Genomic DNA, 72,089 nt, shown 5'->3' with positions numbered 1-72,089 from the left:
AGCATAGATGCTATGCTATTCTTCCGCTATAATGTGATAGTCCTGAGCTGCTAAATAGGAAGCGTCGTTTGGAAATGTGACAAGAGTCCCCTTAGGAAAACAGTTTTGTTTTGTCTTCTTACCACCCAGGGTGACGTTGCCGTGAAGGAAGCGTCCCTGAAAGATGAGGCGCAGGATGCTGGGTGAGCTCACCTGCTCCTCTTCCCACCCTGGGAGAAACACGAGACAGTGTGAGTGACAACTTACCCTAATAGATATACACACACACACAAGTCTGCACACTACTACACATTAAATGTGAACATTGAGTGTTGTACTTGTACAAAGATGTACTTTCCAGGGTTGAACTGTAGTTATATTGGGTCACACTGAGTGATTAGTCTGTGTGTGATTCATGAGTGTGTGTATTCTGTTGTGACTATAGAGCGTCGCAGTCCCACCCCCTTTCATGACGACACCATGCCCAGGAAATGAATCCCAATGCATTTTTCCCATAGACATTTCAAAACGTATTTATTTAAAGACCTTTTAGGCTTTTACGAAGCCAACTTGAGTTGTGACAAATCATGACAACAAACAATATTTTGGACCATACAAATAATTACTAAGAAGAAAAACAACAAAAAAAAAGTGTTGTAACCTGCCGGTTTTTTTCTACTTTCTAATTCTTTGTTTGAAAAAAAACATTGTGTTTATTGTCATGATTTGTCACGACAAGAATTGGCTTTGTCCGCGGCGTAAACGTCTTTAAATAAATACTTTCTGAAAAGTCTATGAGGAAAATGAACGGGGATTTCTTTTCCGGGTCTCTCGAGGGGGCGGGACTGCGACACTCTATAGGGTCACACTGAGTGATTAGTCTGTGTGTGATTCATGCGAGTGTGTATTCCGTTGTGACTATTGTCTCCAAAGCATGTGTTTCAAGGTGTTGTTGGTGCGCATTGCCTAATTGAGTTTCGCTCTCTGGGGATTCATCAAGTTAACAAATCAATAAAATCAATCAATTTTTGTTCTGACTTAATTAAGGTATAGTCCATCCTGTTTTCAGTTGTAGTGGGCAACATGAAAAACACTGGTATAAAATTGCAAAACAATACATTTGAACCGAATTTCCACAACTAAAGAATAATATGACGCAAATGTTTAATGATCGAACTGTTACACAAGTTTCACTCCAACTGAATGATCCTCCACAGCTACTTTAAAACAGGTGATCATGAAATAATTAAAAAGCTGGAACAACATTTTATATAAGCTGTGCTCGTTACTAGACTCACCCGTGGGCCAGTTGTCAAAAACATGTTTGGCAATGTCAGTGGCCGAGTCATTTGGGGAGAATATGAAGTCTTGTGTTTTCCCACTGACCAGGATAAGACGGAGGTTCACCTAAAATAGAACAAGAAAACCAAACACGCATGAACTACAGAGAGCAAAGAAATATCACAGGAAAAAAAACACTACAGAAAAACAGCATTAAGTTTCATTCACATTCTGGTCAATTAGTGGAGATCAAACCCTTCCATTTCCCCCTAACCTCAGCAGACATGAGATGACCTTCAGATGGTTGTGGAGAGATGGGCATTCCAGTCTAATTAGATTTAATCCACGGCAGATCTCGGCCCTTTGACTGGTGCTGCTTCATTCACTGAGGGTTTCCTACACTGAAGTGAGCCCCTGTAGCAGAGAGCAGCAGATAAGGGTGGGGCCGGGAGAGGGAACACTAGCCCTTCAGTTCCAGAGGTCTGGGGAGCTCCTCTCCAGGCTGTTGGTCTAATGCGATAACCCCAGGTGTCCCAGACACCATGCTATTAAAATTACATGGCCAATCATGTGTGTGAGTGAGAGACATGCTCTTTAATGGAAGGGGCTTCCTTCCTATTCCCCAAAGCGGCTTTACAAACCTCTTTAAAAAAGGGACACATCACAATGTTTTTTTTACATTATCGCTATATATTTACTGTAGAGCTAATGATTTATTTGCAGCAAGAACAAAATGGATTTTTTGGCTGTGACAATATCCTGGTTTTCTGCGTTTACAAAATAGCACAGAAATTATTTATCAGATTGATGTTATGGATGGTGACCATGGCCCTTATGGACATGCCAAGATGCATCATGGGAATTGTAGGAACAAAGAGAAGGACTGAAACAGACAGCTGCAAGACATTTTTCTGTCAATATGGATGGTATTGTAAATATTGTTCATTCTAAAGACTTGTAAAGTGTAAACCACTGAAAATGTATTGAAATGCAGAACAAAAACATCCCTTTAAGGCTCATACATACTCCATTTTCACCGGTGTAGTATTTAAAGGGTTGGAAAACTACACCATTGTCAGTCGGGGTGATGATCAGCTATCACCGCGGACACAGACCCATCTCTCTGTTTTTACTATCAGACAACTCTCATCACCGTTTTTAGGTGATAAGCTATCACCTAAAACGGTGATAGCCTATCTCCACAAACTGGAGTATGTATGAGCCTTGAGATATAAGATGTAAATTGCTAAACACATCTTATACACCATGTATGCTTGCATAATTTCTTTTAAGCAACACCTGAAACTCTCATTAGGGTTACTGCTCACTTGTTCTCTTCTCAAAAGCAAACATTGAGGACTTAACAACCTAATCCAAATTCACTTTTCCCCTTTCTTGGATTTCAGTTGTTTCTTGATTCAGAGATGACATTTGACCCATTTGCAGTGTGCAGGATTTGGCCGCAAATAAATGCATTCATTGAAAACGAAATGGCGGGAAGAGAAAGAAAAAGTACAGTAGGTCCAGGGACAATGCATGGAAATAACACACAATCATAGACAATGCACTATTTAAAAAATAAATAAATGTTACCACCCACAAAATGAGGTAGTGAAAGTAATAGCTCAGCAACAAACTGCTTTGCAGGCTGAGCTAATTTGATCAGAATCTGACAGGAAGCCATCTTGCTCCAGAACTAGTCTCGCGTTACCAGACAACTATTCCACAATCTCCGAATGCTATAGAGTCTGGGACTATAACCCCCATGAGCCGAGTAACGGAAGCTGCCATCAGACAGTCCCAAACGTGAACCATTACTGTATAGTTGGAATATTGTCAGTTATTTTCATTCATGCGTTAACTAATTTATAGTGGAACTGCTCCTTATTAATCCATCATCTCTAATAAATCAATATTGATATCTCAAACAGGCCCACTACCAGCCCTACTAAAGTAGACAGATAAATCTGACTAACTGTTGGTTTGGACCATTTATTTTTAATGAGCCAGAAGTTTGGGCTTGAATTTTCCATTTCAGAGGTGGAACGTGGACTTTGCGGTTGATGAGGAGAACAAAAGGTCTGATGAGCGATGATGCTACGTCACATCAAGACACTCTGTCTGATCTGTTTACAAACACACGCGCAGACCGCCCCCACCCCCGACACCCCCGACTCCCCTCCCCCAAACTGAACTGAATAACCTCCATGGGGGGTTACATACCCATGTCCTCATTCACACACGTCTCAGTCTCACACACACACACACCTCTCTCTCATCCGATTCCTCACCAAAACAAAGTCAGATTTGCTCTGCAGCCTTGGAAACATCCGGCATCAGAGCATCCTGTTCTCCAATGAGAAGAAAGGCAACAAACCAATCCAACTCTCTGCTGTGAATTATTGGCTTTGTTTTCATACAAGTGCCAAACAGACCAAACGGGGGCTTATTTATTATTCAAAACATTGATGAAAATGTACTCAAGCTGAATTGTCTCTCTATCTAGCTGACAGCTGAACAAAGAACTGTTTTACTCTTATGTACCTGTACGCAAGATGCAACAATAAAGACAACCTGCTTGAACCTAGCTGACAGTGGTAACAATCTGAATCTGTTCACACAAATTCTGGGCGACATATTGAATTCCCCACTATCAAAGATAGATATTAAATTTTCACTTTACAGCAGTATAGGACATAATAATTCAACAAAATGATCTGCTCTTTACATCTTTGTTGCTTCTCCCTTCATTATCCAGAAGTCACAAATGGCAAACATGGAGCTACATTGTGGTATAAAAGGACATTAGAGCCAATGTGCGAATATATCGAGACATAAACATACAGTATCAGATAAGCCAAGAATCCCTAGCCGTGATAATATTGCAGAGGAAGAGTGAATGCCAGTGAATGTGTGCATTGTACCTCATAACATCATCTTAGTTTCCGAACAGGGCAGGCCTTGGCACTATGTTAAGGTGATATAAATGCTATATACAGATTGTATATGTTCTGTGCCACAACAAAAGGTTCTACATATTCATATTTAGTTCTACAAAGATTGAAATTGTAATATTCATCAGTAGTTGATCAAAACAACACCCATCATTAATAAGAGCATATCTTAATGGCCCCTCCCACTGGTCCTGTAGAAATGGTAGATGGGATGTAATAAGCAATAGGGTGCAAATCAATTTGTATGGAAAGTAGGGCAATGTTTTAAACTCAGATTAGACAGATGGCGTTCAAGTGTGTATGTATGTTAGCTAATCCACCCCAACACCCCCACCCCCACCCTGCCCCAAATTCAATCTGACAAGGAAAACGTCACATCCCCATGTAATGATATCACATTGGGTTGTGACATTAAATGTTGGCACCATAATGAAGCCTCCCGCTGTGACAGAGAAGCCATGCCAGGTCAGCCCAGAACTCTCTGTAGTCACACAGGAAACACACAAATCAACCACTTTACAGCTCCATTACAGTTGAGACTTAATGACATTTAATGACCAAACGTCAATACGTCTTAACGTTATCACAACCCATTTGTCACGTTTTCTATAACCATGTTCATGTCTTTACATGTATTTGATTAGCCCATTGAAATAACAGGTTAATGAATCATGTTGAAAGATACAACGAAAGCAATGAATACTTTGGAAATGTTCATGTTGACATTGAAACACGTCTACCTTATTGACTGCCCAGCCACACATTGCACTCTGCTATCAAATCAGAAGGATCACGGGACCTAGAGTGGACAGATCTGCGGTCAAAACTTACCACATCTTGATCCCTTTGGGTGGTCATGGTCATGGACGAGTAGCTGGTCAACGCTGAGCAGACGACAGTGGTGAATTTCAGCAAATAGAGATTGGGCCAGAGCCCTGAGGACGACACAACAACAACATACTGACTGTGAGACTGACTGTGAGCCACATCCTGCAAACTGCAGGACATTTATGACGTTGGAGGTGGGGGAACCCTATAGTAGAATATTGGGCATTATACAATTTAGGGTCTCCTTAATAAAGTGTGGTACTAATTAATTAAGCTGATAAAGAGGCCGAAAAAACTGTCATGACACGCATCAAAAAACAACTAGGCCTGTTATAAGATGCATTATAAGAATTAAAAAAGGAGAAAAAAAATACCAAATTAATTCCGATTCCCAAATGTATTGTTAATTTCATCTGTGAACTTTGTGAAGTACTTATTTATTATTCCATAAGAAATATAATTCATGTTTTCCCTTAATGACCATACTAGTTAATAGCGTTTTCAGACAAAGGAACGTTTTTCCTTTAGCACCTTCCAAATATCTCTCGGGTACATTACATTTACATTATCATCAGCCCGGCCAGTTAATTATAACGTAGTTACTAGTTCAACAATTAGCAGATGGCTAGCCAGGTTATTGTTGGATTCTTGGGAGAGGAAAACAATAAAAACTTGAAACTGATTATACAGATTGTGTGTTTTGTTGTTAAGACTAGTCCCAAAACCAGACGTGAGAATGCAATCTTGAATGCAATCAGACAGAGAATATTCCATTACCATCCGGTCCAACTGCTAAATATCTCGCAGGTCACCGGAGGATTCAGACAGCAAGTCTCTGGGGTTTAACAACTGCATCAATGCATTGATGATGCATCAGTGCATTATCAACAGGAATGCATGATATAGTAGTAATGCATTTATGACGCGTGCCTTTAATCCCAAACGCGTTTCCTGATTTTCTTTCATCCTATTTCTCCTCCGTTGTCGTCTTTTTAGGGCGAATAAATCAAAACAAGCAAAGGTGTTTTTGATGGAGCTTTAATTAAAATCACAACACCCAGAATAAACAACCGTAGAGTCCCACAGTGAGCGTCTACCAGTCATACCAGTCCAGTTTGATCGGATGGTAAACATTAATGGAATATTTCACACGTCGTTAAATGGACATCTGGTATCAATGCCACTCACAATATATCATATTATCACACCGGCCAACTGGATAATTTACTCGAACTGTAACGAAATATACCGATAGAAACAAACAAACAGTGTGTTTTTCAGGTAATTATCTGACAACATTGATCATTTGGAAACCGAGACTTGTGAAAGAAGAGAAGGCTCTGTGTAACGTTAGCACGATGCTAATGACGAACCAGCTAACGTTACATCTGCAAATGTAATTGTTTGGTTTATAAATATGTGGATCTTACCGGTGTCTGATACATATGAATGAATGTAGCATTCAGTTCTGGCGGCTGATCGGGGAACGGGTGGTTCCTTCGTTGAGAAAAGATCGAGTCTTTTAGGTGCATAAATCTGACTGAACGGTGGGCTAATGGACGAGAAGACGCCGGAAGTCAGCTGGCTGTAAACACGGGAAATGACTACAGCGAGCTTGTGGGAGTTGTAGTCCACAACAAGTAATACAAATGTAACAAACCTTACAACCTTTCGTGGGAAATAAATAAAGCCTCGTTTAATGTAATGCCGAGGAAAACAAAGGGGTAGCAAACTAGCAATGCCTCCCTTACAACCAGGAACTTCTCAAACCAAAAACGTTTCCTACTACATTTCTGATTCTGATTATTGTCTCCACCAGGCCGAAGGCATGGGGAGAGTATGTTTTGCACTCCGTCTGTGTGTGTGTGTGTGTACGTCCGTCCGTCTGTTACCAGGTAATCTCCTGCACCGTTAACCCGGTGCCGGATTTTGCACACACACTCCCTGGATGCCAACGATGAACCTCTGCCCCACATTTTCCAGAACGGACTGTTATAGTGCCACCAGGAGGCCGACTTTTGAAAAACAATCTTTTTTATATTACTCCAGATTCTGTCCAAAAATCACGCAAATCGTTACACATCTCTATAGTCATGTGTTCAAGCCGGATCTGTCCGAAATTTCATATTCCATCCTAATTGGCTAGGCTTTCAAAGTTTGCAGGATTGGCCTGTTTGGAACAAAAAGCCTTCACCGGCCCAAAGACGCTCAAACTACTATGTCTTTATTACTTGTTCTTTTGGCCCTTCTGGCATCTGCCAGAATTGCCAGACTGTGACCCAATCCAGGCCTGCGTGAAATCTTTCACAGACTTTCCTACTAGGCTGAGGAATATATCCCACCATATTTTTACATTGGCCTGTTATAGCGCCACCAACAGGTGGATCTTTGCAAAACACATTTTTGGAACAAAATGCGCCTCAAATCATCCAATTGCCATCCAAGGCGTAAGAAGAAATGGCACCCTTTTCACATTGGCCTATTGGGCTATTATAGCGCCACCAGGAGGCCACAACCTGACATGCCCTGGTGGAGACCTGTGCCGCGAGGGGCACATACTATCTAGTTTCTGATTATGATTCTGACAACAAATGTAGAAATATTGAGATTCATATAAAACAAACAAACAAACATTAACAAGAATACGATCTAAATTATTTACATTATCATGAGATAGCCTATATACAAGTTCAAAATTTGTGACTTCCTCCTGGGGGATCCCGAGACGTTGCAAGGCCAGTGAGTCGATGTGTTTCCTCTAATTGTGCCTTGGTCTGCCCCGGGGTCTCCTCCCAGTGGGACGTGCCTCAAGGACCTCCCTAGGGAGACGCCCGAGAGGCATCCTAACCAAATACCTGAACCACCTGAGCTGGCTCCTTTCCAGGCGAAGAAGCAGCGACTCTACTCCGAGACTCTCTCGTGTGACTGAACTTCTCACCCTATCTCTAAGGGAGATGCCAGCCACCCCAGTCGAAGAAAACTAATTTCGACCTTATTCTTTCGGTCATGACCCACACTTCATGACCATTGGTAAGAGGAGGAACGAAGATTGCCCGGTAGACAGAGAGCTTTGCCTTCTGGATCAACTCTCTTTGTCACAACAGTGTGGTACAGCGACTGCAATACCGCCCCTGCCGCTCCGATTCTCCGGCTGATCTCCTTCTCCGTCCTCCCCTCACTCGTGAACAAGACCCAGAGATCAATCCACAGTAGGCTATATACAATACAATGTATTATGGATCACAACATATTTAGGCTACACATTTTGGAACAAGACATGACCAAACACATTAAGAGTAGTCCTGAAAGCATAAGATTTGTGAACGAACAGCTCTTTAGGTAGTCATCATCTCTTCTTTGGGGTCTCCAGTTGAAAGGGATGTGAGGTTATGTGACTGAGGGATGGACCCAGCTGTTCTGAAATGAATGGCACTGTTCCTGATTCCATAGCTGAAGTAGATAATAAAACCTTGCAGACACCAAGGAATTCAAGAATAAGAAAGAGAAGAAAAATATAAATGTAAACACTTGTTAAACTGTCATTGATATATTGTAGATTAATATAGAAAAACACAAGATAACTTTATTCATAACCCTCAGGACTTTACTGCGTTATTGTGTATTTTTCTTTGTATTGATGGCACATCCTGCTCTACTCTACTCTCTACTACTTATTTTATTTTAATTTTTTTGGGGGAGCTGTTATGCCCCAGGACCTATCAATATGGGAAATGGGGGTCATCGGGATTGGGATTTAAACCCGCAACACGCTTCCAGGCTAGCATTGCAGCCTAGCGTGACCAGACCACCACGCCGGCGGCCCGGGCCATCCTTCTCTACTTCTGTTGCAGTCGGGTTTTTTTTCTCAATCTTATATAAATTCTTTCCCCCTTTTTAGGGGGGTGTCATTATGACAATTCCCAGTTTTCCACCCTCCACACTCCTAACGTTGGTCGGTGGCAAGGTGTAAACGAGTACATCTCCTCTCTCACTCCCTCTCTGCCCAAAAGGCCAAGCAGGCCCTAAGCAACATGTAGAAGTAATTAGTGACATTTTCAATCAAAAACTATATCTAATATCATTATCTTACTAACCTATCATCATCCATACAGCCAGGTGAATCCACGTGGTTCCACGGAGCTGCATCATGAGGCATATGTTAATGAAGATACTGACCAATGGCAGCACAGGGAGCATGGGTACCTGTAAATATATTAATAAGATAATTTCACATTTAGAGAATTTTCAACCATTTCCAGAAACGCACAGTTCACGCGTCACGCATCAACATTCTAAAATGACTGACAGACTGGATTAACGAATCAGGACGAGACTGGTGCATCCTATTCACTAGTACTGCATGGGCATGGTGATTTTTTGAAAAGTGGGCTGAGGGCGCTGGAGCAGTCACAGAGAAGATAATTTATTTTTAGGCATTTAATTCATTGTTAACGTCAGAAAAATAATGAAGAATCTAATATTTGTAACACAATAAAAATGGCCTAGTGCAACATTAAGGAAGTAGAAGTAATCCCACCTTAAATGTGAGCGTGTCTGTGCTCTGAGGCTGTCGCCATATGATGACTGTACACAGGAAGCACAGCAGGGTCAGAGTAGCACAGTTAACAACTACTGAAGTCTTTGCCAGGACCAGCTCATCCCAGTACTGGGTCAGAACCAGGCACAGCACAGTGACCACTCCCACTGTACAGAGAGGGAGAACATGGATGTTCTTACTGTCTTACAGTACAGTAATAACAGGTTGAGCAATGAGTATATCTCCCCATTCAGGAAAAACAATATCTGTCATTTGTTCCTTCCCTCAATACAGTTACTTTCAGTTGCATTAGGATTATATCGCCAGCGAAAACAAACTTATTCCAGTTTACATTCTATTCTATAAGTATTTATATACCTTTTATCATCATCAAATATCCCAAATTATATTAGTGTATATTCCTCCATTATTTTTGTATATATATATATATATATATATATATATATATATATAATATTTTTTTTAAGTATTCTAACATACAACTGTCTGTTTCTTTTATAGTATCAATGTATGTTCTGTGTCAGTGGTTCTCAAACCAGGGTCCTGGGACCCCCATGTCTCAATGTGGGGGTTCCAGGGGGTCCCCAGCTAAATGACTGATTATGAGGAACCAAATGGGTCTACAACTCTGAAAGTGTAGCCTACACATACAGCCAAATTAACCTTTCAGGTTAATTAGCCAACCAAACTAGAAATCCTTGAAATAAAAGAATATTGAGAACAATCTATGTGATGTGACCCTTGAAATGTTTTAATCTACAGCATGTCATTACTCATACAATAGCATGTAAACAATTGGGGAACTCACAGAAGACAGCAGTGGTGCCGAGGATGATTGTTTCCGAGTTGTTGGTAGGAACGTCACAGCTAGGTAGAAGCAAAAGTTTGGGCGTAAATTCCTCTGCGCTTTTGGCGTCATTACGCCCACTAGGGCCCCCCTCCTTTTGGCTCTCATTATGACTAATAGGTTCCTGCTTGTCCTGGTTGTCAGAATGACCACTGAACACCTCCGTCGTCCGTGCTTTTGGTAGACAGTCATTCGGATGAGCCGGCTGATATCTACAGTAAGTGTGACATTAAACACAGAATTAAAAAAAAATTGTATAAGCAGAATATGGCACTATAAATAAATTAACACACACAATCTATATATATATTATACAGTACATAAATATTTTTTATTTATTCTATCTTATCTACTGTACAGTATATACTGTATTATGTGTGGTATGGCATCAGTCAGTGTGTGTGAACAAAATAACTCAGAACAGAATTTCAGGAAATATGGTACAGTAGGTTAGATTTTTCTCCCTGGAAATGAAAACGTCTGGGTTTCCGAGGCTAGCCTCGAAGAGATGATTCAAATTGGTATTAAAAAGGTCAAAGTACAGATCAAGATTTTTATTTCTGTTTCTGATCTTTGTCTTCATGTTTTGTTTTTGTCTGAATTGAAAGAAACCTCACACTCAGATTCCTTCAATGTGAGAATGTGAACTGATTTTGAAAACCCACTGGCCTGCCTTAAAAATAAACAGGCTTACAAATAGTGAAACAAAAATACTGCAGGGCACAATAATAACATTGATTGTTTATGATAGATCTTACATATTGCTCTGTTGTAAGCCATGGACTGACCTGAGGATAAGCACACAAACCGACACAAGTGTATAGGCCAGAAGTGTCCCTATTGACATCTGATCTACCAAGAAATCCAGATCAAACAGCAATGCCATTGGAGCTGCAGGAACATTGACATAAGTTATTGATATTAAAGTGAATTTGATTAGCGTGAAATTCTGTTTCTGTTTGACATTTGAGCACAATGACAGATTGTAAACTGCTGTCAAGTCATGGAGTCATCTTGACAGACACATATCTCAACATTTAAGAGTAGGCTTGAAACTTTAGTTTTTGCATGTTAATATAGATAGAGCTGGCTCAGACTTCTCTCCTCCTCTCCATCTCTACACATCATGTCCAATCAATGAATGTTACTGACTTGTCTTATTCCTTAAGAGTTTTTGTGCTTTCTCGTCTCAGAGGCTTCAATGGCTCGTGATGGGGGGGCAATAAGAACTATTCACGCCTGGTTGATGATGACGTAATTAAGTTCTCAGTTTACATAAAAGTATACATACCATACATACGTTACACGTTACCCAAACAATATTGAAACATATCTTAATTACGTCACCGTAACCCGTAACCGTCAGCAGTACTGTGTAATGTGTCATGTGATTTAGCGCTATGCTACGCTATACTGTAAAACTGACTTGACTTGACTATCTCACCTGCCATAGCACCAGATACAACTGTGGCCCGCAGAGGGATCTTTGTTCTGTCATTTATCTGTGATAGGAAGTTGAAAATCAGACCATCCTCTGCCATGGCGTGGATCAACCGAGGCAAGGGGAACATGCTGCCAAGTAAACTACAGAAAGGCATTAAAGCAAGAGAGCTTGTCATTGTGAACGTTATTGTTGAGTTCCAGAGTGGAAAGAATATAAATGGTCCAGGAGACGTACATCACACGCAGATTGAAATGGTAGATGGTGGGGTTTCAGGGGCTGTGGTCAAAAGGCCAAATCACATAGAACAGTGGTTCCCAAAGTGGTGTGCCGAGTGCCGAGGCCAGAGGCATACTGAGACAAGTTCAGTTGTGCCTTGTGATTTTGTGACTGTGAGGATGACTGATTTAAGCAGTCACACCTGGCCTGAGTCAAACTAGAACTGGACTCAGGCCAGGTGTGACTGCTTAAATCAGTCATACATTATTATTAGTAATAACAATGATCTGTGAGGTCTGATTGGACAGTGAGGCATTCAGGAGCTCAACTATTTAGACCTGTATAAGGTGTGTTCACCCACTACATTCGAGCCTCATACCTGGTGGAAAGTGCACAGAGAGAACCCAGCGTCACAACATGGCGGCCATAACCCCAACCAACAAATTGGAAGGCTTCAGGCAGCGGGGTCTCTGCGTTCAGCAGGAAGTAGGGCATCATCACCGTCAGTGCTGTCGAAACTCCAAAGTAGGCGACAAAACAGCAGAGCAGAGAGACAACTATACTGACTGGAATGGACTGCATGGGGTTCACTGCCTCCTCACCTACATGAATACAATACACCCACAATTGGATTTGCAAAATATAATAGAGGGATGGGCATTGTCTAAAATACTCTTAAGCCCTATAAATGTCTTCGTACCTCAAATAGTAAAAAAAACCTAAAACAAAACAAACAATCAACATATTCACAGCATATCGCCTTGCATAACATTTTAAGTTTGTAGATGTACTACAACCAACATCTTTTAATAAAAGGAAAAAAACATGACAAATTCTGACTAATTTGCCCTGAATAGAAAGCCAGCGTTAATGTAAGCCATTAAGATCTGAGGCTGAAGACACTACAGTATAACTATAACTTTATAATATTGTGCTGTTCAACTGAGCTTGTATGACAAGCACTTATATGTTATAAGTTGTCATACACTATTATAAACATTTATAATGTGTATAATGCATTATAAACACAATTAGAATGCATTATAAACCCAATCTTTAAGTAAAGTGTTAGCAATGTTTATTATGGCCACATATCCACACTTAAATATATTAACCAATACATTAAAGTTAGTAGACAGTAAATTCTCCCAATAAACAACATAAAAAAACAATATAAATATAACATAAACATTTATATGAATCCTGCACAGGCCTGTAGCTGCAATGCAGTCGAAGCCCACAAAAGCGTAGAAACATGTTGCTGCCCCTGAAAGTATCCCTCTGATTCCAAATGGAGCAAACCCTCCAAAGCCAAACCTTCTCTTGATGAGCCTGCAGGACACATGTGGAGTATGATACAAATAAAATAAAGATGGTATAAACGTTAGAGAACACAGTGGAGCAGCCCAGACACATGGCTGAGGCACCGGCAGTACCCTCCCATATGGACTGTCCTCCATCGCAGAACTATACATTAACACACAAACATACTGTACATGTTATGAACCAATAGAACAGTTCTCTCTGTGAAGATAAAATGGAGGTGCTCATTTCATACACGAAGGCAATTCAAATTACTGCACATAAGGCATAGTAATTCAAAGAAAGAATAGGCATTTAAAAGCATAATCTAATAAATAAATTAAGAAAACAAACAAACAAACACGTAAGATAGGCATAAAAACTGAACATTAAGGTCAGGGTGTCATTACGGTTTGCCTTTTTCACACGCTTCAGGAGTATTGTGCAACCGTGTTTTATACTCAGATAACACATGGGACTTTAACTCATGCACAAAAAGGGACTCTAACCCACACATAAATCAATCTATGCTGCTGTCCCGAGACTCCCAACAGATACACAAACCTCTGTCGCTCAGTACAGGTACTAACCAGTCATGCTAAATCATGTTCTTATGTTGGGTGTCCTTTCTGCCTAAAACTCTGTGCCGTCCTGAATTGTGTTGTGCATTTGTGGAACTGTTGACTCACTCTGGGTCTGTGATGTTGGTGGTGTTGATGAATTGGTCAACATTGAGGCTCCAGTTTGCCCAGTCACTCTTCACCATGCCGGAGACGAAGATGAAACCCAACACGGACACGTTGGTCACGGTAAAGATCTTTCCCACCAACACCGACTCGCTCACGCCAACGGACAGCAGGGCTGTGTGTGTTATACTAAGTTATATTGACTGACAGACACACAGAATAAGTCATTCAGACACTTCACCAGAACCCATGCCCAAATAACTGGAATAAAGCTAGCGGGGTAATGATGACAATGTTGATTCTTCTATCTGTCCATCCAACACTTTGGTCCCAGACATGATAGGACTGGTTGAATTGCCTTGGGATCCGCTGTGAACCCCACTGATGTTTTGGTTACCACATAGACTTTCCTCTAGCACCACTGTTTTCCACCAATTTCCACTTTTTTATTTTTGTCTCCCAAAAACGTATGGGAGGAAGAAGGAAGGACATTGTTTCTCTATTGTCCGTCTTGGCGTCTTCTGCACCACAGTTGATGTGTACCATCTCCTTCTGTGTGCATTGGTGTCTAAAGCCCAAACAACACCCAAACTCATTGAGTTGCATTGGTGTGGTTTACCTTAAAACCGTTTTGTCCCGACCCGACCCTTTGGTGTGGTTTGGGCTTTAGGATGATAATATGGGCCAGTCAGTTCAAACCCCTTTAGTTAGGGGTTTGAACTATACCGGTATATTTCTAGAGTGGGCTACAACATTCTAAATGTGATATTTTCCTGTTAAACTTGAAATAATAGCCGGCAGAGACTCTTGTCACTCAAGAGCTTGTCACTCTAATAAAATGTCTGACACTCAGTCATGCGTTTGGTCAGTTGAACTACTTCCGGTTGGAGTAAAGTCTAAATTATACTTTGTTGTGTGACAAAGCATACATTTACAGTAGGAGCAACATGGCGTCTAGGACCAGGCTAGTGGAGCCTTCATGTTTTGAACATAATACCAAGATCAGTAGAGAGTATCTCAATCTCACCTGTGAGAAGGACAACCAGAAGAACAGCAAATAGGTCGGGGTATTCAGACAGCATATTCCCAGGGACTTTGAAGGACACAGAGCTTTTGATGAACTGTGATATTGCCTGCCCAACCAGGTTATCAAATGTCAAACTCCAGGCTCGAGCAACGCTGGCTGTGGCTGTGAGGTTAGTGACAAAAGAAAGGAGGGAATTAGATGGTGAGAGGCAGGAGGGATACTGCAGCTCTCTGTCTCTCCCCATGCATCACTTTTCTGCTAGAGAAGGTCTAGCAATTGACTGAATTAGACACGCTCATGGCTCCTAAGCTGTGGAATGATACCAGTATAACATCTAAGTCACAACATCCAAATCTAACAAATTATATTTTGTCTCACCGATTATATAAGACAAGATGAGATTCCAGCCAGTGATGAAAGCCCATATCTCTCCTACAGTGGTGTAGCAGTACACATAGGCTGTCCCTGCCTTAGCAACTCTGGCTCCAAACTCAGCATAGCACAGGCCGGCCAAGATGGAAGAGACTGCAGCAATGAGGAAGCACAGCACAATGGCAGGTCCAGCTTTCTCCCTGGCCACCTCTCCAGACAGCACATAGACCCCAGCTCCTAAGGTGGAACCCACCCCCAGGAAAACAAGGTCCAGTGTGGTCAGGCACCTGGCGAACTGGCTCAGTGACGCCTGGTTCTGCTCTATCGGAAGCCGCCGGAACATCTTTTTACGCAAGGAAGCCAGCCTCCACTCTGCCATGACTGGGCTGATTTAGACCAGGAGAAGAATCCAGTATGAATGGTATGTTCTGGGTTAGAAGGATTACATCACAGGGAGAGGAGAGATTACACAATGATAAGAATCAATACACACAAGGTATTGAATGTTTTGAGAGATTTTGAGAGACATATTCAGCCGTCAGACTATTGGCAAAGAAAAGGTTATTCATTTGACACTCTGGTGAACACCCTCCTTATGCATGCGTTATACTTAGTTGTGAACTTGCGAACCAGTGTCTCGCATTGAAAATAGCAGATCTTCAAGCTCACATCATACTGCGACAACTTGTAGATCTTCTATTTTTGGTACAAGATCCCATGCACAATTTTATATAAACCAGGCTGATTTACACTGATCTTAATGATAGCCAGCACACCAAAGGTGGCATTGGCTCAGAATGTAGAGAGCCTGATGACAGCTTGTACCGACCAGCCAGAAAGCCAGCAGTGGTAAAGTGCCTGTTGGTTCTAATCCACTGTGGTGCATCTGGCTTTGTAGAGCGTCTATACAAACTGCATGTACTCCTGTGGGGTGGGGTGTCAGCAGGCAGTTTTGGGCGGGAGGAGTAGAAAGATGCCTCTTCACTGGCAGGTGAAGAGACAGTAGGTAGGGTATAACAGCAGTGATAGCACACACAGAATTCTAATTTGTGTGGGGAGGAATAAAGACATAAAGACTAAATAAAGGGGTAAATAAAAAGAAAGAATGCCAGACAGTGGAATAATGTTTCACACACTAATGCCGTTTACTGCCGACAGTCTTTATTCAAAATCAGGTTTTCCTGGAGATTAAATTAATAAGTTACCCATATCAACCAGTGACACCATCATGCGACAGCAGCCTATAAACGGATCTTAGGTGGGGCTGTATGATGTGTGGTAAAGTTTAATTACACTGTTCTCTTTATTACAGTGCGTGATTCATCTCATCAGCCACATGGAGGCTAAATCATATAGCCTACATAACCCCATAAAATGAAATGTGACTCAAATCATTGACACTTAACTCACTCAGTGCATCTTTCTAGTACCTGGTGGAATGAATGTCAATGAAGAAACAACCTTTTCCGAGGAGAGGGTGAGCTCAATTTTGAGGCTTTGGAATGGAGTAGTGGTGTCTCCATGGTTACCTCACATCAGCATCTAAAATGCTGTCATTTGATGTACATTCTCTATTCATCACGTTCCTGGCACCAAGGGCCAGGATGATTATGGACTGCCTGCCCTGGGCTACAGCAGACCCAAAGACCATCTTATTCCCATCAAACTTGTAATTCTGTAAAAACAGTGTCATGTATGACAATAGTATAATGGATAAATTAGTTTCAGCCATTTACTCACATAACATAAAATATAAATGCAGTAGGCTACCCTAAAGCCCAAACCACACCAAAGGCTCGGGTTGGGACAACAGATTTTAAGGTAAACCACACCAATGCAACTCATTGGTTTACCTTAATGTCCCAACCCGAACCGTGTGGTTTGGGCTTTAAACTGTAATTTGTTCCGTTGCATTTCCATCTATACAAGGATGCTCTTGTCTTTCTCTCAAACTTTATCTTATCAGCATGCATCACATTCCATGCTCAGCCAATCAAATCATTTCTGTGGTACACACACACAGCTGAACATAGGAGGGGCTAGCGCCCCTCAAAAATTATGTTTACACACACACACACACACACACACACACAACTGAAATTTAGAATGCAGTTCACTAGCATAATGGCTGATTTAGTGTGTGTGTGTGTGTATGAGCCAGGTCATAACAATGTGTGTGTGTATATATATATATATATATATATATAGAGAGAGAGAGAGAGAGAGAAGTTGATGTAAATGACTGAGCTGATTGCCTTGAATGCGACAGCATTTTGCTGTACTGTAGTAGTCTTTCTCCCCCCAAAAACATGTACAGCATTCTACAATGTACAGGGTACAGCATATGAACGCACAGAGGCTAATTATGAGGGGTCAACTCTTATATTTCAATTTTATACACACCCAGGCATGAAAGAAAGCAACACACATTTACATTCCATTATGAGCAAAATAACATTGAAATTATGACTCACGTACGCTGACTGTCGGATGTATGTTGTCCTTGCAGGAAATGTGCAGAATGGTGTTTCGACAGACGATCTACTGGGGTTCTGGCAGACGTTGTTGTCAAGCATCACAGAGACATGACTACGTGAAGGCACTCCCCTTTTACAAGAGGTATGTTTACAGACAGCAGAGGAAACATGGTTGTAGTGACATTTATTATAGCATAAATGTGAACCACAATAACATGTTCATAAGAACACATCAAAAGTTATTGTAGGAACTGGCAGAATTACTATGTCTTACGAAGACAACTGAGAATGAGTGAAATAATGTTGTGATTAAACAGCATATTTTGTCTTAGTGGTTGTCTCATTCTCCGTTGTGAGTGTTGGTATTATGCCATATACCCATGAAGTAAGTACTTTGTTCCAGGTTCCCATAACACTACAGTCCTCAGTGTTAATTCATTCATTACAGCCAGGTTCAGTTGGTTCTATTTGTACACTCTACAGAGTAAAATTAAATACTAAGTAGTAGGGCTGTTAGGTCCTCTCTCTGTTGAAAAATAACAGTAGACATAGATAATTGGATTTGTGTTTTAATAAAGTACAATGACTTATGAATCATTTTATATGAAATGTGCATGAAATGTTTAGAATGTTAAATTCTGAGTAGCATATGTGATCATATATAGTGTATAGCTGTAAAAAGAAAAAAAAGAAATGAATACAATTAAAAATCATTAAAAAAGCAGCAATACATTTGAAAATTATAAAAAAGAAAAGATGTAGGCCTACTGTAAATAAATGACAAAGCTGAGGTGATCAACAGTAAAGTCAGCTAGACAAAAGATTGAACTCTTTGGTCGAGTATGAAGCTGATGATCAACATCTCCAATAATATATACCGTAAGATTATAGAAAATGTTATCATCTGACTGCCATTTGTAAGACTATTAAACTAAGTAATAAGCAAACATAGAAAAATTGAAAATGAAAATAAAGACTGGCCATGTTCCAACTTTTCATGTTAGTACTAATAGTTGTCTCACTGATCAAGATGTTTGAACATAAAACAATTATTGATGGTTCAATTATCGATGGTTCAATTATAGGTCAACAGTTAAGCCTGTTGGTAAAAAGCTTCTATTCTACACTTACTTACCAGCTTCTATTACTGTGCTATCTGAGCAAAAATAAGACATTTCTCGCGACATCTTCTTCTGATCACTCCATTTCCATTAGCAGTGGAAAAGTAATACGGTATATACTTACGTGTGTGTGTGTGTGTGTGTGTGTGTGTGTGTGTGTGTGTGTGTGTGTGTGTGTGTTTAGAAATACAGCATGTGTTCTGTATAGCCTCGGAAACCCAGACGTTTTATTTAACATTCTGTACTGTTATTGACATTTCTTTCTCAGAAACAAATTTGTTCTGAATATCTGACCAAAGTTAAAAAAGCCAAATAAGTGGTAATGTTTGCTAGTTACACTGCACGTTATCTGGCGATGAAATGCAATTAATTATGATACTGCAAGGTCTACTCTACTGTATAAAAACAATGGACGTTTAATAATCCTCACAGAGATCAGACATGCAGTTGTGTTCTAACTGACAGCTGTAGGTGGGTAGAGATAAATATTGTCATAAGATGAAATAGGGTTAAATAGAAATACACCCATTACTAGTCTTTAAATACCTATTAACTGCTTAAAGGACCACTTCACCACTTTTCAACCTATCTTCATATAATAGGTCCTCACTAATAATCATGAAAAAACGGCACGATTTTTTTCTACTCAGTCTGTGTCTCATAGGAGGGCTGTGGGCAGTTCAGAAACCGTCTTCCAGTGACATCATCATTAGGCAGATTTATTTTTAAACAAGATGTTTTTACAAAAATGTTTAGATTTTCATTATCGTGAGAACGATGGCTTCCATTTTCGCATTGCAACTTTTCAGGACTAGAAAGCCTGCAGTTTCTATTAGCTTGTATTCCCCATCGATGATGTCACTGGAAGATGGTTTCTGAACTGCCCACAGCCCTCCTATGAGACACAGACCGAGTAGAACAAAATGGCGCCATTTTTTCATGATTATTAGTGAGGACCTATTATATGAAGATAGGTTGAAAAGTGGTGAAGTGGTCCTTTAAACTATACTTAGTTGACTGCAGTCCCCCAGACGTCTATACCAGTGGTTCAAACCTTTCAGGTCGAGACCCAAAAGACAGATTAGACATTTGCCCGGGACCCAAACTAGTGAAAAATAGCAGATCTACAAGCACACGTGTCGCTTCACACTCCGTTGTAAACTTGTAGATCGGCTATTTTGGAAATTATTTGTATTATTCATGGAATTCCTTAGATGTTTGTTTTTAAATGTATAAAATTATTATTTTCTTATTAAAACAAAACCCTTTTGAAATAGTTTTTTTTTTATGTATGAAAGGAAAATGGGATTTTTACTCTAGCCGTGAGCCATAAAAAAGTGAAAATATCCAATCTACAAGCTCACATATTGCACATGTTCTGAGCTTGTACATCAGCTAGCGTAGGCGAATGTTTGCCCCCGAATAAGGACGCTAGGGTTCATGCATGTCACTGTCTGGACACATGTGACCCCTTGCATGTCAATCTAATGCTTAATGTATACTTCATGTGTGGTCGACACAGACCTCTGGCTACCGAATAACTGTTCAGGCATCTACTTGTGCATAGGTGACATTTAGAGCCCGACTGATGGCAGACTTTTGGCTTGGATGCCCATGTACCAAGTTCTAGACCTAGACCAACAATTACTGATGTTTTGACCAATATTTTGTTAAAAAGTGAAAACACTTAACTTACAAGCATATTAACAGAACTTTCTTTTATTTAACCACTTATGCCCAATTCAAACATGTAAAAAAAATGCCCATCCAAGTAACAAGCTTGTAGATCTGCAATTTTTGAAAGATTTACTTTTGAAATGTTCGCCTATACCGAGCTTCCCTGGTTAAAAATCATTAATCAGCTGCATAATTGCCGATACCGATGTCGTCAGAAAAGTCAAATAATGGCTCTAGTCTAGTCAGTCACATCATCATTGTCTGTTTGACAGATATATGTAAGGAATGTGTACAGTACAGAAACAGTACAGGTTATGCAAAACATGTGTCATAGGAAGTAACAAAATTTGGACAGTCAAATTCAAGAGTCACAAACATGCTTACATTTCCTACCAACCACCTAACCCTATGACACAAAGTGACAACAAATGGAAAATCAATACCTGACAGACTGTTTAGAACTTTACCTATCAGGGATGAACAATGGAATTATAACATTAAACATGTAGTCCTAACTCCTTGACATTGACGTGTTCTGTAACACACTGGTTCCCAAAGTGGGATTCTGGGACCCCCTGTGTCCTTGGGACGGATTCCAGAGGGTCCCCAGCAAAATGAGGAACAGTTTAAACAATTGTTCCCCATTTTTCTTTTTTAGCTATTCAAAAATAGACAATCTACAAGCTCACAACGCATCCCTGGCATAATATTTGTCAAATAGTGGTCCAGTGCCAAATGCATATCAATTTGGGGGTCCTTGACATGAACATTGTTGAGAACCAGTGCTGTAACGTATGTTCTGCAAATCAGGTTTTGCAATATACCGTTGCACTACACTACAGCATGCAGCATATTCAAGTCCTGTGTATCCATATATGCTGTGGACAGTCCTGTGTTAAGGGATGGATTGACGGTACACAGTAAAAAGCCTCAGAGTTAAGAAAAACGTTGCTGATTTTCAACCTAAATACCATTGTTCTGATGTGAGGAAATCAATATAAGTGGCAAAGAAAAATAGCCTATGGGTTCTTCAACAGGGGGTGGGTCCGAGATTTACTCTCTTCAGTTACTACAGGGGGGTGTTGGCCAAACTTCTGTACAATAAGGATGTTGGCATCGCCACAAAATGTGTCTGAAAATATGTCATGAATTATGACTTTATCTGCTTGACCCAGTGGTGAAACAGTCATCTACGTAAGCATATTGATATCCATGAGATAATGGTCATCAACTACTTTATCAGAGAGACTGACGTCTGTGCACAATGATACGAGATGCATGTTCTGTTCCTGTTCATTCTGTTCTTATCCTTGTTTTCATATCTGCTAGGTGCGTTTGTGTGTCCAGTGTCCATGTCCAATACTGTATATATATTTCTGTGTGTTAGATGGAGACTCTTAAGGGACCACTCAGGTGGTCAACTGAAATCACAACAATATACATCAACCACCATAGCAAAGATTATGTATAAAGAAATACGTGTAGTTTCACATCACTTTTTGCATTTTGTAGCCATGTCAGCATTTTGCAGAGAAATACAGAAGACTGTTGTTGATCTCCTCACCTCAGAACAATGGGAAAATCATGGAAACATTCCATTTGTAAAACCTCTGAGTTAACTTAACATTAAGGATTTTACTGCGTGCCAAGTACCAAAGGAAATCCCATCTCATCTCTGAACCTTCTACTTGACAATAAGGGTGTTCGTGAATCCTGAGCTTTATGAGCTGGAGTTACAATATAGCCAAGGAAATGAGAACGGCAACTCCTACACCATTCAACCACCACCCTTGTTCCTCCTACTGACTTTGTTTCCCTGGGATGTAGTTCCGGTCCACGTTCTCCTCCAAGAGGAACATGTGTAGGCAACGTTCATTCTGAGCCAGGGGATGACCTGCAATTCTGGTAAAGAACATGACAATGCAGAGGTTTATTTACCGGTAGTCCCCTATTTCAAATACAGGAAGAAGAGTGGTTGACTTATCAGGGTGTATGTCTGTAGGTATCAGGAAGTACATAAATGATCCTCATAAGTTCACAAGCCTTCTGAGGAATACATGCTCTCAGATTTTCCTAATACTGTACACTATATATACTTAACCGCAGCATTGTAAATTAAAATCAGTATTTAAATTAAAGACAAAATCTATAATAATGAAAATAAACGGTGTGCACCTGTTGATAAACTGCTCAAGACCTGCCCTTCGCTCTTCAATGAAGGCCTCTTCAAATATCCCTTCATCTCCACGGAAAGGTAGCTGTCTCGACAGAGCTTTACCAGGGAGGGATGGGACCACAATCTGCAGGAAACAATGTAACAGTTACATTTAAGAGATTTTCTCTGCAACAATATCTATCAAACAATTACATGTAAAATATGTTTTAACCAATTTGTGACGAAATATGTATGAAATATTTTATAAATCTATCAATGTATCGCTTATTATTTTTACATTTCCAATACAATTATCATTTTTATATAATGATATCCTGTGCTTTTAATTTATTAATAAATCTGTTTTCTCTGTCTTTTTCTTTTATACTTTTGTTTGGAAATAATTTATGTTAGGGTCATTCAATGGTTGCTGAAGGTGAAATACATTTTGATGATGACGAATCAATGTAACTGTATTACTATTTGTATAAGCTACTGCATGATGTCATACCTTGCTATCTCTTTCCAGCTCATTCTTCAGCCACTCAAAGTCACTGTACCTTCTGTGCACAGTGGACTCTTTCAGTTTGAAAACGGGTAGGTTTGTCTAAAACATGGAAAGGGAAACGCATTTCAGTTAGTATGTGTTAGTGCATACAGTACCAAGACTACCTTACCAAAATACCAAAACAGAGCCGTCCCAGACATTCACCAGGGAGATTTGCTTGTACTTGTAGTTACAGTAGCACAAGCAAATCTCCCTGGTCTCTCGAAACAGAAAAAACATTGTTCAAGCCATAGTTATGTCTGTCTTTGATTATGGAGATGTTCTATACATGCACACTTCATTAGCTATACTGAAGCCTCTCAATGCAGTCTACCACAGTGCTTTACACTTCATCACCGGTGATAGCCTTTATACTCATCATTGTGTTTTATATGAATAATTGGGTTGGCCTTCGCTCGCCACTCGTAGAGAACATTGTGTTTTGTTTGTTTATAAGGCCCTGTGTGGAAAGCTCCCGCTGAATTTGTCCTCACTTTTAATTCCAAAAACGATGGGATATTTGACACACTCACAGTCTTACATTCCACTTAAAATTCCATAAACGAACAGCGGACAAGGAAAGACTGCTTTCTTCTTTTATGCTCTGGACAAATGGAGGCAAATCTTGAGACTCTCTTAAGCTGGACAATCTTGTCTCTATAGTCATTTAAAACACTACTCGAGGATGCAATACATAACGACTGTACCTGTTTTTTGTAGCAATGCATTAGTATCATGATATTCTTTTAATATTGTTCATCTATATTTTACCTAAATATATTATTTGTGGCTAACTTGTCTCATTTTTGTATATATGATTGTACTCAGGGTGTCCTTGTATATGCATGCTCTCAAGGGTCTCCTAAATTAAGGTAAATAAATAAATAGTACCATACAAAATGTATTATGCCATTTGAGGTAAGGAACAGTGCTGTAATCCCCCCCCCCCCCCCTAAAACATGATCATCAGGTAGGCTATTATGATTATACTATACAAAAACGTGTACAGAAAGTGTTACAATTATGTTTTTATGTGGCCACACCCACCACCTCATTAAGTATACCTGGTTTTCACATAAGCACCACCCATCTGAACTTAAGCCTCGCCCACAGCTGTTGTTGTGTGATAATGGGGAGGGGTTATCATTATGAATCTATGATGTCACAAAAAGTGGTGTGTTTCAATTGGGCATTTTGACTCAAAGGCTTTCAGCTTTCAGGAAGAAACAAAAAATACACAGCTGGGTAGACATATATGAATATTATATTTATAACCACACCTGGGGGTCTATTAGAATAATGTTAACTCCATAGACATATACAAACAGAAAACGTACAAAAATCACGGCACTCCATCTTTAACTTCTAGTAAAGAACCAAACTCGGAAACACTTAATTGACAGGACATCAGGGATGCATAGTTGATCAATGTGAATACAGTGAAACATAATAGTTTACAATGCAAATGTGTACTGATCCATTCCCCTGTAAACAGGACAGGATGCCTTGCCTTATCCTGAAGATCATTCTCTAGAATAGACTACTGCCAGCTTGATTATAGCTAAACTGGGTCATTGGGATTCACCCGCCGTGGAGCCAAAACATACAGTAAACATATACGGCTCTATCCCCATGGCTAGAATCCAAAAATGAGACATTTCAATTCTCAGACAAGTTGGGGCAGACATTTGCTGCACGTTCTTAATCCGTTCTTGTTTCAAAGTAGGCTTAATGTTTCAGTGGAAAAAGTCAATTTACCTGACATTAACAAATGAACCGTCGAGAATCTAAATATAATTCCGGTATTACTTAACAGAAGGATCTTGTCCTTGAAATACCCCTCAACTTTAGATAACCGCAATAACTTGTACCGACAAGCGGACTGGACAACAGAACTCACCCGCATTCTCACGTCATACGTGGTGTATCTGGTACGACCCACGCCCACAGTCTGTGGATTAGAAACATCAATTTCAAGAAAATTGCTCGGAGCTCCATATGCGTCTGTGAGATCCTGGGGTTTGGAGTTTAATCGTCGAGTATCTACAAACGTAGGATCAGACATGATGTTTTCTTTCTGGTCTCAAGCATAGGTCTCAAGTCAGCTGCCGTTCTCTGTGAGAAAGAGTTCCTGCTTTGCAGCCAATGGAAATTCAGCAAAGGCGGTGCGAATTGAACAGAATGCGATAAATTCCTTTCTGTTCTGAATTCAGTGTTATACGCCAATGCATGTGATGTGCCTTATGATTATGTATTGTGTAGTTGTACGCTATCTGTGCAGTAGCTAGGTATAATTTGTCAAATAACTATTATTCTCATTCGCACATTTTGTGGTGCATAGTCAAATGTATTATTTTGTTCAATAGACCTATAGGCTATTTGTTAGTTGCATACCATTATGCTAAACTATTGGCAAAACTATGGGCCAAGAAACTTCAGAATACATCATTAAAATATAACTTCAATATTATTAAGCTGTTAAACACACATCATAACGTGGCATAGGCCTACTTTGAACAAAAACGAAAGAAAGAAATAATTTATAAACATTTTTAAAGTAGGGTCCGTCTCTCGTGCCATTTCACAGCAGAAATGTAGTAGGCCTAGGCCTACATTGGCACAAGATGGAGCAAGATGTTCCTCAATAATGGATGTCATTGGACAGTAAAAAAGCAATACATTAGAATGTAAACATTCAAATATATAATATTGATAAGGGCCACAGATCATCCTTAATTGTTACAGCTTACCATTTTTTTGGGGGAAAGGGGCACTTTGAGGCAAAAGGGCAGGCGATGAAGCCCCAAGCCTCCCCCCCCCCCCCCTGCCTGCAGGTATGAGGCCTCATATGGCACATTTTTATTTTTTTCCCCTGTGCCATTAAATGTGGTGATTTGATTGGCTGAGCACGGAATCTGATGATGTATGATGATAAGAGCGCCCCCTCACTTCACAAGTGTGATTTTTTTGTATTTTTCCTATATTTACATATTCCATGAGAATAGTCACACCAAGGCCCAGGGGCCACATGTCCCTGGTGGAATTATTATTTTAAACTTGTAAGGAATATCTCATTCAGCGCAGGCACACCTGAGATTCCATGTGCGGCCAAAAGCCGCTATCTGCCACAGGCGCGTAGCGTGGATCAAATGATTGACTGGGCAAATAAGCATGGGGGGGGGGTAGCGCATCCAATAGGCCAACGATTTTGCCGACGTGCTAATGTGGACCATTTAAAACAAAGGCGGCTTGCATGCTTTAGCTAATTTGCTATTAAACAGACATTTCCATGAACAAGGGCTACCGTTGTTTTTCTTGTTTTTTCTGGGCCAGCTCTAAACTGACTGGGCCACGGCCCGCGTGGCCCAATGGACCCTACACCGGTGATCTGCCGGCATCTCTTCCTGGTTCTTAGCAAGGACTGTCTAAAAAGGACGAGACGCGAAGACAACATGGCGTCGTACGGGCGACGCCATGTTGCTCCATGGTGCTCCATGGAAGGAAAGAAACATGGCAATGGGCTATATGCAGCCAACACTTCCTCGTTCAGCTTCCTTGGTCTCAACTGCGCTTTTTTTTTTCCTTCCATGGAGCACCATGTGAGCAACATGGCGGCGCCCTTACGGTCTTCGCGTCCCGTCCTCTTTAGACAGTCCTTGGTTCTTAGACAGCTGGTGGATGGAAATGAAGCTCCACCCACATGGCAGAATGCTGCTGGGGAAAGCTTGTAGCTGTTGCCAGACCTGGGCAGACAAGGCGTGGCCGTTTTCCACTGTCTGCTGGCGTCTCTTCCGGGTTTTTAGCAAGGAAACTCTGAGAAGGAAGTGAAGTGGTCACGTGACTGGGCTGCGCCATGACACTTTCATGGACACTTTCATGGGAGCCAAACTACCCAGAAGTTTGGCAGAATGCATTGGAGTCAATGAGAGCTCAGTGACCAGCTCATGAACAAACATTATTTATGAACAATTGAGACCTTTTGTAAAGTAATCACTTCTGGAAAATAACAGAAGACATGTAACACATTATTGTCTGCTGTGTTGTTATTCGATGTGTACACTGTGTAATTTTTAATGAGGTATGGTATGGTATCTCTATAAAAATAGAGATACCATAAAGTACAAAGTACATTTCTGAACGCACCAAGTATCGTGAGACTTCCCACCGTTTCCTGTCTGGCAGCCAAATATCGCGATACTTCGGAGCCAGAAACGATACCTGCTGCTGTTTAGATCCTCAGATAAGATTATATACTGTGCACTCTGTGCACATCGAAAAGTAAGTGATTAGAAAACAACCTGTGATATGTCTTCTGTTATTTTCCAGAAGTGATTACTTTTCAAAAGGTCACAATTGTTCATGAATAATGTTTGTTATGAGCTGGTCCAGCCGGCTCCATTCACTGCCATGTATTCATTGCACTTCCTGTGTGATTTTGGCTCCCATGAAAGTGTCCATGAAAGTGTCATGGCGCAGCCCAGTCACGTGACCACTTCACTTCCTTCTAAGAGCTTCCTTGGTTTTTAGACAGCTGGTGGAATGCCGCTGGGGCAAGCATTTCCGGGAATCTGGCCGTCGCGGCATTCAGCCACATGGGTGGAGAAGAGATGCCGGCAGACAGCGGCTTTTGGCCACACTTAGAATCCTAGGTGTGCTTACACCCATGATAGCGGATGAGCTTAGGGAGAGATAAGGGTGATTTCACGCTAATTTGTCAAAAAGCGTGCGAAAAAGCATTAGTTTTGCAAGAAAAACACTCCTTGGGCTAAATTTGGCCATAGCAACTTTCCCAAATGTGATGACCTAATCACATTTGTGATGCCGTTTTTAGCCCAAGGAGTGTTTTTCGTGTAAAACTAATGCTTGGAATGGATTCGTAGGTGTGCTTACACCGATAGGGTATTAGCACACCTAGGAATCCATGCGTGGACAAAAGCCGCTCGTAGCCGGCGTCTCTTCAGGGTTTTTAGACAGCTGGTGGATGGAAATGAAGCTCCACCCACCAGCTGTCTAAAAACCAGGAAGAGACGCCGGCCATGAGTGGCTTTTCGCCGCCCATGGAAGCTCAGGTGTGCCTGCCCTGCGCTGATATGGGGCACTATACATACAGTAGGCCAGAGTTACAGCAGTGTTTTACACTTCTACATAACCATTGCTCTGATCAGCGCAACACATGAAGTAACTAAGGCCTACTTTTATTTGAGTACTGTAGGCCTATTAAGTACAATTTTCAGTAGGCTACTTTTACTTCTACTCTACAAATGTTGTACTTAACTTGTCTTTTACTCCACTACAATTATTTGACAACTTTAGTTACTATAGTTACTTTGTAGATTTTGATTAGGTCTATAACAAAACTTAACCACTTCAGCCCTATACACATTTCGGCCATTTGAAAATAGCAGATCTACAAGCTCACAATGTAGATCTGCTATTTCAAAAAATAATTATACATTTTACATTTTGAAATGAGACGTTCTACATAATGAGTACTTTTACTTTGGTTTAATAACAATACTTTTGTACTTTTACTCAAGTTAAGTAGGCCTACATTTTGGATTCCAGACTTCTACTTGCAACAAAGTTTTTCTATATTGCAGTATTTATACTTTTACTTTTCCTAGATTTGAAGGCAACGTCAGCCTATTTTTGTATTGCCTTTTTTCCCACCGTTCGCATTCGGCTAGCTATATGGGTCATTGGTCATTATTAGCTTTGTATATTAACAGGTGTACACGTTACATAACGTCTTATCGCTCAGGTAAACTGGGGTTGGTTCCCTCCTTGTTTACGTCCCAACTGCTGTCACATGACTGACTCCAATTCCCGGCATACCCCCTCTGCGCGCATGCGCAGAATGCGTCGTCTGACAGTGGTAAACAGACGTCAGAAGGGAGTCTTCGCCTCGAGTCAAAACACACACATACACACTCACGGAGGGGGAAAAAAACCCAAACAAAAACAAAACAAAAAAAGATACAACACAAGTGGATGTTCGGACGTGTTTAACGGGCAGAAGTCGAACAAAACTCTCCGGTAAACTGAAACGGAATCACAAAGTACCCGAGCGGAGTTCTGCTTTTGTGGACTTTTTTTTTTCTTCCCGAGGATTTCAAACTGTGAAGTAGCCGTGGGGAGCTGCTAGCTAGGCGGCTACTATCGTGGCGGCGGTGAGTTGTTGCATCGGGTGCCGACGGACGGAGACGCTCTCTGGAGTCTGGACGGTTTAAACTTTGAGAAGTTCGTCTCGAACGCCCTGTGCGTGACGGTGAGACCGGGGCCTGGCCCGCCCGACCTCCCCGGTCAGGTTGAGGGCTTTCTCTTGTCCGTCCGTCCGTCCCGAGCAGCATCGTGTTGAACAGAGGAGAGAGAGAAACATGGCAGTCCTCCTCGGTGACACGCGCCTGCCCACAATGTGGCTGAACGTCCAGACCTGAACGACACAAAAAACAACCCGCTTTTACTTTGGTTTTGTTTTTTTCCATCCCCACACACACACGTAGCTTGACATTTGTCTTTATCCCCTTATTGTCTTTATTATTATTTATTATGGTTATTATTTAACGTTAACTTAACCAGAAGGCTCCTTATAGATTCGTTTGTTTAACTTTTATTGCGTGTATTAAGAGCCACCAGACAGTTGGCTAATAAGTCCTCATTGGTTTGTGTTTGACTGAGACTTTTACGCTCACAAAGTAAGTTCGTGTACAATTAGGCGAAAACACGGACAGTTTTATAAAAAAAATCTCCCGGTGTTCAAAAATTTGCTCAGATAATCAAGTGTCTGATTGGTTTTGGGTGTTTGTTTTAGGTTGATTGTCAGATTGGTATGATTTAAAGCAGAGGTTTACTGTAGTTTCTGCACCATGTGGAGGAACTAAACAGACATCACGTTGTTTACAAGTGGAGACTGAGCGGCTCCGTTAAGAAGCTCTTTTGTAACAGTGACCCACTGTGGCGGCTGGATTTAATCCTTATTTGCCCTCACAGGTTTAGACAAAAAAAAAAAAAGCACGTACGCTTGTAAATGACAGAAAGTGGCACGAGCTAATATATTTGACGAGAATGGTACAAAGAATAGATTTTTAACTGATTTAAAATAGACTATTTTCGACTACCCCAGTCAACAGATTTGTTAAATAATTGAAGCGCATGCCATTAGTTAAAAAATATGTAATTTTACAGTACATTTCTGTCATTTTTTATTACTATATATATATATATATATATATATATATATATTATACCCAAGTGTATTACGATTAATTCCCACCACGTTCCTTTTGTTATTATTCAAACAAAGGAATTCCCTTCCACGCCCTCCTTTATCTAAATCGGAAGGTTTATGATAGTTACTATTAAGGAGATTATTTAGGTTCCCCTAATCTCCAATCTCAGGATTAACTGAAGCTGTTGGTGTATTCAGATTATTGTCTTTTTCTAGACCTATTATTCACCCCCCTAGTGGAGAAAACATATTGTGTCAGAAAATATAAACTCGCAATATTTTTTTTTATGACTAGAATCAAACTTATTTATTTGTTCAGCTTTTAATGTTTTGATCAATACCTCTCTGGTCAGCGTTGTGGACTTGGGGTGCGTTGGTAGCACAACTACGTCATCTCAGTGGGTTATAGTGACCCAACAAACCTTTCACTATGGCGGACTCATCGATGCCCCCAATAGACCCAGATTTTGAGCCTCAGAGCCGACCCAGGTCATGCACGTGGCCGCTGCCGAGACCTGACATCTCAGCTGTCAAACCGGAGGGCCCAGAGTCTGCAGCTGGGACCCCACCTGCCGACGAAGACAAGCAGGATATCCAGCCAATCACGTCTGAGCCTGAGAAAGTCACTGTGTCCGAGGGAGGAGGCGTTGCTGGAGCCGCAGTGCCTCGGAAGGGCTCTTCCAGACGCAACGCTTGGGGCAATCAGTCGTACGCTGACCTCATCAGCCAGGCCATTGATGGCTCCCCCGAGAAGCGGCTCACCCTGGCACAGATATACGACTGGATGGTGAAAACTGTGCCTTACTTCAAAGACAAAGGGGACAGCAACAGCTCGGCAGGGTGGAAGGTAATATAAAATAATGAATCAATAAATAATAAAGTTTTACTGATTGAGGTCTTGACAAAATCCTTTTTCCAGACTGTAGTAGTCTCAAGACAGAAAAATGGAAAATGTATATCATCAAACATATTTATTTCAATTCAAAGGAGCTTTATTAGCATGAGAAAACATACATTTACATTGCAAGTGTCAAAAGCACAACACCGGGCGCCGATGGCCTAGTAGCGGTTAAGACTCAACCATATAATAGGCTCTAAAGCAGCCTGACAGTGTGTCGCAGGTTCGATTCCCGAGCCCGGCAACCTTTGCTGCGTGTCACTACCTGTCTATCCGTTTCCGGTCACTCTCCACTACTACTATCCAAATAAAGGCAGAAAAGCCCCAAAACAAATCTTAAAAACAAAAGCACAACACCAGACCAGCACACTAAGCACAGTTTATAGACATAATACTTTGTATAACTCCTGCAGCATTCTTTGAGTTTCAGGTTTTGAATTGTTAATAAACCAGCTGCTAAGTAAAATAACAAAACGGATTAGTATACATTTAGCTGCACATGCATGCATGGCTTCCTTTGTAATGACCCTTCCCCCCCTTCTCTTTCTTTCTCCTTCTCAGAATTCAATCCGCCACAATTTATCACTCCACAATAAGTTCTTGAGGGTTCATAATGAGTCAACAGGGAAGAGCTCCTGGTGGATGCTGAACCCTGAAGGGGGAAAGACGGGGAAGGCCCCCCGTCGCCGCGCAGCCTCTATGGACAACAGCAGCAAGCTCCTGAAGAGCCGCATGAGAGCCAAACAGACCAAAAAACAGGCTGTAGCCGCAGGCCTGGCAGGGGCCAGTGGATCGCAGCAGGGGGACGGTGGTACCGGCTCAGGTGGAGCGGACAGCCCCAACTCCTCCCAGCAATTCCCCAAATGGGGAGTCAACAGCAGTAGTCCTTCGTCTCGTGGCAGCCTCGATGACCCTGACATGTGGACTAGCTTCCGGTCACGCACCGGCTCCAACGCTAGCACGCTGAGCGGCCGCCTGTCGCCCATCGGTCCCGGGCAGGAAGAGGAGGACGATCTGCCCGAGGAAGGCCTGCTGGGGAGCTACTCCGCCGGCAGCCTGCCTCCCACCTTCGCAGAGACCCTCATGGAGGAACTCGACCTGATTGATAACCTGACGCTGATGACCGGCCAGCAGGGTGGGGCTAGCCCCAGCACTGCTCCCCCAGCCCCACCTACTCCATTGCCCTCTGCCTCCACCCTGCTGCCTCGAGGCTCTAGTTTCCCCACTTTCCGTCCACTGCAACCATCCAACCTCCCGCAGACCTCCACACAGACCGGGGGACAATTGTCCACCTCGCCATGTGGAGCCAATAGCTCCAAGCCATTAAACTTTGGCAACTCCCTGTTCAACCCCCTGCCTAGCCCTGGCTCTCGTGGGAGTGGCCACTATGGCGGCCATGTTCCCTCTAGCCTGGAGGCTCTGCTGACCTCAGACTCTCCTCCACCCACTGATGTCTTGATGACCCAGGTGGACCCTCTTATGATGGGACTTGGCGGTGCCATGGTGGGTGGAAGGCCCAAACCCAATCAGCTGCTGTTGGGTAAAGGACTGGAGCCCAACACAGTGGCACCCCTGGTGCTCCAGTCTCAGCTGCAGTCCCAACAACACCATCTACACCACCATCAACACCCCCACCAGCACCCTTCTCAGATGGGGCTGGGGATGATCCTACCAGGTATGGCCCAGGACCCCTCCCAACTCTCCGCTCTCAAAGCCCAGCATGCCCAGTTACCAGTTATGGGTCCCCATCATGGAGGGGCCATCAGTGGGAATCTGCAAGGCATGGGCCAGTTTGGAACGCCAGCCTGCTTCCTGCCCAGTCAGGACCGACTGCCCACAGACTTGGACATAGAGATGTTCACAGAGAACTTGGATTGTGACGTGGACTACATCATCAACAGTGACCTCATGGATGGAGATGGCATTGATTTCAACTTTGACCCCATACTTCCTGGAGGTCAGGGGTACGCGGGGCCAGCCACCACGCAGAGCTCCACCCACAACTGGGTTCCCAGCTAAATTCTCAATGAACGCTAGCCAGGTAAATTCACAATGGACCACACAATGCTAGCCATGTCAATTCTCAATGAACCACACAATGCTAGCCAGGTAATGAACCAGAAAAGAATCACACGCTGTTAACCCGGAAAGTTGATAATCTTCTAAATGGACAGGGCACTATATCAAACAACACTGCCCAGCACAAGTTCCGAGCAGTGAACATAGCACCCTGGACTCATAATATGGAAACTTGTTCTACCCACTTGCCTAATGGAAATACATCTTCCATACCGAAGTTCAAGACTAATATTTATGCAGTGATTAGTAAAATAACAGCAGTTGAGACGAGTAACAGTAATAAGTCCACACTCATTTTCCATAATGTATAAATATGGGGTCAAAACAGATAGGCCTTTTCGGGGAGGGGTCAGAATTAATTATGGACTTGGACTGTTATTCGCCTCAACTGCTCAAAATTTCATTTCTCTTTAAAAATGTAAACAATAAGCACTGACTTTTACATTAAAATGTATGAGAAATGACTTAAAGGCCACCATTAAAAGGCACTGGTCTGGAGCGGAGCTTAAAAATATATATATTACAAAAGTTTTAAAAAGTTCAGAATAGTTTTAACTTCTTTGAGAAATGCAAATATAACATTAGCTGAAGTAAGCTTTAGACAGCACCATTTCTTCATAACAGGCAGACAGTGTGACACCCTAAGCTACCTCCTAGTTCAAAATTGGTTAAAACATTTCCAAATACACCATGTTGACCGTGAACCTCCAGCTATTAATTACTATGAATTATAACAATGCTTTATCATGTTGTCTTGCAGGTGGTGATCCCCCGATCAAGCTAACCTCATGAATATATACAACAAAGAAAATATAACACTCTGTTTAGGACTCAAAGACAAAACCGGACCTCATGTGTCAAGATGTGCCGAGGACAGGAAGAGGGTTTTGGTTACTATGCAAAACTTTTTCCTCACATTTTAACACTTAATGTAGTTTGGCTGCTAGGCTTCTTTTTTTTCCTTCTTCAATCCTAACCGATATTTTTGAGAGATGTGTGACACAAAAGGTTTCAGAGTGAAAAGACAAATCACAACTAACAGCTCCCATCTGCTCAGAATTTAAATCCCATTTATACGACACCTGAAATAGCTTTAGGGTGGATGTGGTACCCATAACCTCCATGGCTTGGTATTGATGACTTGGTGCGGGTCGGAAGAACAGTGTGAGTTTTTGGTGAAATGGCCAGTTTTCCATAGAACTGTAGCTTTGTGAACTCTTTGCTAGCATGAAATGCCAGACCTTCAGTATGCTGTGTGGACATCCACGTCAAGAATGCAACGCTCCGCTCTACTGTGCTTTCCTCAGTAGGAATGTAGGAGACGACGCAACTGTCAAATCTGAGGTGTCCGCTTGTGGCCCTGTGGCGCCGGTTGGAAGATTTCATGGATGAAACTGGGGATTCAGATGCACAATGAGACTGGCTACACAGTTTGACCATGTGTACTGCTAAATGGTCACATGGTGGTACGATAATGTATGATTCTGCTTCTTTCTCATTTAAGAGAGAGATGAGAAAAAAGCTGATTGTTGTTTTCAATGAAATTTGGTGAGTTAACAGTAAGAGGTTATGTATTTGCAGTTTGGCATTGGTGACTTCAACCCAGTGTTCTTACATGATAGCTAGAAAGAATATCACTTGGAGGGAGATTTTAATCCCTGGTGTGCAGTTAAAACTAACAAAATGAAGAAATGTGATTTGTGAATTCATACAAGGGGGCATTCAAGTTGGTTAAGTGTTATATTGTCTTAGACAGCAGAATGTCTCCTCTGCTGAATGGACTACCTGATTCATATTTCTTTTGTCCCCCTCCTGCGGAGCCTGTACATTTTCAAAGCACTTAGCTTTTCCTGTCATGTGATACACATGGTAACCGAAATTAGGAGACCACAGGCCTCCATGTTAGGTTGTATCATTTCAGCAGATAATTTAAATAACGTTATGTACACATTTTACATAAACACGCTATGCAGATGTTATCGGGAGAACTAAATGAAATCTTTGAAGGATATTTTAGAGATCACTTCTTGAAGGGTTTTGCTATGTAATGTTTTCCTGGTAATATTGTCGTATATCCCTTTGAATCAGGGACACTGGGGCTTCATGTGAGATTAAACTCACATTACACTTTGTTATACAAATACTAACAGACCTTTTCAAGAAATTATTACAATGTGCGAGTTTAAAAAAGAATATATTTGACTATAGTTTTAATATACAGTTTAGATGGAGGTAATAAATGAAATAATACATATGAGTATATTACTAATCAAGAAGCAAAATGTTTTTTTTTTTTCTTTTTTACATTGGAGAAAACAATTTCAGATAATTTTTAACGGTAATTTTCTATACTTTTATTTTTGTAAAGGATGTGATGCATGTAGATTTTTTTTTATATAACCAAAGGAACACTACAGATTGCATGGCAGTTAGGTTTAGGGCGCTTTGTATTTAAGTGTAGATACGCTTGCGAGATCTGCCTATTGTCACAAAACCTGCCGCTAAAAGACAATGGCGTACGAGGCGACCACGTCAGCTTCACTTCCCAACAATTTGTCACTTATAGCTTCTGGTCGTCGATTGTGAATCTGAAATTGAAAAGATATGTGCTTGAAAGTGTGGTGAGACTAATAACATATGGCAATGTCTCCCGTTGTCATTAAAGTTGAATCCTCATCTCAAAAAATGTATATGATCATGCAACAATTAGCTCTCAGGGCAAATTATCAACTCTGTACAAGAGGAATCAAATGATCGGAATTACAGCCCTTTTGTATTCTTTATTCCAGAGGATATATTTTACACTTAGTTAATTGCAAACTATACTGTATATCAGAACTACCCTTAGGTAATTTCGACTGCCAATATTGAACACACTTGGTAGCATCACATGGACTTTGATCTTTGTTTTTCCCCTTTTTACTTAGACTTTGTTTTGTGTTAGCCTAAGTTTGTATTTAATTACTTGTTCATAACTGCAGAAGTTGGTTTGATGTATTTGTTTTTATCAGAACATTTCCTCCAGGAATGCATCCCTGCTGTTAAGCCTGTTAACCCATTTCACTGTAGCCATGTGGATGTCAGCATATAACCGTGTATAATTTAAAACACACTTGACTGGTGCTAGATGTCATTTATGGCATATCTTGTGTAGCCTATGCCATGATGCGACAGGTGCATTTCTATGTAGATTTCAGGGCCTTTAAATGACCTGTATACCACACAGATGTTGCAATGGTATTAAGCCAGTATATTAGTAGTATACACAGTCTATAACCCCACCCCATGTCCCATTCTCTTTTTTTTTAAACATCCCAAAACCCATGTCAATGAACCACTTAAGCCCTATTTTCTTTATTCATAAAATATCTGCTGATCTGCTATTTTTTAAAGCAGCAGCTTTAAAGTGGTTAAAAATATAGATTCAGGTCGAATGACAATTGTATGTGTAAAATGAACCAAATGGGACATTTGATTTTTCATATCTTGTGAAATCACAATGGATGTGATGCTGCATGCATTGTGACATTGTAGATCAGCTGTTCTCAGCGTAAAACAGGATAAATTAAAGGAGGACTTCAACCATTTTCAACTGTCTCTTCAGATAATTGGTCCTCAATGCTCATAAGATGGCACCATTTCTGTCTATTGGTTCTTTGTTTCAGATGTGGGCTGTGGACAGTTCTGAAACCCTACTTCAATGATGTTGGGGATATAGGGCCTTCCTCTTCCTGGAAGGTTAGCACACTGAAATTGTACTTGCATCAATAATGTTTGAAATAACCACTGATGTCATAGGAGGAAAGTGATAATGTCATTAGGGCAAGGATTCTGAACTGTACAGCCCACCTCAAACACAAAGCAAGTAGACAGAAATGGTACAATCTTATAATGAACATTAGTGAGGGTGTCCAATTATACGAAGATATGGTTGAAAGTGCTCCTTTGACATCTCTGCAGAGCTGAATGTATGGCTGAAGTCTCCCCTCTATGTACTTACAGCTGTCTTCATTATTATTTTCTTAATTTTGATAAAAGTAGTACTAGTTACGGTTTTCTTTTGAAGTTTAAATTGCCCCATTTGATACAATATTTGAAAAGGGTTTTTCTATGATTTTCAATTGGGGGGGGTGGTATGTTGTGCATAAGCCAATATTTGTATTACTTTGAATTACATTGATAGCTTTTCCTTTTTCTTCTCCCCAATGTTTTCTTTACAAATTGTAAAGTCAGTCAGAGATGACAGTAAACAATTCTGAACAGTGGAAATAAAGTTAATCTGTTTAACCCATTTGGCCAAAGCCATTGATTTGAGCTCATGTGTGAATATTACCACAGCTTGGACAGTTACCCTAGATAGCCACTAGAGGGCAGTGTTATTTTAAAGAACAGACATACTATGTTGACCTACTTATACTCTTACCAGTGCTTAGTCAAAGTAATGACAGAAAACCGTCATGTAAAAGTCTGTCATAGACTTGTGGAAACCTATCCTCATTTCAATCACTAGATCGTCAACGATGATCAAATTAAATAAATTACAGTGGAAAGTGGACAGTTTCCTCATGCTGAAAAGATAAGTGAACTCCAAGGTTCAACAGCTGGTGTTGCCCATTTTGGCAGATGCAGTATGTTCTTGTAATGTTTTCTTGTATCAGTCTCCTACTTTGACTATATAGGAGGAATTTCTGTCCTCTGCAGAACTCCTTCAACTGGGTCTTCAACTGTTCGTGGGCTCTCTTGTGGTGCCTGATTTAAGTCCACCCATACTCCCATAGCATTTATTTTGGATAACACTTATGGCCCCCTAAGTGACAAATCAAAAACAGTTTATGAAAGTGGTGGGCTGTATACCCATTTCTCCTATAGACATTTTGTGGATTTGCATGCATTTTTTGGGCCATCCAACACTTTGTCCATGAACCCTGTACAGATTTAGGTGGCCCCATTGCCCTTCTTCTATCGCCATCCATAGGGCAAAATGTACACTTCAAATATAAAGAAGTTTACAAGATGAACTCTAATGACTTTGGGGGCCCCAATGGCCTTTTCTTGAGCACATCATACAGTGAATATAATAAATATAGAGGGTATTTGCGTGACATCATCATCATACCCGGAAGTAATGCGGGAACGCCTACTGAGTGGCCTTGACAACCCATACATCCAAACAGAAAGGTCCTATCGGATTACATTAAACAATGTTGAACTCACTTTACCACTCGATTGTCCATTCACTGTATGCATGTGCATGCACATACACCCCCCCCCCCCCCCACACACACACACACACACACACAAACAAAAATAGTTTTGAAATTAGGCCCTTTCACAGCCACAACAAACACAAAACAAAACAAAGTATTTGATATAACATCTTTATAGAAAACATGTTTTTCACATTTCCAAAAAAAGAAAACTTTTTTTTTCCTTGTTTTTTTTTCACTTGTTCATTTTTTTTGTTAAGTTTTATTGTCCATTAATTTACGTGGTAAATCTGAACAACTGTAACATCCATCTGTGTCGTAGGCTCTTGCCGAGTCGCTGGGGTTTGTAGGTGATGTCAAACAGAGACAAGCATTTACAGCCTTCAGTCACCATATCACAGGTGTGTTGATCAACACCATAAGGTCTGTACTGTGCTTCCAAACACTTCCCGTCTTTACAGGAAAAAGGACCACCAGTTACTCCATTTTATTCAGTGTGGAGGTTTCCCAGTAACCAAAGCTCTCCAGCGCCACTTCAGTTTGGCCTCAAGGCACCTGCATTAACACCTGTATCAATACCTGCGTTAGCACTTGTAACACTTGTATTAACATCTGCATTAACAGCACTTTTCACTTTAACTGATACACATTAAGCCCAATTTGTACTTCATAGTGTGACGGCGTTGCTTTCCGCCAAGAATGTTCAAGCCATCGCGACACGTTAGCTTTCAAATTAAGTTCTGGTCGGCAAGCAACCGCGTCATACTACGGCGTGCAAATGAAGCTTTACTGTTAAGTCTCTCTCGATCTTGTAGTACTAAACCTAAAAATCATCCACACCTCTAAAGCTACTGGGGGTGCAGCACAAAAGGTTTAGCAGCAAACCCAGATACAAGAGGACAATCATAGTACTCTCCTACAGTTTACAAAAAAGTAAAAAAAGAAAACTAAGATACAAGTTTATAAAATATCTACTTTGCACATTGTACCATGGATCTTTACCTGGTAATTTGCTTTAATACATCTCACCAAATACAAAGTTGACAAAAAGCTTTTTATCATAACTCCATACTGTTGTTGAGTAATCAAGATTCATTAGTGATTGACAACCAGTGCACTTATACTCATGGACACCTTTTTGTGTAAAATACAGAGCAGTGCTAAACCCCTTCAATCCATCCATCTATCCAGTGCATTGCTGCATTTTTTGGGGATGGTTGTCGTCTTTCTAACTTTCACAGGCTAATTTATTCTTTGTCATACGACCCTTTTGACAATTGTCATTTTAGTGTAAAAATAACATTGTCTGTTGATTTTATTTTTGAGCGACACTTGTTGAAAGACTTGTGCAACTAAGTACAAGTTACTTTTAAGATGGAAACTCCTTCATTTCTTTGCCAAAGCACGTCAATATTAAAAACACTTGCTAATGGCTCAGTTTTCCTTCACTGACCCATTTTCTTTTAGCTTATCCATTTCTCTATAGACTGTTGAATGCGTTTTGATTAACAGCCTTGCAAACAATATTTCTCAGCAAAGTTTTTTTTTTGTTGCAATGGCTGAAACCAGGGCATAGCACAGTCCCAATAATTAAGACCTAACTAACACTGCAGGTCCTGAATTAGATTCCAATTGACTAAGAAAAACATTTATGGTTGAAAACTGTAACGGAGTCTGAAAGTTGAAGGACTCAGTCTCACAAGTCTGCTCTGCATCATTCAGTGAACAAGCAAGGCATCAGACCAACATACTGTGGGTCTCAATTTCTACCATTGAGATACGTACATGTACATTGCATTATAAATATATAAAGTTAAAAAAGTGCTTATTAAAAGAAACTATGGGTATGTGATATCCTCCAGCAGTGTCACCTTTGACTTTGTTCTTGACCATCACTTTTGTAAATGTTTCTCCTCTTCGTTCTCCATTCAAACCACCAACAATCACGTAGGATTGTCACAGAACAAAGGATGGCCAGGTCTCTCAACAACATTCATTCAACTTGTAGAAAAAGATGAATATCTTTGTTTCGTTTTAGAGAAGAGCATAGCTGAATACAAAAAGTAGAGTGATAAACCAACAAGGTCTTGGCCACTGGTAACCATCACATTGCTACAATGAAGCACAGTCTGCTTTCATCACAATAATGTTGGAACACAAACAATACCAACAGAAATTAAAATTGCTAGTAATAATTGCACATAACCATTTGGAGAGAAGAGATGTTTGATATGAGGATGTCGCGACGCAAGCCACCCTTCACATAAAATGTAAAGAAGAGATGAGGAGACAAGAGGGGAGCTTTTCATACTGTAAATACAACTGGAGAATGAATCGGAAAAAGGAGCGCATCCGCGAGACGTGGTTGTTTTTTTTTATCCTGAAACGTGTGTCTCTCTCTCCCCCACCCGCCATCTCCATCCTTGTATCTCTTAACCCATTCTGACCGGGCACCCATTTTGGTGTCAGCATCATGTTATGCTTTAGCTATTTTAAAATAGCAGATCTACAAGCTCATATCGCGCCACCGAGTGGCGCGATACGAGCTTGTAGGTCTGCTATTTTTGAAAAATCGAAGAGCGACTGACATTTTTTGAATCTGATCTCAGGTCAGAATGGGTTCATCAGACCAGTGTGTCCCCGGCGGAAACCTCGTATGAATCTGATCTCAGGTCAGAATGGGTTAACCTGGTCTCTCCGTACGTACCGCTGGGCAGTTGGACTTTGGGTGTGTCTGGGAACTAGGCGATCATGTATTGAGTGATGGCTCTCAGCGCGTACAGGAGCTCAGCCTGCAGACGAGCCTCCATGATCAGTAAGTTCACATGTATCTGTGGGAGACACCAGGGGAGCTGATTTAGAATCAGTTAGCATCGGGTTTAGCAGCGTGTGTCAGTCGTCACATTTACAGAGCATACTGCAAACAAATCCAATACAACTCACTACTCTCAAGTATCCACGCTTCCATTTACTCCGGCCAACAATGTACCTCCATGTTTATTTCACTTTATTCACAGACTTCAGACTTGTGAATGACACCGGTAGGTTTAGAAGAAGCAAAAGTGAAACATGAAAGAAATAGCAGGTACTCTAACAGTACACCTGCACAGCATTTCAACAGTTCTTATCTAGAGAGACGAAGAAGTTCTTCTATCAGCGGTACTTTGTTTAAATATTTTTTCTCATCGTTTTGCTCTGCATGTGGCAGTCTCTAAAGTTGAATTCAGTCTATTCTCATAGCATGACATTGCATATTTTTAACGTGGTGTTGAAATGTTGTTTGACTAATTATAAGTTAGTCTTAATAGCACATGATTTACCACCTATATATTATTGTTTTTGCTTTGTTGCTATAATGCAGATTCTCTTGCTAAATAACAACGACAGTAAGTCACTGTAAATGATGTGGTCTTGTTCTCCAATTCACAATTGTTCTCAGCACTCAGTTGACCAGGGTCCATGGCACAAACTCACTCCTTGCACTTTGTAAATCGCTCGGGATAAGACAGCGTCTGCTAAATGCATAAATTGTAAAAATGGCAGCAGACGATCAATAAGGGTTACTGACCCGTTCTGATGGTTTGAGTGGGGTCCAGGGCAGAGGGTAGACTGGAGTCCTGGTGACATCTGGGAAACACGCTACAGCCTTGATGTAGAGTTTTAGATCCCTCTCCAACAGCTGGTTCACCTCCCCATAGTCATAGTCATCGTAACTATAAACACACAGTATGCACAAATTAACAAATTATATATTTCTGAAGAATCCACTTATACAAATCATATATTCCTGATGTAACCAGATATACAAATCAATATATCCCTGATGAATGTACAGTTATGCAAATCAAATATTCCAGATGAATATATACAGTTTTACACTTCAAATGGACTCACCGTATCCCTAGCACACAGTGAATGTAATTCCATATGGCTCTCTTCAGGTCTGGACTGTGGACGGATGGGAGACCGGTGACGCTCCTGAACCGATCGTCTAGGAGATGTCCAATGTCCGAGTACAACCTGTTGACCAGCGAGAAGCCGTGGTCCTCCCACGAATAGTCCTGTTAAAAATACAACACAAACTTAACTTCAAACAAACCTTCAAACCTAACCTTACCAACAAAAATATCCCTTTAGGGCCTTGGTTCTACAACATTTTAATTTCAAGGAATTAAAACTCTGAGAGTGAACCAAATGTCCATTTGCACAATCTCAGACCCACAGGCGCCCAGTTGGAACCCCCTCAAGTAACCCTCAGGGCCCACTTTGAGAACCACTGCTATAGGGTGACTCAATTAACACAATATAGTCACTTAAAAACTTCCCTGAGATTATGAACATTAAGAGTTCTCAATGGGCCTGAAAATGGGCCCAGCCCGAAAAAGTTGTGTCGGGTTCTGGCAGAATTTGAGAACTCTAATGGACATATACCCCTGAAGAGAAGATTTGGACAGCATTAAAAGGCCAGTCAGGCTAGTCAAGTAGTTAACTAACCTGACTGATGAATTGAATACAGGACCACAATTGAAACAAGCCCTCAGGGCTTTTTGTGTCATGTTTTTTAGCAATATTGTATAATTGTACCTTTTGCAAACTGTTAATAAAGTATTCAATGAATCAATCAAACCATTTTGCTAAGCAAACAGGATTACAACCAGAAACACGTTACTCTCCAAGGACTATACATGCACAGGGATTTGAACAATAAACACAACTTATTAGATAACACAAAAAATTAAAACTGAAAACATGCAACTAAAATGTAATTACATTTACCACGAATATGCACTTTAAGCTCCAATCCCCTTTGGGGAACATTCCATAACATACAGTTCAAGAGGAAATAAGATAAAGCTTGGGTGATCTCGGAGCGTCATTTTAAATTTTCTTGGGTAGAACTAATATAGTCTGCCATCAATCATATCTAAATCATGGGGGGAAAATCTCTTGTAACAGTATACTGTATGTATTTAGATGGGAATTAAGTGTTTCTGATGTTTGACTATGTGCAGCTAGGTTGGCAGACATGAATGGATAAGTATCATAACACATGCATTCAAAAAGGTCTGCACTGGGAGACGAGGGTTGAAGTTGAGGGTTGGAGTTGATGTTTAATGAACCATACAAATGTTATGTTATTGTAAATTATCTTCAATAAAACCACTAAGACTATATTTAGTCAATCCGAGTCCCCCAGTTCCAGTTTTCACTTTACACTAAATACAGCTGATCTAGACGCTCAGAACACTTTGCAATGGTATGTGCATGGAGAAGTTGGAGAACTGCTATTTTTTCTGAATCTTCACCCCAGAATAGGGATGCTATGGTTAAAGTTGTTCATTTACATAGATAGACCTAGCACAGTATTCAACAGTGATGTTGACATAGCATAGCCAATGTCAACTTGTAGTTATAGATAGCCCCTCAAATCCTTGGAGAACAAAATTGAGGTATAATCAAAACAAATACACAGACACTTAAAAGGTATTGTATGTAATGCAGGCTGAGTCCGACATTAACATGTCTGTCCCATTCATAAACACAGTATATTGTGAGAGCTGTCTCTCAACTACTTCCGGGAGAATACATTATTTTGGGGGCAGGGCTTGACATTAACTTTTTTAGGCACTTGTCCTTCGAACAATTAATTTCCCATACACTTGTCCGGACACAAACGTCACTTGCCCGGAGCACAAGCACACACAAATACATTTTAAATTAACCAACTGTAAGTTGGTTTTGGGGAATACATGTTTGAACTTTGAATATTAGTTGAAAATAAGTTAATAGCCCCAGAATGTCTGTGATCTAATATACATTTCATGTCTTCCAAATACACAGCCATAGATTGTTTCTATGCATGGTTAGCAGACCGACCTCGTCGGCATTTAAACTTGTATCACTGCGTGTGCACACACCCAATAATTCATTCCTAAGGCTTGGAGTCGTTTTGGAGACTAGTTTCGTGTTCATTTGAAAGTTCTGGCAGAAAACGTATATTTAGTAAAATATTGACGACATTCTCTCTGGCGAGGGGCCCGGAATGAGTGCAAGACTGAACATATCAAACCTTAAGCACAAATGTATGGAGCACACAAAATAGGTGGTGTGATCAGTTACCACCTGTCAATTGTGTGTCCCATACGTTCAACTGTTCCCTCATATTTTCTGTCCAGGTTTTCCTCGTGTAATGATCCATAGTGTCCTTTCGTGGCTGTTTACATTCGAGGGTCGCCGGTCCTCTCGAACGTAACAGTTTAACGTCATGCCCACTAGGACATAAAAGTAAACGTGGCGATATTTTACATAAAACACGTTTTCTGCCAGAACTTTCAAATGGATATGAAACTAGAACACAATATCTGCAACTCCAAGTCTTAGGAATTAATTAATTAATGCAGTGCTACAAGTTTAAATGCAGACATGGTCAGTCTGCTAACCATGTGTGGATAGGACCAATCTATTGCTGTGTATAGAGGGTATGCGCATGCTTAAAGTGAATGGCACATCGAGTGGCAAAGCAACAGGCAATGTGAGTTTAACATTATTTAAAGTCGTTTAATGCAGTCAGATAGGACTTTTCTGTTTGGATGTATGGGCTGTCAAGGCCAGATGTAGTTTTTTGCCACTCAGTAGGCATTCCTGCATAACTTCCGGGTTTGATGATGATGTCACACGCATACCCTCTATTTGGAATACATGAAATGTATGTAAGATCACCACAGACATTCTAGGGCTATTACCAATATTGGAATGGTGATTATTTGGAAAGCCAGACATAGAAAAACACAGAAAAAGTGAAACCAAGAGTCGCTTATCCGGAGAGCGCCCTAGATGAGCAGATACGAGGCATTCTTTCTGCCGCGCTAACAGCTAGGTGAACGGTAAGCTAATATGACTGAAGAGCGAAGCGTACGGTGGCCAAGAGTCCGACTGAAAAATGATTGAGGATGCGCTTATTGAGGATGCGCTAAGACGTCCTATGGATGCGTCGATTTGTTTCAGTATTCATTTATGATATATTTTCTCTGATATTAAGGTTATTTTTGCAGTCAAGATTGTATTGGGGGTGGGGAGGGGGGGGGGGCGAGGGACGCGAGACAGCCAAAAACGTTGAGAACCCCTGGTCTAGAGGGGCGGGTCGCGGCTGAGATTTGCACACGCCGATCTGTCCGTCAGCCCCCGGTCCCTCCTCTCCTCCCCTTAGTGCAGCACTACGTCACATCGAGCAACGCCCACCCGGGAAGGGTTGACTCCCACTTCTAGACCAGAGCGGCCAATGCGTTTTACCCCAGGCTTTTATTTTTCGCGCCGACGAGAATGAAAGCCTGGGTACAGAGGCTAATTATCGCTCGACACCGCCGCATGACAAAGTATGCTGTGGGCTCAATGTTTCGTAACACAACAACATGTTAGTGACCGGAGCACCTGTTGTGAACGGGCTGGTGTCAGATTCTCTTCGACTGTCCTCACCTGAACCCTGAACACTTGGAAGTGGTCGTCCTCTCGGCGGGCGATCTCCTGGTAGTAGAAGTCAGGGTCCGAGATGAAACGAGAGGAGTCTGCGCAGTATAGCACCTCCTCTTCCTCCTCCGTGTCTGACGGGACGGGACGGGGATGGAGGAGCAAGTCAGTAAATATACACATGACGCATGATTATCCGTTCAGCTTTCATGTGAAGTTTAACTGCTGCTACTGGATAGCACAACACACGGGTTAACTGCTGTATAGAGTGGATACACCTGTGGGCGAGTGAGTGTGCGTTCTATTATTAATAAGTCATCCACAGGCCCAGGCCGTAGCGTAACGGTCTGGGCACCGGACTGGTGATCCAGTCGCGGTGTGCTGCGGGTTCGGACCCGACACGGCCTTTACCGCATGTCATCCCCCCATCTCTCTCCCGTTTCCTGTCAGCCTACTTTCTATCCCTTAAAAAATCAATAAAGGCGTAAGCCGCAAAAAAATATCTTAAAAAATAATAATAAGTCATCCACAAAAATAGAGGGACAGCCTTGGTTAAGATTTATTTTAAAATATTTCCGCGTTATCTTTGATAGTGACAGTGACACAACGAGCTGTGTGAAGAACTACAGCCTTATATTTGGCATGCGCTCTTACCAGGTGAGCCACCGGGGCGACCCGGGTTACAGATTTTGAGGTTACGTTTATGTTGGGCCAGTGGCCAAGTAAAAATGTAATGAAAAATTGCCTTTGAAGTCCCCACAAAGATAACAGAAATGTGTCAGTATCTCAAGTAGGTCAATAATGGCTACCTGTTTGCTGGAGTGTGTGAACCAGAAGGAGGCGCTCCTCTCGTTTCTCCTTCTCCTCCTGTGATCTGTGGATCCTTTCTTTGAGACCCACCATGTCGCAGCTGGAGTCCAGAGACTGTGGGGACAACAAGCACACGGTCACCACCTCACCCCTGGGAATCTTCATGCACACACACACACACACAAGATGCCAGACAGAATTTGAACTATGAACACCACGCATAACGCCGCTCAACGGTCTGTTATTCATTCTTGAATTTTCTAAACAATCTTAACTTTTATTTATTTATTATTTATAGTACATAGTGCCCCTCCACACACACACACACACACACACACACACACACACACACACACACACACACACACACACACACACACACACACACACACACACACACACACACACACACACACACACACACACACACAGCTATGTCAATGGGTCTAATGCCTTAGGTAGGCGATGAGATGAGACGAGATATACTTTATTAATCCCAGAGGGGAAATTTAAGCGTTACAACAGCATAATGTGACACATAAAAAGCTAAAACTACTGGACAGACAGAAGAACACAAAACAGACACAAACACAAATGGACATAATCACACAAGACCAGGACCACCAAGGACCACATGCCATTTGGGGGCAGGCAGTTCTTATGCATTCGCATTTGCCGAGCACCTGCGTTTTGTGGTCGTCAGTTATTTCACCATGTGTTGCTAAATTACAGCCAGACCTGTGTAATATTTTCTTTCCACGTCTGGAACAGACTCAGCATATTTCATGCAAACAGCATCCACAGAAAATGCAAAAAGGGATCTGCATCTCTTGTCCTAAAATCCTACTATAAATGCACCACGTCTCCATGTGTGTGTCTGCGTGAGTGTGTGTGTGTGTGTGTGTACGGTTGTAATGCACGTAACTCGAGAACTTGTTATGCAGACGTTGTGACTGTGAAAATATTGAAGGGGCTAGGGCCCGCACACCAGTTTTACAGATTTACTTAATTTTCGGACAACGTTTCAATCTCACAAGATCTTCATCGGGTCAAGTAAATCCTTTGCCTGAAACTGGTGTGTGGGCCCCATCTCCATCAATAATTCAATGTTATGCCTTATTGGCACAGCACCCACCGTCGATGTGCGTGTAAATAGGTATGCTCACGAGTGTGTGAAAAAAAGTTTACCCGTCGTCTGGTGAAGTGTTCGGAGGCGGACAGGTTGGGGGTGTTGCCGTTGGCAGCGTCAGATGGGCAGTAGCTGGGCGGGGGTGTCCCATTGGGTGTTTTGGGGATCGGGACGGCCTCCGTGTCCGTTCCACAGCCAAACACGAAGCCGCATAGAGCGTGACAGTGTGCCAGCAGAACCACAGCTTGGACCAACTCAGCCAGCGACCAGCACTGCTCTCCTGTCTTCAACAGAGTCTGGAGGAGACAAAACACCACACAATGTGGTTCACACACACATTGTGGACACATGTCTGACCTGCGGGTCAGATAACTGATATCAGATGTTGACACTTATGGGACCTCTGGAACTGATACCGATTCTAATATTAGTTTGGGTAACATGAGTCATGACTGCATTACTTTGGAAAAGAATAATACACCCGTTTCCAGCATGTATTGTGCCTAGTCATCTGGCCGATTTTTTGATTCTAGACAGAATTAATCCCTTATGTTTCCCTGTATGAACAGTTATTATACGCAGGTCAAACAATACTAACAAATCTTCAGTTTAGCCATTATATCAACTTTAGACACACCATGCACACGCACCGATACAAACTGTCACACAGGCCAATATCTCCAGAGGAGCCCAACACAAAATGACAAGAAAGGTTGCCACTGCCCGGCTGTATAAAAGGGAACCTTGGAAAGGAATTTGAGAAACTACATAACCTCTTTGATCCAATGAGAGTAAGTGGGAACATGGGAGGAATGTTTTTTCCATTTGAAAAGTATCAGTCGTCTGGCCAATAGAAGGCCAAGACATTACCTTTGATATTACTTAGTGAGCAGTGACACATCCGGCAGTAAAACACCAAAATAAACCAGATTTCTTCTTCAAAAACAAACAAAAAAAGGGTCGGCATCGGACCCAAATAACTGGCATTGGTCGGGCACTAATCCCCAGTATGCGTCAAGCTCTCAGGGTGTTCTGTGTGTGTGTGCGCTTGTGTGCGTGTGCTAGTGACCGTCGTGGTTGCATACCTGGATGTGTGAGCAGGCAGTCAGCCAGGGCTGGTGAGCCAGGACCTTGTTGATGTGGTTGAGGTGGCGAAGGCGTGGGGGCACTGCATCCAGACCCTGCAACCACTGAGCATCCCCGCCGACCCGCAGGAACTGGGCTGAGTGGAGAGCCACCAGATAGCTACAGTGGTGCCTCGCCGCGGCCTGCGGAGCAGAAGAGAAGGGGAGGTTGAGAAACACCATTCATTCCATACAGGCGGTCAAAGTCCAAGTCCTTGAAAACAGTTTGGCTTCCCTGTGGATCTCTGATGTCATCATGCATGACATGTTTGTCATTTTATGACATAAGGAGTACTATGACTGATAGTATACTATCAGTGCTCTCTCTACACATTTTGGGCAAAGTTTCAGCCCAATCCATACCCCATTGACTTCCAGTATAAAAACATGAGTTTTTTTAAGTTAACCCATTCTGACTTGAGATCAGATTCTAAAGATATCTTCTACATCCTGACAGTTTTCTGAAAAAGCTATGTTTCTATGTCAGTCGTTCTTCGATAAAAAAAATAGCAGACCTACAAGCTCATAGCGCGCCACTCGGTGGCGCGCTATGAGCTTGTAGATTTTAGCTATTTTTCAATAGCTAAAGCATAACATAATGCTAACACCAAAAGGGGTTCCCACCCAAAATGGGTTAATATTTCAAAAAGGTATCAAATAAATAAATAATAAATATAGTGTGTATGAAAGTTACACCAATGCTGTCAGCATGTTCAACCTATGTTATTGTTACCATGGAAGATACACCAGCTCAGTGGCCTTGTGGTAGAATGTCCACACTGAAATTGGGAGGTCAGGGTTTTTGGCTCTCAAGGGTTGGATAGGGGTTAAGTCCCTTTGACATACTCCAGGGGGTGTACTTATACATCATCCCGACTCACACAGAAACAGACTGATGGGCCACATGGCTTGGGAACAGTTGGTTCCCAGGGCTACTTATTTACTTATCGATGAAGATGGCAACAGCAGATGCAACAATCATCGTCACCCACTGCCATACCCAAAAGATACTGCGTTTGTTCAAATTTGTTGAAGTGAGGAGGAATTCTTATGGGTTGAAATTACGTCTTTCTCTGCCATTAGGGAATGAAATCTCTGCATTCTCAAATTTAACCAAATATTTCAGACAAAACTGCATTTATGTTTATTTGAACACTTTCATCTGTAAGACATACAGATTAGAATAAACTTTATAAAACTAAGAGAGAAAACCATTTGCATTTTATACAGTCCTGACAATGCCATGAGTTTGGTACTTTTGCTCAGCCGCTAGGAGGATCCATGCTATAAAAACAGAATATAACAATAATACCCGCTATTTAGGAGGACATACATCTGTGACACTGGATCTTTAAAAGGACCACTTCACCACTTTTCAACCTATCTTCATATAATTGGTCCTCACTAATGCCACAATTTCTTTCTACTCAGTCTGTGTCTCATAGGAGGGCTGTGGGCAGTTCAGGAACCGTCCACCAGTGACATCATCATTAGGCAGATTCTTTTTTAGACTTTTTTTTAAAATATACTGTATATTTAGATTTTTAATATTGTAAGAACGATGGCTTCCATTATCGCATTGAAACTTTTCAGTAATAGATAGCCTGCCGTTTCTATTAGCTTGGATTCCCCGTCGATGATGTCACTGGTGGGCAGGTTTCTGAACTGCCCACAGCCCTCCTAAGAGACACAGACCGAGTAGAAGAAATGTGTGGCATTTTATCATGAGCATTAGTGAGGACCAATATGAAGGTAGGTTGAAAAGTAGGTCCTTTAGGTATATTTAAAATGAGAAAATTACAATTGAATATATTAAGACATTTACTCAAAAGGCTTTCTAATGGGTAATGGCTGACTTTCTCTTTTTACCAGGGCCATTTGATAAGAAGGAGATACTATTTCTATACTCATTTCCCACCGATGCTTACGATAAGTTCACTATATTCACGCATGCAGAGCGGCTGGCAGGCGTACTACTGACCATGATAGCGATGTAGTGTCTGTAGGGCAGAGGCAGGGGGCCGTCCATGTGCAGAATGTAGTGCTGTGTGCGTAGGAAGCTCTCCAAGTACCGGGGATGAGAAGCCATCTGCTGAGACACGGCGTCCACGCTGCCCCTGCTCACCATGGCCTTCATGTACAACAGAGACGCTCTGTCCTTCTCACCGTTCACCATCACCTACACACACACACACAACTTTGGTTACTGATAAGAGATAAATCAGCGTTCACCTCAGCGTTCATTCAGATTATGTATAAATTCAGGGCATTTGAAACAGTGTTGTCTTACACACTTGGGATACTCCTGCCGATTCTGACAGTGTGAGAAAAGTGATACCATTGTATTCCTTCTATGATGCTTTTGCATTATGTATTGCTTGGGTATTGTTATGTGTAAAATGTAAAAGAAGATGTGTCAGTGTGAAATATATATGATATCAGATATACTGTACGATTAGAACTTAGGTTGTGTCGTTTGTATGAATGAATATGAAGTCATACTCCCCCTGTTACAGGAGATCAACAGAGCATAAAGTATGTGACAAATATATGACGAATGCACAATGTATAACAAAACTGAACACATTTTGCAGTCAAAGGAGTTTAGGCCCTGAAGTGCGCCTACCACTGGTGGGTAGAGTGGAACGCACGCACGCGCACGCACAGTAGTGTTGGATACCTTAAAAACAACTGCGGAGGAGAGAACAGTCTGCAGTGATGTTGTAAAAACATTCCTCCTGTTATGGTGTTTCTCTACAGAAAGCCAACAAGGACATGCATAGAGGATACAGAGAGGTCACACTGCTGCTCAAACAACAAACTCTATGGATAAGAAGCTGGATTAATGATAGACTAGTGGTGTGCTCGTTCAGCACATGTGTAGGTGTTTGGAATGCGTGCCCGAATTAAGCGGTCTGGTTCTGGATAATCGCTGATCTGATCAACTTGACACTCGAGACGGCACAGCCTTGGTTCCTCAGCAATAAACCCACCAAGTGTGAAAGAGGATCGGATGGATGGTCCTCAAGATATGTGAAGGAGAGGCACAATACATACACACTGCACATACATAAATGTAGCAGTATGTACTGTATAGTGTATGCATGATGCAACACAATATCATCAGAAGAAAAATACCCAGTTCTTCATTTGAAAAGGGGATTCACAATAATGAGGAAGCGAGCATTGGTAGAACAAGAAGGGACTGATGGACAGACAGACGGACAGACAGAGCTGAGGAGGCCTTCCAGAGGGCAGCGCTCTCCTCAGTAGCAGTTCTGGACCAGACCAAACACACAAACACAGCAGCGTCCTGGTCGCCAAGAGAAACACACCCATGCAGAGAAGGAAGCTGGCCTGCTCTCAGGACCCAGAGCCATCTACTGTAGCATAAGGCCTCGCTCATACAATGGTCTCTCTAGCAGACGGTGGGAGCTTCGCCCTGTATGTGAAACCCGAGTGCAGAGCCCAAAGCCAAGTTAGTTCCCTGCAGCCTGAGGGAGCCACACTGGCATTTGCAGTGTGGACGGACGTGCCGTTTCCCCTTTAACAGCTCGTCCCATTATCTAGGCGTATTGGGGGGGGGGGGGGGGGGGTTCTCGTATCACAATCACTTCGACGCATGTCAGAGACCACAGGGGGGGGGGGGGGGGGGGGAAGGGGGGCTGCCAGGCTAGTGAACGGTGAAGCTTGTTACTTAATTTTAAGGTCATGGCAGCTATCTGGCATTCGGCACCATGTTATGTTTATATGACTGGTAGCTCCATGTGGTATTTCACTTCTCTCTGCAGTGATTGAAACGTACCCCCTCTCTCTGCAGTGGTTGAAACTCAGTAACGTACGTACTTACCCCCTATTCCTACAGGTCCGTTGAGGGGGCCCGGACCTGTAGGAGGCACCACCTCCCGACCTATAAACAAACAGCAGGCAGCCCCCAGACTGAAGGGATATGTACACACATTAACCACTTAAGCTACAATATATTTTATCATACAACAAAGGACGAAAATTGCAGCTCTACAAACTCACAGCGTGTCCCATTGTGAGTGACCTTGTAGATCGGCTACCTTGCTAAATGTTTAACAGATTTTCTGTTACAACAGAAAATCTAAAATACGGACGGCAATATTAATGTGGTATATAATAACTATCGTCTCCCCATCTGTTGCTTGGGTTTATTGTTATTACAGTCCCACTGTCACAGTAGATCAAATAGAACAGAGGAGGATTGAAATGGGGTTGTGAAATGCATTGGAGTAAAAAAAAAACATGTTGAGACATAGACCCTGACCCACTTTTGTGTCGACAAGTGAACATGGGAACCATTCCGCCATGGGCCAGTGGCACACAGGTGTCTGTCAGTCAACATCTACAGTCGAGACAAAAGCTTTCACCAGCACGTATCTACTGTTCAATGATGATGTCAATTATCATAATGTAGCATGTAGGTTACTGGCCTCAGATGATCTTGGTATGAGAATACAGAATTAAAATTATAGCTAGATATTAGCGTTGGTTGATATATCCGACATTATTTGCCTTTTTTGACACTATCGGTATCTGCAATTATGCAGCCGATCTGTCCACCTGTTGTTCCCATTTTAAGTTTTCAAATGTTTCCAAAAAAGCATATCCAGACACAAACATATAACGTGTCACTCACAGCGTGACGCATTGTAAGCTTGTAGATTGCCTATTTTAGAATTTTTACTTTAAGCAAATCTATGTTTTTCAGATTGAATAGAAATACAAAACTCGGTCATCGGTCAGGCTCTACTCTCAACATCCATCAACACAACACACAGGAATGAGAGACAATCGCAGATCCAACAAACACGTTTGTGTTCTTTGTTGAGCAGCCAGTTTGTCCACTTCATTTAATGTGTTTGCTTTATTGAGATAGAGTTATGAAAGCTGAGAAGACAGTGCTGTAGGAAGACACAGCAGAGATTACCCTTATGGGATTTGACCCTAGTCCAGTGGGGATATTAACCACTGCACAACTACAAACAGGGAAATAATACACTCCTCTTGTTTATAACATCAGATTTCAGTAGGACTGGATAATAACTGCATGGCACACCCATTTTGTTTCCGACCTCAAAACACAGCCAGGCAAAACATCTGTAAAGGCAGACGCTCGCTCGCTATTTAACTCATGAATTAGACCATGTCATCAGTCTTGCAACATTAAGTAAAGCTCCAATAATAACTAAGCTATAAGAGGGGCTATATTACACCTACTGATTTGAGGCAGGGGTGGGGTGCAGCGCAGTACCAACTTCTGACCACCTAACAATGACATGGACAGAATGTGTCTCCGATGTGTCTGCAACAAGTCACAAAGAAACAGGAAGTACAGTTTATGTCACAGCAGGAAGTGACACATCGTACAGTCTGCACTAAATCTGCTGACGCACAACAAAACATCACCTCTATATCAGGAGGACTTACAAGATTAACTCTGATTAATCTGACCTGAGAATGCTGTGGTTAGTAGAAAGTACCACTCAGTTTTTCTCTAGTCTAAAGCATTTAAACTAAAAAACAAGTATCATTGCTGTTACAGTCCAGTGAAGTATCATAGCTCAGACACGGAAACAATTGTATGGCACCACAGAAATAGAATAGCCCACCTTGTGAAAATTGCAATTTTTCATACAAAATAATCAATAGTTGTGTCAACTTGTGGGTAATAAACAAGTGAGGAGTGAGTCAGTCAGCCTGTTGAGCTGCGTCAACGCTGCATCCACATACCGGTACCCACCAACCTCACTGTATTTCCACCACCGTACAAGCCATATACAACTTCAGCTAGTTGACATAATGTACTATAGTCCACTAGTACCACTACCTACTCTTGAATATCTCAGATGTATAGGCTTTTATATAGGGAGATAAAGTGAAATAATGGGACCATTATGTTGTATTACATATCATTGTGTATATTTCATGATCGTATTTATTACTCATGTGCACTGCAAACAGGCCGAGTCTCACACAAAGCCTGAAAGCCATACTGTATGTCTAGCTGAATATAAGTCATATAACTTACGATTATTTATTATTTAGGACAGGTGCAGATGGTTTGATATTCATAAAACACAAACTCTCTCAGGAGAGGTCATTTGTTTATTGATGGAGCCAGAGGACCAAGGCAGGAATGAAATGCAAAACAACGATGACATCACTTAAAGGAAAAAGAGAAACACAGGAACAAAGACAGGCTTTTGCTAACAGGCTCAGAACAACAACAGAACCAGCAGCACCACTCGCAAAGGAATATCAACGCAGGAGAGCATGACCTAGGCAGAACAAAGAAGAGGAAAAATGATGCCAGCAGTCTTCCAAGGGTAAATGTGTCAGTGGGAGGAGGGACAAGAAGAAGAGAGAGCAGGGGGCTGCAGATACAGGAGAAGGATATTCAATCTGCATTCCAACTGCAGGCTGAACAGGGGGTCCGTCCTTATCGTTACACCGGTTGTCCTGACAGCCTCAACCAACTCATCCGTCCGTCCGTCCGTCCGTCCATCCCCCCGTCCCCCCCACCGGAAATGCAAGCAGAAGCCAGCCCTGTTTTTGGCTCTGCAACCTGAACTCAGAGAGTAGCGCAAAACAACCAGCTGCAGCCCAGAGCGAGAGAGAGAAAGAGAGAGAGAGGGGAGGGGAGCTGCTGGGTAGGACAGCAGCAGACACAACCAAGACAAACAAACCACCAGTCTACATGAAGAAACACAGGCAAAAGCAGTGACTGAACCACTCAGAGAACGAGTGAGCATGGCAAGCAGGTAGAACAAAGAGATGCAGTGTGGTAGTCGTAGAGAACCATGTTGATGCGTTAGAATAACGCCATTTATAACATCTCTCCCTCAGGAAAAGGGAGGTTATACTATTGTCTACTGTTTAAAAATGCATGTCTAGCATCTGTGAATTCAGCATTTTTGTCAAGCTAAAAAGGCCTTAGAGAAACTCAAGTTTAGATGAGTTAGAAACAGCCAGGGTCTGGCTAGCAGGCTCTCTAATCTGTATGCCCATGTTTTCAGAGCATAGAGGCTAACATTAAACCCCAGTAATCCCCAGGTACAGGAAGTAGACTAATTAAATGTCTGTGTTCATGGTCTGAGCTAGCCCCTTTCGGGACCCTACGTAAAACTTTTTTGATATTTTGTTTAGTTTTACGTTGGGTCCCTGCTCGCTAGTGTATTTTCGTATGGAAATTCCTAAATGCGGATGTGGAGATTCTCTCTAAAATAGGACCCGCGGCATGTGACGCCATTATTTTCCTTGAGTTATTCTGAATTCGGTAACTTTAAGTAGCTATACATCCCGGTGCGAATATCTCCTGTGGCGCGGAAGCCGTTAAGTATTTTTAATCTTTGTTTGACCGATTTGGTCGCTTTATTTCTTCTTGTTTGTTTACCGTTTATTGTACCGCCTCCCGGTGTGCGGTTGGCTTGTGAGGCTACGTCCCTGCCTCTGATCTGCTGTGTCATAGCTATAGCGCCACTAGCTAGCCAGATAGGCGGTACAATGAGGTGTCAATAAACAAGAAGAATCCAAGCTTCCAAATCGGGCAAACATATATTAAAAATACTTAACGGCTTCCGCGCCACAGGAGATATTCGCACCGGGATGTATAGCTACTTAAAGTTACCGAATTCAGAATAACTCAAGGAAAATAATGGCGTCACATGCCGCGGGGAGGCGTTTTAACATGTAAACATGAGCCAGTAAATGTTTTAATCAGGTGGCATGGACGACGTGGAACAGGACCCAATGCACTGGGTCGAACAAATGTCAGAAACTTCAGTAGCATTTGGGTTCTGCTTGGAGGGCTAGGTCTGAGCCATTACACCAGGCATTATCATACCACAACATGACAATTAGGGGGACAGTTAACTCAGCTCAACTATCTCACAGAGTTACCCGGATGTGATCGGTGACATTGCTGTGCAGCCTCTACACATGCCATTCAAGAAGAATGGCAAACAATGACTGTCTATCCCCTCAGAAATGCACAGTGGGCATGACAACAGCAGTCAGAAGATCTGAATTCCTCCCTGCTCACATTCCTCCCTCTGTTCTATCTCCTTCTAGATGCTGAGCTGCAGGCAGCAAACATGCCTTTGATTGCACTTTGAAAGGCGCCCCCTCACTGCTGCAGAAAGAAAGGCAGCAGAGAAGAGAAAAACAACTTTGATTGGCAGTCGAGTGCAGCCAACATAACAGCACAATAAAGTCGCTTGCATGTAAAGAAGGAAACGGGGGGAATAAACACGTTCCTAATCGGACTGGGTATCAAAACGTTGATCTCTCTGTATCCTTTTCAACGAGATATTACAAAAATGACACGATCTGATGTCAAAGACAAAAGAAAATCTACTGCATTACTTGAGTCACATACACACAGGGACACAGTGCTTGAGCAAATTTTAAGATGATGTCATCGTCACTTCTCTTAATTTGCGAACACTGCAAATCAATTCATATGAAATGTCGACACATTTCACGAGATAATTTGTCATTACAGCACAATAGACTGGGGTAAATCGAATTACCCAAAGCCAAGTATGCATGTATTGTATCCATATCCAACTGTGTTAGCAACCCTGGCTTACAACACATGCATTGCACCGATACATTTTTATGAATTTTGCTGGAGGAAAGCGCATCTTTTATCTGGTTAACAGTTAACCTTATTTTAACTATAATGTGGCGAGCTACACATGGGGGGGAACGAGTCAATTGTTCTAGCTTTAAAGTAAGGTTGGTCACTTTCCATCAATTAATGCATTTTCAATTATGTGTATATTTATCCATGCATATTAACGCCTTTGTTTATTGTAAGTAACGTGTGTTTTATAGCTTTTTTGTCTGTTACGTTAAGTTATAGGACAACCAGAAGTTTGCGCCGCCTTATAATTGTTAGCCATTGTAAAATATAACGTTTGTAGCAAAGGAGGAAAAGTTGAATAATGAATACAAATTCCCTCGCTCTTCACATTCACACTGTTTGTGTTTGTTTGTTAAGGAACGAGGCAGTGACAGAAATATACATACATTTAAAAGGGTTAAAGGTCCATTAAACAATATATATATATATATTTTTTTTGATAGATTAAAAAGATTGGAGACAGGAGTAACATTACGTAGGTTTTTCCTACAGCGAGGTATATGAAGCATACTGGATTTGTGAACGCGTTATTTATTTTAGAAGGGTTAAGGTGCAAAGAAGACAACATTCCCCACAAATGAATGAATGTCAGTTTCTTGTCTCAGGGGTTGAAGCTAGTTAGCCCGTTAGCAATAGTTGTTAATAGACTAACTTTAATCGAGTTAAACAGCCATTAAAACAGTGATGTTTTACCTGCTTTTGGACTCGCTGGCATTGGGTTCTGAGGGAATAATCCATTTTATTTGTACAGATGATCATTTTTTAAATCAAAAGCTGTTGCTGCTACATGGATGCAGTCTTTTTTCTATCTTGGTGGCTCTTCCAAGCTGCTAACAAAGCTCAGACCCTCTCCAACTGTGGAGCTCAGAGCTCCAGAGGAAAAGAAAAGGTAAGGAGTACATAGTCCGGAAGGATGGGAACGCTGTGATTGGCTGGTTGGTTGTCAGATATACAACGTCGTCCAATGTCGTCTAATATCCAACTTTCTCTGACAACCAACAGCCTATGACAAAGTGACTGTCCCTCCAGGCTATGGGTTGCGTGACTCGACCAGGAGAAAACGAGAAAACCTCCAAAACCTTCCCAGCCGTGCTGACAGCTCCAGTGACAGCGTTGTCCAATCAAATCGCAGGAAGGCGGTGTTAAATCTACAGAGGGTGTGTCTATATGCAAATGAACATCTGCAAACACATAGGGGACTTCTACCTTCTTATAGAGATTTTTAACCCCCACCAGAACACAGCCAAATAGATGGATAGGCGGCAGGCCTACACCTGTATTGATATGCAGTTGTCATTACAGTATTTATGATTTGACACACAGGACAGGTACAGAAGAAGAAAATAAATATAGTGAGGAGTCGGACTAAGTACTAAGTTCTACTAACAAAAATAATACTTATATATAAGGGGGAAAACGAATCAGGAATTAAGAAAGTAGTACCAGAAAGTAGTACTACCAAATGGTACTATTGGCCCTCATGCACTTGGACTGCGGCTGCCTGGGAAATGGGTGGTGAAAAAGCATTCAACAGGTGGTCAAAGTGCACAACATCATATTAATAGTGAATTAACAGAAATTCAGTCAGATGAGTCTATCCGAGTTATTATTCAGATAAAGATTAAAGTTTCATTAAAAGTAAGCAAGTATTATAAAATAAGTCAATGTTATATGAATATTATTAAGGACTAAACTAAGTATCATGTGTTGTGTGCACACACACAGAGCTAATAAATGCCACCAAGTTAAGTAACTCATCCAGCAAAGGCAAAACCTTCCAAATGTGGAGACAAGGTGGATCATTCATGTTAATTTCCTGAGACCTAATTTTGCTGAAGTAAACAAGCATCATTGACTTCAGTCTCTGTTTTTGCCATGTGATGTCTACCAGCGACATTCCATTTGGATAGAGGGCTTATTTGATTAACACACTCCTCTGTCCCATTTGTTAGTTGTGTGTGGACGTATTCAAACCACTATACTCTTGATGAATTGCATCTTTGTTCTACATTAGAAATCTTGGTATTGGCATTCAGCTGGACCATATCAGACTGTTACACTGTCATACAATGTGATCCAATATAGACAGTACTAACACAGTACGCACTACACAGCCACTAAAATTGACTCATAGTACCTTCTGTCTTGAATTGTAGACATACAGACAGACAGACAGACAGACAGACAGACAGACAGACAGACAGACAGACAGACAGACAGACAGACAGACAGACAGACAGACAGACATTATGGATATTTATTCATGCATACTAGCTCTTCATGGAGTGACTTTTCATTAAGTAGAACACGTTTTATTCCACCTTTTAATTTAATTCTTACGTAGAATATTCTTAATTGCTTATGTATTGATTAAAGGGCAATGGGTAAACACATTCTGCCTTTAGCCACAGATTCAGATTTCTAAAACTCTCTGACATGGAATGGAAATTCTTACAGTCTATAGTCTACAGAGGCGAAAACTATACATTTCATGTGATTTAGTTATGTTTAGACAGCTGCATGCAAGATCAAACCCAGATTGCAATGAGTTCAAATAAAACCTTTTTTTGTATACATTCTTTTTGTTTTTTTGTTACTCAGCTACATATATACCATGTTGTTCCAGTTCGGTAGAGGACTGATACGATTCAGTAGCCGAACAGATTGCATGGAAACCATGATTTTATCAGGAAGTACAGACATTTCTATAGATATAGCTAGAGGATACTATGACACATCTACAGTATCTGTGACACTACATTTAAATGAAAACAACTACAAGAGAAACTATGGTGGAGAAAACCTAAACCACATGATTCCAGCTTGAAAACAAGCCATAATTAGATTTTCTTTGTCTAAATACACCATGTGACACCTGCTTAACCATGCAGGCATCCTTATTTTGGGAATGCCATATAGACAACGATCTCCAAAAATTGTCAAAATGTTCTAGAATATGTGTAAAAAGAAATCCCAAAAGAATTAAGTGGGGGTTAAACCATATTGACTCACCTAAAACAAGAATAACGGTATGATAAAAAATAAACAGATCTCAATAATAAAGCAGGGAAAGCAGCTGTACCTCAGCTGATACACTTTCATGTGTCTACTGGGGTCGACGGTCCGGGTACTAACGTATAATTTGTTTTTCTCTTAAAAATAAAATTGAGAAAACAAGAAAATATCATGTTTTATTTTTAAACATGAAATGAAACAGCAGAACACAGGTCTGTTTTTCGTTATTCTGAATGTCTGTAAACCTTAGAGTATAATATTCTAAGCTGTAAACATTGGAAATCAGCGCCTGTTTTCTGTTTGTGTCAGTTTCATTTATGTATTTTCTCTTGTAAAACAGAACCAACTGTCCAGGAGGCCACAACCTGACCTGGCCTATAATAGGCCATTCACTTAGTAAGAGACCACACCTTCGCTCAAGATTAACAGTTTATTGAAACAGAATGAGATGAATGCATGGAGTGGAGTGGAGTGGAGTGGAGTGAGGAACCTAAGGTAGGGCGAGACTCAGGGTGGGGGCGTAGTCTCTGGAGCTGTCATCTTTGCTCTATACTCGGAATGAGCGGCTGGTCGTCTCTGCTCCGTCACTGCCCCCCCTGGATTCCTATAGAATCGAGGCGAAAGGAGGAGGTTGGGGTGGAGGAGGATGGCGATTTTGAAGAGTAGTGAAAATAGCCGATCTACAAGTGCAGTACTCACAACCCATGTTTGGTCTGTCGTGGAGCAGAACAAACAACTTGGTTGAGAGATCCAGGTGTATGCTGTGGTGATTGCACCAGGGATTGGCTGGGTGATAATGAAAGGCAGGTGAGTTGATGAGGAGGGAGGAGTTGTTGATAATGAGGGAGGAGTGGTTAAGGTCAAGCGGAAGGAGGTCTCTTCTCCCGAAACTACGTTGTATAAATACAACTTCCCATATGAAAAGGGTGCCAAAAATGTGTTTTGCAAAAATCCACCTCTTGGTGGTGCTATAACAGCCCAATGTGAAAAGGGTGGGATATATTCCTCAGAGTAGGACAGTCTGTGAAAGATTTCACGTAAATTGCACACTGCATTCATGAGTTGAGGCTGTTTCAAGAGGGCCAATCCTGCAAACTTTGAAAGCCTATGTTATGAAATATCGGACAGAATATGAAATATCGGACAGATCCGTCTTTAACACATGACTATAGAGTGTAACGATTTGCAGGATTTTCGGACAGAATCTGGAGGAGTAATATAAAAAGATGTGTTTATCAAAAGTTGGCCTCCTGGTGGCACTATAACAAGCCGTTCTGGAGGTTCATCATTGGCATCCAGGGAGTGTGTGTGCCAATTTTGGCATCGACCGGGTTAACAGTGCCGGAGATTAGCTGTTCACAGACGGACGGACGGACGGACGGACGGACGGCCGGACGGACGGACGGAGTGCAAAGAATATTCTCTCCCCATGCCTTTGGCCTGGTGGAGACAATGAAGACAGAACACTGAAGCTGTGTTCCGTTCTTAATCTTAATCTAAACCTCTAAAGGACAAAAGAGGCCTGTTTTTTGTTATTCTAAATGTCTTTTAAAGTCTAAAATTGGCACCTGTTTTCGTTTGAAGAACATTGAACCTGTGTTCTGTAGTTCCATTATGCATCTGAATCAAAGAAACAGAACACTGAACCTGTGTTCTGTAGTTCCATTATGCATCTGAATCAAGGAAACAGAACACTGAACCTGTGTTCTGTAGTTCCATTATGCATCTGAATGAAGGAAACATAACATTGAACCTGTGTTCTGTAGTTCTATTTTCCAAATAGTTCCAATATTATTTTTATATTTGTGTGATATATAGGCTATAGTGAATAGTGATATTATTTTAAGAGTCATATATTAATTAATAATTATTAGGCTATAGTGGGAAATGTCACCATAGAATGCAAGACATGTTGGCACCACGGACATCTGGGCACCATATGTTTTGGATGACTGGGCACTTGGCTGGGTAATTGGACCTGACTTTTTCTGACATTATTATTTTTTTGCCTTTACATAGTATGTTGCGTGTGTGTGTGTGTGTGTGTGTGTGTGTGTGTGTGTGTGTGTGTGTGTGTGTGCGTGCGTGCGTGTTGAGTAGGCCAAGTTGTCTATTGTGATAGACACGACCCCTAAGTCAAGGTGGTGCCCAGTTGTCCAAGTGCCCACATATCCCTAGTGCCCAGTTGTGCAAGTGCCCACTCATTCAAGGTGCCCATTGTCCCACACATATCCCAAATTGCCCAGTTGTCCAAGTGCCCACTCGTCCAAGGTGCCCACTCGTCCAAGGTGCCCAGATGGATTTGGTGCCCAGATGTCTGTGGTGCCCAGTTGGTTTTGGTGCTCACTTGACCGGTTACCCCCCATAACCCACATTAAAGGTCATCTTTGTGCATGTTTTGGCATGTTCTATAATCTATTCTCTATCATAGGCCTAATGGCACTAATGGTTTTTATTAAGGTCGCAGTTAACTCTGAAACCTTGCGTTTTTGTCACTCAAACTCCCCATGCATTTTTGTCACTCAAAATCCCCTTACACTGGGAAAGCCCCCATATTTTGTGCCCAGGTCTCGTGACATCACTATAGGTCTTGTGACACTATGAAATCATCAGGGGTGATGGTATATCAGGGATCATCTCATAGTAAATGCGACGTGCTGTCGCAATTAAGCCCATATATGGACATCCCTGATGTCATCAATATCAGTATATGGATATGTCAGAACCTGTTCTGACATTCCATATGTTGATTCTTCCCCATCCATCCTTCCTCTTCGATGTCTCCCTTTTGACTGATACCTGTCCATTTTAACTCTAGACGGGCCTGCCCCAAAGTTATTAGTGCAGCCGCGTCCGGCAGCCAGCGAAAACTAGAGTTCTGGGCGAGGTCGCTTCTCGCCCTCAGGCGTCTTACTGGTATTATATGACAAACAAAAATACATAACAGAGGGAGACACAACATAGTGTAATGTTGCGTCTCCCTCTGTTATGTATTTTTGTTTGTCACTGATGTTTTATGTGTGGCTGCAGCTGGGGTGAAGCCCAAGACAAATTTCCTTTGTGGACAATAAAGTTTACCTTGACCTTGAATGATATTACATTTTTAATCTACATACCTCTACCATTAAAATAGTGAAGTCACATGTGCTAGAGCAGTGCTGTGTCCAGTGTGCGAGTATTGTTTTCATAGGCGACCATTTCCAAACTCTGCTTGTGATTGTTGTCAGTGGGGTAGGGAGCGCTGTGCCAGCTATTTGGACCGAACACAAGTGGTTTTGCCAATTTGCCTACTAGTACTAACGCTATCTCTAACTCTAACCTAAACATAACCGCAAGCAGGGGAGCAAAGCATCCCTCACCAACCTTAATCCTGTCGTTTTAATGCATCCCTCACCCACCTTAATCCAGTCTTTTTAATGCATCCCTCACCAATACAGCCTGACATGTCACTGTGTGGGTTCAAGTCCTGATCCCAACGACCTTTGCCCCCTCATCTCTCTCCCCATTTCCTGTCACACTACTGTCTACCTATCAATACCTGCCAAAGATATATTAAAAAAAAAAGATTTCAGCGCACCTATCAACACCTGCACGTTGGGACTGTGTGTCAATTTGTAGGACACCTGAAAAGTAATGGAAATGTGCGACTGTCCCACGCAAAGGGGGACATCTGGTCACCATGGTGATGAACACCCTGTAACTGATATTTAAACCTAGCTATTTAGCCTACTACAAAATTTAAGAAAATCTTTGTTCCCAATTTGGATAATTTTTAACACCCCAACCACTAGACTTATGTTTCCCAAACCTGTTCCCAAAGTGCCTATAGCAGCAATGCAGAAGGGCACAGGTAATTTCTGCATCTCTTTATAGGGCCCATTTAACCATATAATGCATTTGGATGGCAAAAATGGCAGATCTGCAAGTTCAGTGTCTTGAATGAGATGTGCTGTGAGTTTGCATATCTGCTATTTTCCAGCATAGGACCTTTAGGCTTTAGGATTTAAAAGTAGTTTTTAGAATCCTCCTCCTCAGGAGCATATCCACAGATATCCCAAGCCGATAGATATTACAGCGATAACCGAGGTTTGTTATACTTCCAAGTAATGGTTGGTAGCCTACTTAGAATGTTTATCTTGGAATTCCTGGTCCATGTACAAATCAAAGACACAGCCCACCTCCAGAATCAGGACCTCCTTGTGACTGGTGTCAACAAAGACAACATCAGGTGTATTTGGGTATACACATTTTTGTATGCACTATATTCATTTGCGAAATGCAACAGTCTGACAACACGAGACTAATTCAATCAATACTGCGCATGCAGTACCTTCTTTGGCCTATAGGCGGCCTAGGGCAGCTCTTGCCGTTGCTCTGCGGGAGAAAGCCTTGGAGTAGGTTGTGTCCAGAGAGATGGCTTTACACTAGTTTACAGCAGTCCTTTAATATCATTCAAGGTCAAGGTAAACTTTATTGTCCACAACAGAAATTTGTCTTGGGCTTTCACCCCAGCTGCAGCCACACATAAAACATCAGTGACGAACAAAAATACATAAGAAATTGAAAATGAAATTCATTTTTTGTTTTACTATTATATGAAGAATTAAGACATGTATTATTTTGTAAAATGACAATCATCTGTGCTAACTTTGTCTGGTTAGAGGACTACAAATTGGCTACTGGAATGTTGTTTTAGGAAAGGTATTTTTGCTTTAGCAGACTTTTTATGCAAAGCTTGGGAAAAAAGGCAGAATGTTCTGTTTGTGTAAAAAGAAAAGAAAAAAAAAGAAAAACTGTTTCTTGTACACAATGCAATATTGAAGCAATGATTTGTATGGTGTGTCCTATAAGTCCATGTGGGCTGGGCGCCTTGGGTGCATGACACAAAAATAAAGAATCTATCTATCTATGTTGGACAACTGGGCACCTTGGACAACTGGGCACCTTGAACGAGTGGGCACTTGGACAACTGGGCAATAGGGATATGTGTTGAACAACTGGGCACCTTGTAAACAATCACCGTGTAGACAACTTGGCCTACGCACACACACACACACACACACACACACACACACACACACACACACACACACACACACACACACACACACACACACACACACACACACACACACACACACACACACACACACACACACACACACACACACACACACACACACACACACACACCAAAAAACAAAGCAAAATACTATGTAAAGGCAAAAGAAACCTTAAAACTGTCAAGCATCTACTGTAGATGCATGCCAGTAGAGCTCTGAGTGCAATCATATAAGTTATTCTTGTGTAAATGCTGTTTTTAACTGGGCAAGTAGGTCTTATTTAGGAGTTGGTAATTACACCCCAATTGATATGGGTTTGGCCTTTGCCAAATTCAGATGTAGAATTGCTCCTTTAGCCATAGAACACCCCAGCTAATAGGCAATAAGTTACTGTAGTGTACACTATGAAATCTGATGGTTCTATTGAATTGGAAACTCACTGTGAAGTGTGAACTCTATGCTGACATTTTCGTTTAGAATGATTTCTTCACCTAGCAAGGCATTTTGCACATTTTAGTGCTGGTAAACACTGTATTATTTTGTTTTTATGGTGCTATGTTGTTTTATTCATTTTTGAGTGTCTCACAACTGGTATTCTGGTATATATTTCTTATATATATTGTTGCGGAGCACAATAAAAATAATATCAATGAATCAATGAATGAATGAATCAATCTATAATTATGTTGGTAATGGTATATGTTTTATATATTCATTTTTCTTTTCATATAACTTTTTTTTATTACTATTATTTAAGTTGCTATAATGTATATTGAGCAAAACACTTGCACCTGCACAGAAGTTGACAGAAGTTGTACCAATTAAGACAACCTTGATTCTTGCAATGTCACAACTAGTTGTGATGCTGTATCATGTTTCAGGATAGTTTCAAGCTCTTGAACAAGCAAGTCCCTCCTTCTCCTAGGATAGTTTCGTGCAAAACAGATGAGCTAAATACTAGGAAATACAGATCTCCCCCAGGCAGGGATATCAAAACATGAAAGCTTACAACATACTAAATATTGAAAATAAGATACATCTACAGTATTTAAATAATAATAAGAGAGGCAAAAGGGTAGGTTTATATAATGAAGTTTTAATCAGCCTAGATCCGTTATTTATACAAGATGTCCCCATTATTTTGGATTTCTTCTGTTTGAAATGGGTTTCTGTGGTTCATCATCAGTGCCAGCTCGACTGTGACGCGGCATAGCCTGCAGGAGTCAGGAGATTGTAGGATAACAATTACAATAAAGTGGGCTTGCATTGATATTAATAATATATTTAAGGGACCAAGCCCAAAGGGACCATAACTATAACCAAACAATAATAACAAACAATAAAGTGGGCTTGCATTAATATGAATAATATATTTAAGGGACCAAGCCCGAAGGGACCATACTATAACCAAACAATAATAACAAACAATAAAGTGGGCTTGCATTATATTTAAGGGACCAAGCCCGAAGGGACTTCCCTTATTGTATTTGTCTGGATTTTTCTTCTGTTTCTTCTGCCAAAAATAGCAGTCGTTTTTCGCGAAACTTGTCAATATGGTAATAGGGTGGCAACGGTGGCACTATAGCACTCAATTGAAAATGCAAACTTTGCGGCAATAGAGCGTCGCAGTCCCGCCCCCTCGAGAGACCCGGAAAATAAATCCCCATTCATTTTCCTCATAGACTTTTCAGAAAATATTTATTTAAAGACGTTTACGCCGCGGACAAAGCCAACTCTTTTCGTGACAACAAACACACATTTTTCGGGCTGAACAAATAATTAGAAAGAAGGAGAAAACGGCAGGTTACAACACTTTTTTGTTGTTTTTCTTCTTTGTAATTATTTGTTTGGTCCAAAATATTGTGTTTGTTGTCATGATTTGTCACGACAAGAGTTGGCTTCGTATGACGCTTAAAAAGTCTTTAAATAAATACTTTTTGAAAGTCTATGAGGAAAATGCATTGGAAACTATTTCCTGGGCCTGGCGTCGTCATGAAAGGGGGCGGGACTGCGACGCTCTATATGGTAGAGGGCTGTCACCCTGCGTAGACAGGAAGCCCACAACTATTGGCCAAAGGGTGGCGCTACAGCGATCAATTGAAAATTCAAACTTTGAACAGGCATAGCTCATGAACCGTTTGACTGCCAGCAATACAATTTCAATACACATATATGCGGCTCCTCACAAGGAACAAATGTGGTATGGGGACCTTTGACCTCTGATCACCCACCATTTTTAATTATATGAAAAACAGTTCAAATCTATCTCCTCCCACGATATTTAATCAAATGCACAGGAGTAAAATGTTTTTTTTTTGTTTGTTTTTAATGATGGTTTTATCAGACAATGAAAATTGCAGTTTTATGAAAATTCTTCTTCTGCCCCTAATACATACATGCAGCGTCACATGTTTATGAAACTTTACAGTATAGAGTCATGCCAAATAGCACTGAAACCAGTCTTACTCCAATTGGCCAAAGGGGGGCGCTATAGCAATCGTTGGAAATGAAACCTTCCACTTGTCTTCTGCTGACACTTTATTTTCTCTGACTGTATGGCTTTTTGCTACCAATAATAATTGAAACATTTCAGTTTAATTCAGTTTAGGATTTGATTGTTTTGATTGCAAAACCCTAATACTAGTCTAGTATAATAAATATATAAAAAGGAAAGGAAAAATAATAGGGTGTCAAAAACTACTTTAATTTCCCTTGAAATGTAATCAACTTTAGACATGCACACAACAAAAACCTTAACTCACAGGCTGTGTGTAATGGATCTGGGCCGGCTTCATGCTGACTCTGTGGTTTTGGTGCTGTTGAGAGGACAGCTGTCGTAGGCGAGCCTTCTCCAGGATTTTAACCTGTGACTGCAGTATGTCTGACAAAACATGTACACAGATATTATATGAGGAACGCCAACAAACGTGTATACAGTGTTGTACCAAGAACACGCAAATGAACAAGCTGAGCTTTTATAAACATAGTTAATTACCAAGTAACGCAGGGTCTGGGTCGGCCACCAGTGGGCTGATGGAAACATAAGCACCGTCCTCTGGGTTTCCTGATCAGATCAACACACTATTTCAGAGCTATCTATAGAACTGTCCGTCTCCTCTGCTCAAACCATGCAGTCTAACACTGCTCAAATATCAGTAACATCGGTTTGTCTCCAAAATAATTACCTAAAGAATGATTAGAGATAATTAAGACTTTTAATGTATAATTATCTATTTAGGTCGGAATTACAGGGAATATTTGCATTGTGACCACAGAATAGAATAAAATCAATAACATAGCTGTTCAATAACATCTTATGAATGATGTGTGCGCTGTGCTTACTGTTGACAGTGCAGAAAAAGAATGAAGCCCTGTCTGGAAGTAATTTACTGCCATAATCCTGGGACTGCTGAGACAGGAAGAGTCGTTTCAGAGTACCTTGTTCATCACACAGATCCACCAGCACTGAAACACACACACACACACACACACACACACACACACACACACACACACACACACACACACACACACACACACACACACACACACACACACACACACACACAATATAGCATGTTTCAAAAAGTTAGAGAGAGATTTACCCAGCATAAAACAGTAGTACAGACTAGAGCATACAGTACATACACAACATGACTGACAGAAAGACACTTCCATATATCTCAAATGTACAAGCATGCTGGATTCATCGAGGGCCTGCCAGTGACACTGCAACAAACAAGGATGCAGGGATCGGAGGGGCAGAGGTACAAATGATAGCTTTACTGTGGTCACACTAATTATACCATTATAGCCATCAGTCAGCTCCAGGGATGTTAGTAGTAATGAGTGGTAATGATGATAGTCCTTAAGAATAATTTATACTTCATCGCACAATGGTGTGAGTTGTGTCGCCAAAACCAACTGATTTCATACAATCAACACATTATCAGTTGTTTATTGAAAGCTGTCACGCAACAAAATATACAGTAGGCCTACATTTGTCTTCACTTAAGTGTAATGCTTAATTGGGTCGTCCACTCACTCTTTGTATTGAGTTTGTGCTTGAAATGTACTGCAATTCTGCAAACTGTTAATAAATATTTCAATCAATCAATCAATCAATCAAACATGTCAACAGTTAAACCTCCCTTGAGGCAGCTATGGCAGAAAGCAGCAGATGTACTGTAAGCAGACACCTCTTAAGTTGAACAGTGTGAAATATTTAATGGAAGCATCCAGTGACCCTCCACTCCAAAAACACAGACTAAATATTCCTTCTAGTCCTTAAGATATTGTCTAGAAAATGAATGAAGCACATTCTATCCAATAATGTAACGGTAAATAAATTGCACATGAAATGAAAATATTCCGGACTGGTAGTAACTGCGTCGCTAAAAAGTCAACAAAAGACTCAAAAAACAGGACTTATGAAGATCTAACCAAAACAGTTACGGTGTCTAATGTTAGGCTTTTTCATTATACAGTACTACCAACACAGCCTGCCTCTTCATCATCCACATGACAAACTCAGTTTCCCTACCTGAATCTGGAATGCCAAGTTTAGTTCTCATGTACTGAAGCAACAGGACCAGGGGACAATTGGGATGGGCGAGAAACACCTGGTTATCTGTTCCCCATGGATGAGAGCCATTGGAAACATCAAAACACATTAGTGCTAGAACCAAGAACAGTAAAATATACTGTACACAAGGTAACCAATAAAGAGATGCTGTAGCTAACCTCCATGTTTGATGTAGATGAACATCATTCAAAGAATTCAAAGGAGCCGGAACCTCTGGTAAGAATAGACTGGGAACACCGTCACTGGGTCTTCAGAAAGCTGCATCTTTCCTTACCAAGTCAAAAGGTCAGGAAAAAACAGATGTCGACCTCTCATTTCATTGTGGTTTGATGACTGCGGTCCTTTGGACTTTGCTTCTTCTGCTTGCAGAGCTCAACTGAACAAACAAGGTATTTGTTTTCATCTCAGACTGCCTCTCTTGACTCAAATGACCCAGACTGGATATGTCCTTTCACACTTGACTTGCTTTGAAATCAAATTGCAATGTAGAAATGAGAACACAACCAATCGTTGTCCTTCCGTAATTCACATTTAATTACATTTCAAAGTCAAATAAATTACAATGCAAAAACGAAATATCTAATTTAATCGTCCCTTGCTGATCTCATTTCCAACTACAACCCACCCAGAGTTTTAACCCATTTTGGGTCATGAAAATGTGGTGCAAATCTTTGAATATATATTCTTTCAGAGCAAACGTTTATAACTCAAATCTTTGCTTCTGGGGGGCGTCCCTGGAACAACATATATTCAGATGGTGGTCGGCGGCCAATTACACATTTTTTGGGGTCCTTGACATTAAATATTGAGCACCACTTATACTACAGAAACATAGGTATTTCAGAAAACTGTCAGAATTTAGAAGATTTTTTTTTAAATATCGACGTCAGGCCTAAATGGGTTAAGGTGGGCCGATCAGCTCCAGCTGAATGTGCTAGCAATCACCAAAAGAACTAAGGGTGGCCGGGCCTTTGCGGCGGCTGCTCCCAGGCTCTGGAATAGTTTGCCTACATATCAGAGCCGCGCAGTCGATAGATATTTTTTAATCCCTGATTAATTTTTTTCTCCTCGTCCTTTGTGCTTTTATATTGCCTGCAAATGTCTGTTTATATTGCACTGTTTGCTTCTTGCTTTCTAATGCCTGTTTAATGTATATTTATAATGTTTGCCCTTTGTTTTCTTTTAACCTGTGCGGCACTTTGGTTGACTTTGTCATGTTAAATAAAAATGTAGTTGAGTCGAGTTGAAAATAGATTACAAAATCACATTAGCACTACAAATAAAATACATTATTTATTCTCATTCTCCTTTATATACATAGTATATATATATATACTTAAGT

The 72,089-nt window shown here is 41.3% G+C and overlaps 6 protein-coding genes and 2 long non-coding RNA genes across 9 annotated transcripts in view; 1 reads left to right on the top strand and 7 right to left on the bottom strand.

Moving 5' to 3' along the window:
• Positions 1-6,607, bottom strand: part of ubl3b (ubiquitin-like 3b) — an 11,234-nt gene extending 4,627 nt beyond the window's left edge. Inside the window, exons 1-4 of the mRNA XM_083785120.1 lie at positions 6,473-6,607; positions 5,046-5,149; positions 1,278-1,386; positions 123-209 (exon numbers count right to left, since the gene is read on the bottom strand). Coding sequence (XP_083641246.1) covers positions 123-209; positions 1,278-1,386; positions 5,046-5,078 — 229 coding nt within the window. The 5' untranslated portion in view covers positions 5,079-5,149; positions 6,473-6,607. The remainder of the gene's footprint in view (positions 1-122; positions 210-1,277; positions 1,387-5,045; positions 5,150-6,472) is intronic.
• A 1,770-nt stretch (positions 6,608-8,377) lies between these two features.
• On the bottom strand, positions 8,378-15,873 carry slc7a3b (solute carrier family 7 member 3b; the record flags this gene model as incomplete). The annotated part of the gene is made up of 11 exons (XM_083785767.1): positions 8,378-8,511; positions 9,137-9,245; positions 9,580-9,746; positions 10,409-10,659; positions 11,236-11,338; positions 11,892-12,031; positions 12,487-12,709; positions 13,321-13,439; positions 14,099-14,270; positions 15,123-15,284; positions 15,501-15,873. The coding sequence occupies 11 exons, from the start codon at positions 15,871-15,873 to the stop codon at positions 8,378-8,380; spliced, it is 1,953 nt and encodes a 650-aa protein (XP_083641893.1).
• Positions 15,874-18,524: 2,651 nt separating this feature from the next.
• LOC310873888 lies at positions 18,525-20,549 on the bottom strand. Its single transcript, XR_014570518.1, has 2 exons — positions 20,102-20,549; positions 18,525-19,660 (listed from the first exon to the last, which is right to left on the bottom strand). It is a non-coding gene; the product is annotated as an uncharacterized lncRNA (long non-coding RNA).
• Positions 20,550-20,795: 246 nt separating this feature from the next.
• On the bottom strand, positions 20,796-25,590 carry LOC310873887 (sorting nexin-12-like). The gene is made up of 4 exons (XM_083786446.1): positions 25,372-25,590; positions 23,436-23,531; positions 22,945-23,069; positions 20,796-22,671 (listed from the first exon to the last, which is right to left on the bottom strand). The coding sequence occupies exons 1-4, from the start codon at positions 25,534-25,536 to the stop codon at positions 22,569-22,571; spliced, it is 489 nt and encodes a 162-aa protein (XP_083642572.1). The 5' UTR covers positions 25,537-25,590; the 3' UTR covers positions 20,796-22,568.
• Positions 25,591-29,362: 3,772 nt separating this feature from the next.
• foxo4 (forkhead box O4) lies at positions 29,363-37,865 on the top strand. The gene is made up of 3 exons (XM_083785865.1): positions 29,363-31,546; positions 32,159-33,638; positions 34,437-37,865. Exons 1-2 carry the CDS (start codon positions 31,130-31,132, stop codon positions 33,614-33,616), a joined length of 1,875 nt encoding a protein of 624 aa, XP_083641991.1. The 5' UTR covers positions 29,363-31,129; the 3' UTR covers positions 33,617-33,638; positions 34,437-37,865.
• A 1,175-nt stretch (positions 37,866-39,040) lies between these two features.
• On the bottom strand, positions 39,041-58,929 carry sesn4 (sestrin 4). Its single transcript, XM_083785927.1, has 10 exons — positions 58,778-58,929; positions 51,392-51,589; positions 49,372-49,554; positions 48,346-48,582; positions 47,157-47,271; positions 46,357-46,481; positions 42,778-42,944; positions 42,452-42,596; positions 41,573-41,714; positions 39,041-41,321 (listed from the first exon to the last, which is right to left on the bottom strand). Exons 1-9 carry the CDS (start codon positions 58,841-58,843, stop codon positions 41,625-41,627), a joined length of 1,326 nt encoding a protein of 441 aa, XP_083642053.1. The 5' UTR covers positions 58,844-58,929; the 3' UTR covers positions 39,041-41,321; positions 41,573-41,624.
• Positions 58,930-67,278: 8,349 nt separating this feature from the next.
• On the bottom strand, positions 67,279-69,659 carry LOC310872977. Its single transcript, XR_014570440.1, has 4 exons — positions 69,505-69,659; positions 69,158-69,226; positions 68,925-69,043; positions 67,279-67,376 (listed from the first exon to the last, which is right to left on the bottom strand). It is a non-coding gene; the product is annotated as an uncharacterized lncRNA (long non-coding RNA).
• A 1,610-nt stretch (positions 69,660-71,269) lies between these two features.
• LOC310872967 (UDP-N-acetylglucosamine transferase subunit ALG13) overlaps positions 71,270-72,089 on the bottom strand; it is a 5,373-nt gene continuing 4,553 nt past the window's right edge. For both annotated transcript variants that reach the window (XR_014570439.1, XM_083785191.1), the window contains one exon: positions 71,270-72,089. This exon is cut by the window's right edge. The gene's annotated coding sequence lies outside the window, so the exon portion shown is untranslated.

Source organism: Protomyctophum parallelum (genome assembly GCF_964188405.1).
Source record: "Protomyctophum parallelum genome assembly, chromosome: 16".
Taxonomy (NCBI): Eukaryota; Metazoa; Chordata; class Actinopteri; order Myctophiformes; family Myctophidae; genus Protomyctophum; species Protomyctophum parallelum.
Note: the sequence above shows the minus strand (reverse complement) of the source record. Positions and strands in the feature narration are given on the sequence as shown.

Coding starts and splice junctions, on each gene's coding strand:
- LOC310873887 (XM_083786446.1), bottom strand. CDS start 25,536: ATGTCTGATCCTACGTTTGTAGATACTCGACGATTAAACTCCAAACCC. Junction 23,532..25,371: donor CGTATGACGTGAGAATGCGG/GTGAGTTCTGTT, acceptor TCCATGTTTTAG/ACAAACCTACCCGTTTTCAA. Junction 23,070..23,435: donor AGCTGGAAAGAGATAGCAAG/GTATGACATCAT, acceptor TGTTTCCTGCAG/ATTGTGGTCCCATCCCTCCC.
- foxo4 (XM_083785865.1), top strand. CDS start 31,130: ATGGCGGACTCATCGATGCCCCCAATAGACCCAGATTTTGAGCCTCAG. Junction 31,547..32,158: donor ACAGCTCGGCAGGGTGGAAG/GTAATATAAAAT, acceptor TCTCCTTCTCAG/AATTCAATCCGCCACAATTT.
- sesn4 (XM_083785927.1), bottom strand. CDS start 58,843: ATGATCATCTGTACAAATAAAATGGATTATTCCCTCAGAACCCAATGC. Junction 47,272..48,345: donor AACACTTCACCAGACGACGG/GTAAACTTTTTT, acceptor TTGTCCCCACAG/TCTCTGGACTCCAGCTGCGA. Junction 42,597..42,777: donor CACTGTGTGCTAGGGATACG/GTGAGTCCATTT, acceptor GTGTGTTTATAG/TTACGATGACTATGACTATG.